This window comes from Ranitomeya imitator, chromosome 2, assembly GCF_032444005.1.
Source record: "Ranitomeya imitator isolate aRanImi1 chromosome 2, aRanImi1.pri, whole genome shotgun sequence".
NCBI lineage: Eukaryota > Metazoa > Chordata > Amphibia > Anura > Dendrobatidae > Ranitomeya > Ranitomeya imitator.
Genome location: NC_091283.1, coordinates 46,595,004 through 46,667,092, shown reverse-complemented (window position 1 = coordinate 46,667,092; position 72,089 = coordinate 46,595,004). Strand labels below are relative to the sequence as shown.

The 72,089-nt window shown below is 47.5% G+C and overlaps 1 protein-coding gene across 1 annotated transcript; it reads left to right on the top strand.

The window, feature by feature from the left end:
• Nucleotides 1–14,627: 14,627 nt before the first annotated feature.
• On the top strand, nt 14,628–46,915 carry LOC138661744 (olfactomedin-4-like). The gene is made up of 6 exons (XM_069746634.1): nt 14,628–14,698; nt 17,250–17,399; nt 18,308–18,520; nt 22,019–22,107; nt 22,835–22,911; nt 46,052–46,915. The coding sequence occupies exons 1-6, from the start codon at nt 14,642–14,644 to the stop codon at nt 46,846–46,848; spliced, it is 1,383 nt and encodes a 460-aa protein (XP_069602735.1). The 5' UTR covers nt 14,628–14,641; the 3' UTR covers nt 46,849–46,915.
• The last annotated feature ends 25,174 nt before the right edge of the window (nt 46,916–72,089 follow it).

Sequence of the window (72,089 nt, the reverse complement as noted above, 5' to 3'; positions counted from 1 at the left end):
GGAACGGTTTAACGGTATAAAGGGACACATTTTTAGTGTTTACTTCGGTGTTTGCAAGGAGCATAATTAAAAGAGCAACCTTTTCATTTTGCATCCTTAGTGCTGCACAAGATGGCTCTTTCAGCTACAAACGTCTTGGGGGGGGTGTTAAAGGTTTCCTTTCAACTTGCTCCAATCAGGCTTCGGCCTACACTCTGTTCCTCTGCTCCTCCTGCTGTCCCTGGGCTCTAACACCGCCAGTTGGTGCCTGGAAGTGCTGTGTGCACAGTCAACAGTTGCTCCTCTGTTATTGGGGTTCAGTAACGTCAGCTGATCCCCAGCTGTGTGTGCGGCAATACCTCCAATCTGCTCCTCCTGCTGTCCCTGGGCTCTAACACCGCCAGTTGGTGCCTGGAAGTGCTGTGTGCACAGTCAACAGTCGCTCCTCTGTTATTGGGGTTCAGTAACGTCAGCTGATCCCCAGCTGTGTGTGCGGCAATACCTCCAATCTGCTCCTCCTGCTGTCCCTGGGCTCTAACACCGCCAGTTGGTGCCTGGAAGTGCTGTGTGCACAGTCAACAGTCGCTCCTCTGTTATTGGGGTTCAGTAACGTCAGCTGATCCCCAGCTGTGTGTGCGGCAATACCTCCAATCTGCTCCTCCTGCTGTCCCTGGGCTCTAACACCGCCAGTTGGTGCCTGGAAGTGCTGTGTGCACAGTCAACAGTCGCTCCTCTGTTATTGGGGTTCAGTAACGTCAGCTGATCCCCAGCTGTGTATCCGGCAACGTGTCATGCGACCGCCACGCTGGCACAACTAAAATGTAAGGGGACCTGTCCCCCCCCCCCCTAGGCGTTTGTTACTGAAAGAGCCACCATGTGCAGCACTAATACTGCACAAGGGAAAGGTCGCTCTTGAAATTATGCTCCTTGCAAATGCTGAACTACACACTCATGTAATGTGTCCCCTCACACCGTCCAACCGTCCCGGAGGTGTGACTTTCCTTTGTAATGTGACGCAGCACAGCCGTCATTGCTACCCCCTTGGCACCGTGCGCTGCCTCCTTAGCGTTGTTTGATTCCGTCATGGACCCTGCGCTGTTATGTTATCCCTTGGCCATGCACAGTTTGCGCTGCCCGTCCTCTGACATTATTTGTTGTCGTCCTGGCTGCGCCTGTGCGTCCACGCTGCCCGAAATCACACCTCGCAGTGTCGTCTGATGTGATCCCACAGTGGGCCTGGTATCCATGGCCATGCGCAGTGCATATACTAGCCTCTCACTCCCCTTCTTCACGCTTCTTCAGACTAGGCGGCGTCAGCTGATCCCTAATAGCATGCCACGGCCGTGACGCCGCACAGTCTGAAGAAGCAGGAAGGAGGTGAGTGAGAGGCGATGATATGCACTGCGCATGCCCATGGATCCCTGGCCCGCAGTGGGACTACATTAGATGACACTGCAAGGTTGGATCTCGGGCAGCTTGGACGCACAGGCACTGCCAGCCTGACACCTACATGATGTCAGAAGACGGGCACCGCTAACTGTGCATGGCCAAGGGATAACATTACAGCGCGGGCTCCGTGACAGAACCAAACAACGTTGAGGAGGTGGCGCCCGGCACCAAGGGGGTTGGAATGACGGCTGTGCTGTGTCACATTACAAAGGAAAGTCCCACTTCCGGGATGGTTTGACGGTGTGAGGGGACACATTATATGAGTGTGTACTTCAGCGTTTGCAAGGAGCATAATTTTCGGAGCCACCATTTTCCATGTGCAGTATTACTGCTGTACAAGATGGCTCTTTCAGCAACAAATGCCTTGGGGGGGGGGGGGTTAAAGGTTCCCTTTCAACTTGCTCCACTGCAGGCTTCGGCCTACACTCTGCTCCTCTTTGATTCCCTGGGTTTCAACACTGTCAGTTGCCACCTGGAAGTGTTGTCTACACAGAAAAAACACTAGGTGATGTGTCAGTGGGGTTCAGCACCGCCAGCTGTTCCCCTGCTGTGTAGTCGGCAACGTGTCCAGCACAAGCCACGCTGGCACAACAGAACAAAAGCTGCCACCAGTGCAGGCTTCGGCCTACACTCTGCTCCTCTCCTCCTCCTGCTGACCCTGGGCTCAAACACCGCTAGTTTTTGCCCGGAAGTGCTAGCTGCACAGAGAAAAACACCAGCCAATGTGTTAGTGGGGTTCAGCAACGCCAGCTGTTCCCCTGCTGTGTAGCCGGCAACGTGACCTGCAAACGCCACGCGGGCACATGAACTGAAATTAAAGGGAACCTGGCCCCACCCCCCCAGGTGTTTCTATGTATAACAGCCACCTAGTACAGCAGTACTGCTGCATTTGTACAAGGTGGCTGACTTTTTCTCCTTGCCCACGTGGAACTCAACACGTACAAAATGTGTCTCATTGAGACCATTCCACTGTCCCTGAGGTGTGACTTTCCTTTCTAATGATACGCAGCACCCCCCTTGGTAGCGTTTCCCGTCTTTTGTCATCATGGTTAGCTGGCTGCGCCTGTGCATCCGCCCTGCTAGAAACAACGCCCCTCGTTGTCATATTTATTTTGTCAGCGAGGGTGTGGTTTATGGGCACGAGCAGTGCATATGTTCGCCTGTCTTAACTCATCTCCTTCCGCCTTCTTCAGACTGTGCGGCCTCCTGGCCGTGGTAGGCGATAAGGGATCAGCTGAGGCCGCCCAGTCTGGAGCAGGTGTAAGGACATGTGTAAGCGGCAAACCTATTTACTGCACAAGGCCACGAATCCCAGCCACGCAGTGTGATTTTTTGAAAACACACTGTGGGTCTGGGATTCATGTCCATCGCTAACCGCAACGGCCGACATGAAATGAGGTCAGAAGACAGGAAGCGCTCACAGCGCATGGCCAAGGGATCACAATAGCGCAGACTCCTGTACAGCAAATAACAATGCTCAGGAATCTGCGCCCAGTACCTAGGTGCAAATTTTGACACCTGTGCTGCGTCTCCTTAAAAAGACAAGTCACGCCTCCACAACTGTTTGACAGTATAATGGGCTAAATAGTGTACGTGTTTTAGTCAGCGTGTGCAAGGAGCAAAACAAATAGAGCAACCTTTTACTTGTGCAGCATTAATGCTGCACAAGGTGTGGCTCTTGTACCTTGCAACACCTGAGGGGGGTTAAAGGTAACCTTTGAAATTGGTTCAACTAGGCTTCGGCCTACACTCTGCTCCTCTCCTGCTGACCCTGGGCTCAAACACCGCTAGTTTTTTGCCCGGAACTGCTAGCTGCACAGAGAAAAACACCAGTCAATGTGTTAGTGAGGTTCAGCACCGCCAGCTGTTCCCCTGCTGTGCAGTCGGCATCGTGTCCAGCACAAGCCACGCTGGCACAACTGACCAAAAGCTGCCACCAGTGCAGGCTTCGGCCTACACTCTGCTCCTCTCCTCCTCCTGCTGACCCTGGGCTCAAACACCGCTAGTTTTTTGCCCGGAACTGCTAGCTGCACAGAGAAAAACACCAGTCAATGTGTTAGTGAGGTTCAGCACCGCCAGCTGTTCCCCTGCTGTGCAGTCGGCATCGTGTCCAGCACAAGCCACGCTGGCACAACTGACCAAAAGCTGCCACCAGTGCAGGCTTCGGCCTACACTCTGCTCCTCTCCTCCTCCTGCTGACCCTGGGCTCAAACACCGCCAGTTTCTGCCCGGAAGTGCTAGCTGCACAGAGAAAAACACCAGCCAATGTGTTAGTGGGGTTCAGCACCGCCAGCTGTTCCCCTGCTGTGTAGCTGGCAACGTGTCCTGCAAACGCCACGCAGGCACATGAACTGAAATTGAAGGGAGCCTGCCCCCCACCCCCCCAGGTGTTTCTATGTATAACAGCCACCTTGTACAGCAGTACTGCTGCATTTGTACAAGGTGGCTGACTTTTTCTCCTTGCACACGTGGAACTCAACAAGTACAAAATGTGTCTCATTACAGACCATTACAATGTCCCTGAGGTGTGACTTTCCTTTTTAATGACACGCAGCACCCCCATTGTTAGCGCTGCCCATCTCCTGACATCATTGGTTGGCTGGCTGTGCCTGTGCATCCCCCCTGCCCGACACAACGCCCCCCGTTGTCTCATATATTTTGACTGCGAGGGTGTGATTGATGGGCACGAGCAGTGCATATGTTCCCCTGTCTTCACTCCCCTCCTTCCGCCTTCTTCTGACTGTGCGGCCTCATGGCCGCGGCATGCGATAAGGGATCAGCTGAGGCCGCCCAGTCTGAAGCAGGTGTAAGGACATGTGTGAGCGGCGAACATATTTACTGCACAAGGCCACGAACCCCAGCACCGCAGTGTGACTTTAGGAAAAGCCACTGTGGGTCTGGGATTTATGGCCATCGTTAACCGCACCGGCCAACATGAAATGAGGTCATGAGATGGCCTGCACTAACAGGGTATTGCCAAGGGATAACACAAGAGCGCAGTTTCCTGTACTGCAAGTAACAGCGGTAAGGAATCTGCGCACAGCACCTAGGTGTAAATTTGTACACCTGTGCTGCGTCTCCTTAAAAAGACTAGTAGTCACGCCTCCACTACTGTTTGACAGTATAATGGGCTAAATAGTGTACGTGTTTAATTCAGCGTGTGCAAGGAGCAAAATTAAATAGAGCAACCTTTGACTTGTGCATCATTAATGCTGTTCAAGGTGTGACTCTTGTACCTTGCAACACCTGAGGAGGGGGATTAAAGGTAACCTTTGAAATTGGTTCAACTAGGCTTCGGCCTACACTCTGCTCATCTACTCCTCCTGCTGACCCTGGGCTCAAACACCGCTAGTTTTTGCCCGGAACTGCTAGCTGCACAGAGAAAAACACCAGTCAATGTGTTAGTGGGGTTCAGCAACGCCAGCTGTTCCCCTGCTGTGTAGTCGGCAACGTGTCCAGCACAAGCCACGCTGGCACAACAGAACAAAAGCTACCACCAGTGCAGGCTTCGGCCTACACTTTGCTCCTCTCCTCCTCCTGCTGACCCTGGGCTCAAACAACGCCAGTTTCTGCCCGGACATGCTAGCTGCACAGAGAAAAACACCAGCCAATGTGTTAGTGGGGTTCAGCACCGCCAGCTGTTCCCCTGCTGTGTAGCTGGCAACGTGTCCTGCAAACGCCACGCAGGCACATGAACTGAAATTGAAGGGAGCCTGCCCCCCACCCCCCCAGGTGTTTCTATGTATAACAGCCACCTTGTACAGCAGTACTGCTGCATTTGTACAAGGTGGCTGACTTTTTCTCCTTGCACACGTGGAACTCAACAAGTACAAAATGTGTCTCATTACAGACCATTACAATGTCCCTGAGGTGTGACTTTCCTTTTTAATGACACGCAGCACCCCCATTGCTAGCGCTGCCCGTCTCCTGACATCATTGGTTGGCTGGCTGTGCCTGTGCATCCCCCCTGCCCGACACAACGCCCCCCGTTGTCTCATATATTTTGACTGCGAGGGTGTGATTGATGGGCACGAGCAGTGCATATGTTCCCCTGTCTTCACTCCCCTCCTTCCGCCTTCTTCTGACTGTGCGGCCTCATGGCCGCGGCATGCGATAAGGGATCAGCTGAGGCCGCCCAGTCTGAAGCAGGTGTAAGGACATGTGTGAGCGGCGAACATATTTACTGCACAAGGCCACGAATCCCAGCACCGCAGTGTGACTTTAGGAAAAGCCACTGTGGGTCTGGGATTTATGGCCATCGTTAACCGCACTGGCCAACATGAAATGAGGTCATGAGACGGCCGGCACTAACAGGGTATTGCCAAGGGATAACACAAGAGCGCAGTTTCCTGTACTGCAAATAACAGCGGTAAGGAATCTGCGAACAGCACCTAGGTGTAAATTTGTACACCTGTGCTGCGTCTCCTTAAAAAGACTAGTAGTCACGCCTCCACTACTGTTTGACAGTATAATGGGCTAAATAGTGTACGTGTTTAATTCAGCGTGTGCAAGGAGCAAAATTAAATAGAGCAACCTTTGACTTGTGCATCATTAATGCTGTTCAAGGTGTGGCTCTTGTACCTTGCAACACCTGAGGGGGGGGTTAAAGGTAACCTTTGAAATTGGTTCAACTAGGCTTCGGCCTACACTCTGCTCCTCTACTCCTCCTGCTGACCCTGGGCTCAAACACCGCTAGTTTTTGCCCGGAACTGCTAGCTGCACAGAGAAAAACACCAGTCAATGTGTTAGTGGGGTTCAGCAACGCCAGCTGTTCCCCTGCTGTGTAGTCGGCAACGTGTCCAGCACAAGCCACGCTGGCACAACTGACCAAAAGCTGCCACCAGTGCAGGCTTCGGCCTACACTTTGCTCCTCTCCTCCTCCTGCTGACCCTGGGCTCAAACAACGCCAGTTTCTGCCCGGACATGCTAGCTGCACAGAGAAAAACACCAGCCAATGTGTTAGTGGGGTTCAGCACCGCCAGCTGTTCCCCTGCTGTGTAGCTGGCAACGTGTCCTGCAAACGCCACGCAGACACATGAACTGAAATTGAAGGGAGCCTGCCCCCCACCCCCAGGTGTTTCTATGTATAACAGCCACCTTGTACAGCAGTACTGCTGCATTTGTACAAGGTGGCTGACTTTTTGTCCTTGCCCACGTGGAACTCAAAACGTACAAAATGTGTCTCATTCAGACCATTCCACTGTCCCTGAGGTGTGACTTTCCTTTCGAATGATACGCAGCACCCCCCTTGGTAGCGCTTCCCGTCTTCTGACATCATTGGTTGGCTTGTTGCGCCTTTGCGTCCGCCCTGCCTGAAACAATGCTCCTCGTTGTCTTATTTTGACTGCGAGGGTGTGATTGATGGGCACGAGCAGTGCATATCTTCACCTGTCTTAACTCATCTCCTTCCGCCTTCTTCAGACTGTGCAGCCTCATGGCCGCGGCATGCGAGAAGGGATCAGCAGAGGCCGCCCAGTCTGAAGCAGGTGTAAGGACGTGTGTGAGCGGCCAAAATATTTACTGCTCAAGGCCACGAATCACAGCACCGCAGTGTGACTTTATGAAAAGGCACTGTGGGTCTGGGATTTATGGCCATCGTTAACCGCACCGGCCAACATGAAATGAGGTCATAAGACAGGCAGCTCTAACAGGGCATTGCCAAGGGATAACACAAGAGCGCAGACTCCTGTACAGCAAAAAACAACGCTCAGGAAGCTGCGCCAAGCACCAAGGCGTTATTTGGGACACCTGTGCTGCGTCTCCTTAAAAAGCCAAGTCACGCATCCACTACAGTTTGACTGTAGAATGGGCTAAATTGTGTACGTCTTTCATTCAGCGTGTGCAAGTAGACAAATTAATAGAGCAACCTTTCACTTGTGCAGCATTAATACTGCACAAGGTGTGTCTCTTGTACTTTGTAACACCTGAGGGGGGGTTAAAGGTTTCCTTTGAAATTGGTTCAAATAGGCTTCGGCCTACACTCTGCTCCTCTCCTCCTCCTGCTGACCCTGGGCTGTAACAACGCTAGTTTTTGCCCGGAAGTGCTAGCTGCACAGAGAAAAACACCAGCCAATGTGTTAGTGGGGTTCAGCACCGCCTGCTGTTCCACCACTGTGTAGCCGGCAAAGTGTCCTGCAAACGCAACGCAGACACAAAGCTGCCTCCAGTGCAGGCTTCGGCCTACACTCTGCTCCCCCTGCTTACCCTTAGCTCCAACACTGCTAGTTGGGGCTCTAGGAAGACAATCTTTAATAGGCAACGCATCTGGGTTCCAGCACCGCCAGCTGGTTCTCGGCAGTGTTCTTGTCACAGGTACTCCCTCGTGCCAAGCCTGGTTTCAGCACCGTCAGCTGTTTCCGGGTTGTGTCAAGCTCGCTGAGATGCCTATGCTTGCCCCGTCGTGGTGCGGTCGGGTTAGCCAACTCCAGGGTGCCTCCAGTTTAGGAGCTTCCTATGTGGGCTGCGTGAACTGGTAGTCAAGGCTGGTTCTGTAGTGCCAGTAGGCCCAGCTCCCCCTGTAGGACTGTTGGGGTTCGGTAACTGCGGCTGCCTCGCGGCCTAGCTGTTCTATCCTCTCCTGTGGGCCTTGGGGTCCACCACCTGGTTCCAGCACCGTCAGCTGGTTCCAGGCCGAGCCTTTGGCTTAGGTGCCTCCTCCTGGGTATCCGAGTTCCGCCAACGTCAGGCGGTCCTTGGTAGTGCTTTTAAGCGCGGGCACCTACAGCTTAGTAACCGGGTTCCAGCACCGCCAGCTGGTCCTCGGTCGTGCCATTGGCTCTTGCACACTGGGGCAACGCATCTGGGTTCCAGCACCGCCAGCTGGTTCTCGGCAGTGTTCTTGTCACAGGTACTCCCTCGTGCCAAGCCTGGTTTCAGCACCGTCAGCTGTTTCCGGGTTGTGTCAAGCTCACTGAGACGCCTATGCTTGCCCCGTCGTGGTGCGGTCGGGTTAGCCAACTCCAGGGTGCCTCCAGTTTAGGAGCTTCCTATGTGGGCTGCGTGAACTGGTAGTCAAGGCTGGTTCTGTAGTGCCAGTAGGCCCAGCTCCCCCTGTAGGACTGTTGGGGTTCGGTAACTGCGGCTGCCTCGCGGCCTAGCTGTTCTCTCCTCTCCTGTGGGCCTTGGGGTCCACCACCTGGTTCCAGCACCGTCAGCTGGTTCCGGGCCGAGCCTTTGGCTTAGGTGCCTCCTCCTGGGTATCCGAGTTCCGCCAACGTCAGGCGGTCCTTGGTAGTGCTTTTAAGCGCGGGCATCTACAGCTTAGTAACCGTGTTCCAGCACCGTCAGCTGGTCCTCGGTCGTGCCATTGGCTCTTGCACACTGGGGCAACGCATCTGGGTTCCAGCACCGCCAGCTGGTTCTCGGCAGTGTTCTTGACACAGGTACTCCCTCGTGCCAAGCCTGGTTTCAGCACCGCCAGCTGTTTCCGGGTTGTGTCAAGCTCACTGAGACGCCTATGCTTGCCCCGTCGTGGTGCGGTCGGGTTAGCCAACTCCAGTGTGCCTCCAGTTTAGGAGCTTCCTATGTGGGCTGCGTGAACTGGTAGTCAAGGCTGGTTCTGTAGTGCCAGTAGGCCCAGCTCCCCCTGTAGGACTGTTGGGGTTCGGTAACTGCGGCTGCCTCGCGGCCTAGCTGTTCTCTCCTCTCCTGTGGGCCTTCAGGTCCACCACCTGGTTCGAGCACCGTCAGCTGGTTCTCGGCAGTGTCTTTTGCTCTTGTACCTTCTGCTCCCCATCCTGGTTCCAGTACCGTCAGCTGGTTCCGGGCAGAGCCTTTGGCTTAGGTGCCTCCTTCTGGGTATCCAAGTTCCACCAACGTCAGGTGGTCCTTGGTAGTGCTTTCGGGCACGGGTACCTCCTGCTTAGTAACCGGGTTCCAGTAACGTCAGCTGGTCCTCGGTAGTTCCATTGGCTCTTGGACCTTCGGCTACCCATCCGGGTTCCAGTACCGTCAGCTGGTTCTCGGCAGTGTCTTTTGCTCTTGTACCTTCTGCTCCCCATCCTGGTTCCAGTACCGTCAGCTGGTTCCGGGCAGAGCCTTTGGCTTAGGTGCCTCCTTCTGGGTATCCGAGTTCCGCCAACGTCAGGCGGTCCTTGGTAGTGCTTTTTAGCACGGGTACCTCCTGCTTAGTAACCGGGTTCCAGTAACGTCAGCTGGTCCTCGGTAGTTCCATAGGCTCTTGAACCTTCGGGTAGCCATCTGAGTTCCAGTTCCATCAGCTGGTTCTTGGCATTTTCTCAGCCTTCTTGTACCTTCTGCTACATTTCCAAGTTGAAGACCCTAAAGTCGACGACCCGGAAGACCACCCCGATGACGACGACGACGACCCGGAAGACCACCCCGATGACGATGACGACGACGGCGGAGACGACGACGGCTGAGACGACGACGGCGGAGATGACGACACTGGAGACGACGACCCTGGAGACGACGACATGGAAGACCGAGAAGCAGAAGAACAAGAGGCTGCAGAACAAAGAGCAGAAGAACATTAAGCATAAGACTTAATATCAGAGCAAAAGATATTATCTAAATTATATGCAGAAGAAGACTAAGCAGTGTATGGGGGTGAGTCCGTTCCTCCTCGTGGTGCCCCTGGATAAAGCCTGATGCTGCAGGCCAAACTGAACGCGGACAAATGTAACTTTTGTGACTGGCAGAACGGAAGGTGTAATCTTCCAACTTTTATAGATAACAACTACGGGAATGCCTGTCACAAATGAGAATATGATGAAGAAGTAGAATAGGAAGAATAATAACAGTGGAATAAAAAGAATATGTAGAATAGGAAGAATAATAATAGTTGAATAAAATGAATATGAAGAATGTAATAAAAAAAAAAAATAGGTAGAAGATGAAGAAGATGAATAAGGTGAAGAAGAAGTTGATGTCAAAGATGCTGATGATGATGAAGATGAAAGTGTGGGAAAAGTAAAAAAAAAAAAGAAAAAAAAAGAAGGGGAAGGGCGTGGAATAGTGAAACATCAATATCTGACAAAATAAAAAAAAATTTACATACTCAATATCTTTTTCACTCCGAACGTCTTAAAAAAAAACAAAACATGCTATTCTATTTGATTGGGCTAAACCTCTATGCCTTTAATGTCTCCGCCACCTCCCACAATACATCCTACATTATTCTTAGTTGTTTTCCTTCATGTAGAATGAACCTACAAGGCAAGAAAGGGTTTATTTTAATTCCGATATTTTGGTCCCATTGACTTGCATTGGGATCGGGTATCGGTATCGGCGATATCCGATATTTTTTGAATATCGGCCGATCCTATCCGATACCGATACTTTCCGATATCGGAAGGTATCGCTCAACACTAAATATAATACTTGTATTGTATCTAGAACTTTGTGCTCTAATTTAGAAGCATTAGAGAAATTGAAGGTAAATATTTGATATATCAAGGATTAGGCAATTACATTCTGTGAGATCTACAGTTTAAAGTATATGGACACTTCCGGAGACTTTTTTGCTTTTACTTAGTGCATGTATTTTGGACAAAAGTAATCTGTACAGTTGGGTTTCATTAAAGAGGTTTTCTCATTGTAACGCTCGCGCCCAGACTGGTTGGCGCGGGCGTGCGGGGGTGTGGCCCCACTGGACCACAGACCAGACTTCCCTGGAAGGGGCGTAACTAAGTAGCTTCCTAGGTGTTCACTGGAGCCTCCAATGGTGAGGTCAGACTTGTGCAGTAGGTAGCTACCAGGTACCACTCCAGGGTGGAGTCTGACTGTGGATGCTGATCCCACCCGGGGACTAGACACAGGCAGGCACGGCTGTGCACTGGCTGACGGACAGGTACGGCAGAGGCCCTGACGGGCAGACTGGTTTGATGGAGATACAGGCGGGCAGACAGGCACGGCTGGCATTCTGGCAGACAGGCGGGCACAGCTGGCACTCTGGTAGGAACTGGTATACAGGCAAATGTATGGAAACAGGTAAGAACCTGTTCAGACTGGAGGGTATATGGAAACAGGTAGGAGCCTGTTCAGACTGGTGAATATAAAGAAACAGGTAGAGACCTGTATGGCAAGTTGCTGAATAGAGGTAGAGCAAGAGGGGATGCAAAGCAGAACCACAGGAGGCGGAGTAAGAGCAGGAGGTGGAGAAGACGGAGCTAACAGCAGAGAAGGAGAAGGCAGAGCTAAGAGCAGACGAGAAGGCAGAGCTAAGAGCAGAGAAGGAGAAGGCAGAGATAAGAGCAGAGAAGAAGGCAGAGGAGGAGGCGGAGCTAAGGACGGAGCCGCTGGGGGCGGAGCCAAGAGTGGAGACACTGGAGGCAGAGCCAAGAGCAGAGACACTGGAGGCGGAGACACTGGAGGCGGAGCCAAGAGCGGAGACACTGGAGGTGGAGCCAAGGGCGGAGACGCTGGAGGCAGAGCCAAGAGTGAACCGCAGAAGGCAACGCCAAGAGCCAGAACCGCAGGAGGTAAAGCTAAGAGCCAGAGGGTGCAGAGCCACAGGTTGTGGTGAGCAAAGCTGAGAGGCACAGAACCACAGGTTGTGGCAGAACTGAGCAGAGAAGCACAGAACCATGGGTAGTGGCGAACAGAGCAGAGAGATGCAGAGCCACTGATAGTGGCAAGCAGAGCAGAAAGGTAACACAGAGATAAACACAGCAGAGTGAGAATGGCAAACAAACAAAGAAGGAACAGGAACGGACATAGACCAGAGTTCAGACAGAGAAGTAACGGAACACAGATTCAGACCAGGGTATAAAGCCCCACTGGGTGGCGTACACAGAGACACAAACAGAACACAGATAAAGGCCTGCGTATTGCAGCCCTCAGAGACAGGAAACAGGCACGACACCTGGAAGCTTAGTAGCATATGCTAACTGAGGGAAATAGTTTGCTCAGGCATCCTCCAATGGGTGAGGATGCCTTAAGTATCAGAGGCCTCTAGGCTATTGGCCAGGGACACCCTAGTGAGGTGCACACAGTCTCAATAAGAATCCAGAGTTGCTGGCGCCGCCCCCCTATGCTCACAGCCAGGAAGTGTACACAGAGTAAGCGGCCATGGAGCACATGGCATGGAGCCGGCAGCAGACAGATCTCACAGCATGGCACTGGGTGAGTGAGTTGATGTAACACGCAAGTGGGCAATGGAAGGCCATGCAGTGATGCTGGCAGGGTTGTTACACTCATTATTGATATTCAGGAGTACACCTCTCCCCTGCCTCTTGGCCTCTTGCTTGTGTGTGTGTGGTGCGTTCCTGATGATCAGTAGTTCAGGCTGGCGGCATGGCTGCACCTTTTGCCCGAACTCTGCACTCTTCGATTCTACTAGCATTGACAGTATTGTCTCTGCAGCATCAGTGCACAGAAACACTGAAGATAACCAGATTCCATCATTCGTGCCAGCTTAAGAGCAGCGCTTTCAAGCTGTATAGCAAAGAACTTGCAAGCGCTCTGCTCTTTGTCTAGGAAACCAGCCAACTATGGTTGACTGCAGAGGTAGTCGGTGTGCTTGGCAACAAGCTATAAACACAAAGAATTTTTAATAAGGTGTATCTTGTAAAATTTTGCAATTTCTTTTTTTTCAACACTTTGTAATTTTACCCGCTCAACAAAATGACAACTGTTTTAAACATTCTATAGTTAATGTGTTGGGCTGTGTATTGCTTGCTTCAGAATGCATTAACTAAGAATTTGTCAGTGAGAATTTAGTATCACGGAAGATAATGGACTATTTCTAGCAGCGATACAACAAAGAAAAGGAGACTTGGGTCCTGCGAGTACAGGAACAAACGTTAATTATTATACATACAACTCGTTTTGGCTCTATGGAAGGAGCCTTCAACAGGTATGATAAAACAGACATAAAGCTGTGTTTTTATACTTTCAGAAAGCGGGTTGGACAGACGTATGTATTCAATTAGTGGGTAGGAGTGTGGACTAAAGACACAAATTTAAATACCAAGTGGTAGACAAAAGTTTATGCTTTTTTGGTATGTTCAGTGATTCCAGCAGGCAGGCCCCAAGATTTGTCAGAGGTATATTTGGAGCGATATGTATTGGAATGAGCATTTATGGATCACGTGTTGTGGTTAATATATAAATGGGAGTTGCAAAAAGTTGAAATTTTCTGTTTGGGCCAAATTTGCATATGTCTTATATAAACCCTATAAAACTGTAATGAGACCAGTGTAGGGAGGAGAGCCAAGCTAACAGTCTCTCCTGCGTATCTGGGCCAGAACCGTCTGGGTTGTCACCATTGTTTCAGGGGAAGAGATTGCTGACCGGAGCAGTTAAGGACACCTGACTGATGGGGGCGAGTCTGACATAAATAGGAGTCCGAGCGGGAAGACAGGACACTAGGCGGGTAATGAGCTTGTGAGTAGTGAGACGGTTGACTCCCTCTCAACGGACCCACACCCGCTAGCTGTGCCTATACCCCCAGCTAGCCAGACTGCCAACACATCCTACCCTCAGCCCAGAGAGATTTTTGCATTGGGTAGTGACCAGGAACGAGTACATACCTTGGCTCCGTTTACCACCACGGAGGCACCCCTTAGTCTCATCCTTGCGGTGCCTGCAAAGGGCCGGCCCGTGCCTGTGGCTGTGTCCGCTGGACTGTGTGCTTCTACTGCGGCCTTGTCTACTGAATTTATGCTTCTTCTACTGTGCCGCCGACCATCACCTTTACCCCACCATGTGCCAGGAGATCATGGGTTCATCATCGCCAGAAGACAGTGCATCGTCCTTCTGCAGGACGGGACTGGAGACATCACACGCCGCCTGCGGCGCCACCGAGGGATCTTCCAGCCACCTTCCCCCACTGCACAGAGACTCATAAGTTAAACTGTCATTACTCTCTTCATTCGACTTTTCCCTCAACCGCAAGTTCACATCTTTACCCCCTGCTTGTACTATCACTGTTCTGATATAAAAATCCTTGTTAACACTTGTTCTGCCTCCTGTGTGTCACTGCATCCTACGCACCTGCTAGCATCCTACACCAGCAATAAAAATAATAACTCAATTAAAAATATCCATATTTCCAAATCCATATCTCAGGTAAAAAAATTTTTCCTACCTGTTTATAGCAGCAACATTTATCACAAGCCACAGGATTGTTCATTTTATTACACATAAATTAAGGCTATGACCAGTGGAAGAGAGGAAGTATACATGTCATAATTGTGTGTATATATAGTGGGTAACATGAGCCAGTGGGACAGAAGACAAGGAGGACACCATGTTCACCATCTCCATTTTACTTATAGGCATCGGCCAGATTCACGCAGCCAACTTGGTAAGCTCAAATGAAAATTTTACTGTTTTTAAAGTATAATATGTCAAAATTCTTTTCACTTGGGTGCAGAAAACTAATTTTGAGCTGTCCTGCAAGAACATTCTGAGTTATTATTATTTTTCGTTTTTATAGCACCAACATTTTAGACAATTACCCCATTCAGGTTTCTCAATTAGAGTCTCAAAATTTCCAGCTTCATTTTAGTGACCGACATCAGCCACAGCCATCATAGATACTTCCATATGACTAACATATATAAATCAGGAGGGCGCATGGAAGTTCATTAAAAAATAAACATAACTTTATTAAATAACACACATAAATACATACAACTGTCACATATTGACAGCGTAAACACAGACACAACAAGTAAAAGACACCAGAAAAAATTGGGTCTACCGCATACAAATAGTAAACATAACACCAAACAATAAGGTGTAGTAAGGTGCTGGTAAGAAGAAATCCCCACTAACGTCTCCCAATAGTCCAAGTCTCATCCAAAGTCAATTCAGAGTATAATGTATAAGTAGTCGGAGACTCTCACCCACACTAAGTGCCTAGCATGAGCCACTATAAACGTAAAGGGGGGGGAGAGGGATAAAAAGGGGGACTGTATTCTCACCTTACTGCAGGTAGGCCGCTTAACACGCGTGTTAAGCGGCCTACCTGCAGTAAGGTGAGAATACAGTCCCCCTTTTTATCCCTCTCCCCCCCCTTTACGTTTATAGTGGCTCATGCTAGGCACTTAGTGTGGGTGAGAGTCTCCGACTACTTATACATTATACTCTGAATTGACTTTGGATGAGACTTGGACTATTGGGAGACGTTAGTGGGGATTTCTTCTTACCAGCACCTTACTACACCTTATTGTTTGGTGTTATGTTTACTATTTGTATGCGGTAGACCCAATTTTTTCTGGTGTCTTTTACTTGTTGTGTCTGTGTTTACGCTGTCAATATGTGACAGTTGTATGTATTTATGTGTGTTATTTAATAAAGTTATGTTTATTTTTTAATGAACTTCCATGCGCCCTCCTGATTTATATAGGTTTCTCAATTAGTAACCATATCATGCATGGAGTAGCCAAAAACAATATTGTATGGCTTTTAACACCTTCAGAAATATTGCTCAATATTGAAAAGAAAATATATAGAGCTCTCTAAGGATGTGAGAAGTATAGTCTACAGAGCAGTAATGCAATTCATAACTTATCATTTTAATGTTTGCACGCATCTTGGCACACATTGAGCTGCGCCATTTTTTGTAAGAATCTATTGCTGTGACCGGAGGTTGCATGCGTTCACACTTGCTTCATTCTGTTAACACTGCGTCAGGCACATCTCTGGCACACCACAGTTTGGGTGCAATGCCCCTGACAGGCACAGGTTAGAGAAGATTTCAAGACATAACTATTACTAAACATTAAAATTAGGTTCACACCCCTTGACGAAGCCTTGGGTGAAACGTGCGTTGGGGCCTGTGGACCAGGGGTATTTTTGGTAGGGTCTTTACCTGTTTAGTGTTGTTTCTAATAAATTTTACACTGTATACATAGTACATGTGTACTGGTACCACTTTCAGGAACATTCTCACTTTCTGTGTGGCTGTGTTTCCCTTCGTTCACATCCAACATATACATGGTTATGGTTACTAAATACTGAGTGAAAATAACACATAGAAACATTGAAGTACAATACCAAAAAATATGTAGGAAAATAAATTATTTTAGAAGATTATAGAAGAAAATGTTTTAATACAATAGTACAAAATATTCCCTCAACCCTTATGAGTTATGCTTAGGTCTGAGTTTTATCTAAAGTCAACTCTAAAATATTGTTTGATTAGATGAACTTAATCTTTGTGCATCAAACATGTAATCATTTCACAATATCATGCATCAAAGATGCAAATATCCCCAGTGTACACCTGAAAGTGTTTAAAATTGATATTCGAAAATAACTTTTTAATGGGTTGGGAACTACTAGCTACAGAAAATTGGCACAGTGATGGGGGCAATGTTCACCCCTTGGTATGCAAATATTTTTTAAATGATTTATAAGATAAACATTTTGGGCCAAATTTATTAGGACTGGCCTTGAATATGTCAGTCTTAATTCCTTAAGAAGTGCATGCTACTTCAGTGAATACAGATAGTACCCGTGAATTGAGAAGTTTGAAAATGAAAGATCAGTCATTGTGGAGAGAGACGTAAGTTTCTCTAACATGATATATTAAAACATTTCTTATTTTCACGTATACTATTCATTTATGTAATAAAAATGTAAATGATGGCTACTCTTTAACTCACTCAGCACATTGATTAATTTGTTTACAACTTTACATGTCCCTTTTTATTTCTGTTCTGAAATTGATGAAACGTCATACAATGGTACCATACAATCCATCTACTGTATAGTAAAAAATCCAATCTGCTGTTTCAAGTGCTTGTTAAAATCATTAGAAAGCTACAAATAAGTAAATTTGCATTATCAAAGATTATAATATAACATAATTCTCACAATTAAACAATAACTTTGTCACTTTTCAACAGGTTCACAATTTCAAGGGTTCTGTGGATGAGTTAGGGGTCTGTCAATGCTCCATTGTTCTCCCAGATTCTACATTCCCAGCAGATCGATTGGAATACCTGGAAATAGCCAACCAGAACCTGAGTATCACCGTCCAGAAGGAGATCACTAAGGTATAAGAAGAATTGTTCCTCTACGCCCATTGAATACGAATATTGCTATAAAAGATGTAGAGAACTCAAGTCATTTATTCTAAAACATCATTTCCACAAAGTTACAAATCCATCATATTTTGCTTTAAGGGTTTTTGTAGACTTTTTTATATGCTCTGCAAGAGTACATGTTCAGAGTACAGAATTTCCCCAATTTGGACTGAAGAGCCTCTAACAAAAATATACTCTCCAATTGGCAGACATAGTCCACTCATTTATTTTATAGCTGTTCATTCCATTGTATGGTCCTCCATATCTTCTGTAGCCAGAGCAACATCAGTCAACTGACCACTAGCTTAGCAGTTGCAATTATAAAACAACCACTTTAACCAAATATATCATTATTATTACATTGAAGTTATGGAGTCATTGGCACTAGATATTAAACAAGGCTTAAAAATATACATAGACACATTTTTTTTACATTTATATTATTTTTCAGCTCAGTAACTTAGGTGCACCTAAATCCTGGTCCTACATTTGTCTCCAGTAACCGTGCTTTTGATTGTCCTTTTTTACACATAAAATGTTTCAAAATTAGGATTCTGCTATTGAATCCATAAATTTACTATCTACGGGGTTGTAGAAGTAGGCATACAGTTTAAATAGTAGTTGTATTATAGTCATGCTATCAACTGTGCATGGTTTTATGGACTATACATATAATTTTTGGATTTCTACCCAAGAAAAAAAGTCTAGGTCTGGTGACTGTTATGGCCATCCAATCTGTCCTTGTCTACCAATCCTCCTATAATGATTAAAATAACACCAGTAGGCACTGTATGCTTATATACCCACCCCTGTATTATTTCACAAAGTTCTTTTGCCATGAATGAACAAACATCGTATAATGTCCTATTACCCTACAGATCAACCACTATGAAAGTGCACTGATTGTCTACAAGGAGCGGCTAATTAATTTGACCAAACGTGTGGAGTTGATGGAGATGGGAGGTCTCTCGTACACCGAGCTGGACTTTGAGTTGGTGAAATTGGAGATTAGAGAAATGGAGGCTCTGATACTGCAACTGAAGACTTCTATGAATGGTACCAATGTTCTGGTAGAAGCTCTTTACTTAGAGGTAAGAGAGATGTGGATAGTAAAAAAGACACAAATAAATGCTCTTTGGTCCCAATGTAAAATATGTACTAGGATCTCTATCTACTATACCATATGCCATGGTCTCGCTACGTCAGAAACAGGCTCTCCAGTGGGTTTCCCAATGCAGGAATTAAGGATGATAGAGAAGAAAAGATCAGCAAAAGGCATCTACATTGGTGAAATATCCTTAACGGAATTGAGATAGTAGGATGTTTATCAAAAGAAAGACTAGCTTCTTCAAGTCAAGAAGACCCAAGAGTTACTCACAAATCCATCTGCTCCAGGGAAATTCAAAGCTTAGGTTTTCCGTGTCTTCACCAGTTCACAATGCAGTTTAGAAGAATGTCCCATTAGTAATTAAGAAAACTACTTTACTAGAACTAAATGACTATATGAATTTGATAAACAAGCTGAGATTGAAAGCCCCATTAATATTGTCATGTATTTTGATTGGAAGAGCCTGTAGAGGGTAGAGCAGATGTTGGCGTACACTTATATTAAATGTATTGCATCTGCCCAACCAGGTGAATGTCCTAGTCTGCCATCTTGGTCAGTCTTAAGATGAAATTTACTCTTAATATTTTTTGTAAATACTTTAGGAACCAGTTCAATTTTTAGTAGTGTTAACAGTCCATTTAGAAAGGGGAATAATATTCTGAAATTTGAAAAGACAGAATGATTTTTTAAGTATTGTTATGAGATTGGGGAAGTATATTATAGGGTTGGTAATAATGAAAGCAAGTCTGTATCAATAACGTTTGCAACCATATGTTGCCCTACCTTCTTGTAACCCAGACTTGTAAGATTGCCAATAGACATTCACTTAACCTTCCTTGCTTTAAAAGCTATTTTAATTGGGCAGTCTATTCTACATAGCTACAGATCATGTCTGTGATCAGTACACGACATAAGATTCTTTTTGCATGCAATGTTTTATATCTGTGAGTTTCGTAGTAACAAATTGGAAAAAACGTGGATATTACCTGTGCTGCTGTAATAATGACTATCCAGGTGTGTAGATGATAAAAGGTGAGCTTTTATTCTCTCAACGTGTTTCAAAGTCCATCAGACCTCTTTCTCAGGAGATGCATACATATACAGTCATGGCCAAAAGTATTGACACCCCTGCAATTCTGTCAGATAATACTCAGTTACTTCCTGAAAATGATTGCAAACACAAATTCCTTGTTATTATTATCTTCATTTAATTTGTCTTAAATGAAAAAAACACAAAAAGAATTGTCCTAAAGCCAAATTGGATATAATTCCACACCATAAAAAGGGGGGTGGACAAAAGTATTGGCACTGTTCGAAAAATCATGTGATGCTTCTCTAATTTGTACATATATGCTAGCCACCTTAGGGAGAGACCCAAGTTGGGCTAAATGTAGCGGGACGAAAGAGACCGAAAAGCCCTCTACTTAAAGGAAATACATAGTGGATGCTTTCCTGAAACGGAAAGTACTTGCAAGCAGCATAATACAATAATACATAATACAATAATACATAATACAATAATACAATAATACATAATACATAATACATAATACCTGCTATTCTTTGTATTATGCTGCTTGCAAGTACTTTCCGTTTCAGGAAAGCATCCACTATGTATCTCTAATTTGTGTAATTAACAGCACCTGTAACTTACCTGTGGCACCTAACAGGTGTTGGCAATAACTAAATCACACTTGCCGCCAGTGGACATGGATTAAAGTTGACTCAACCTCTGTCCTGTGTCCTTGTGTGTACCACATTGAGCATGGAGAAAAGAAAGAAGACCAAAGAACTGTCTGAGGACTTGAGAAACCAAATTGTGAGGAAGCATGAGCAATCTCAAGGCTACAAGTCCATCTCCAAAGACCTGAATGTTCCTGTGTCTACCGTGCGCAGTGTAATCAAGAAGTTTAAAGCCCATGGCACTGTGGCTAACCTCCCTAGATGTAGACGGAAAAGAAAAATTGACAAGAGATTTCAACACAAGATTGTGTGGATGTTGGATAAAGAACCTTGACTAACATCCAAACAAGTTCAAGCTGCCCTGCAGTCCGAGGGTACAACAGTGTCAACCCGTACTATCCATCAGCATCTGAATGAAAATGGACTGTATGGTAGGAGACCCAGGAAGACCCCACTTCTTACCCCGAGACATAAAAAAGACAGTCTGGAGTTTGCCAAAACTTACCTGAAAAAGCCTAAAACGTTTTGGAAGAATGTTCTCTGGTCAGATGAGACAAAAGCAGAGCTTTTTGGGCAAAGGCATCAACATAGAGTTTACAGGAGAAAAAAAGAGGCATTCAAAGAAAAGAACACGGTCCCTACAGTCAAACATGGCGGAGGTTCCCTGATGTTTTGATGTTGCTTTGCTGCCTCTGGCACTGGACTGATTGACCGTGTGCATGGCATTATGAAGTCTGAAGACTATCAACAAATTTTGCAGCATAATGTAGGGCCCAGTGTGAGAAAGCTGGGTCTCCCTCAGAGGTCATGGGTCTTCCAGCAGGACAATGACCCAAAACACACTTCAAAAAGCACTAGAAAATGGTTTGAGAGAAAGCACTGGAGTCTTCTAAGGTGGCCAGCAATGAGTCCAGACCTGAAGCCCATAGAACACCAGTGGAGAGATCTAAAAATGGCAGTTTGAAGAAGGCACCCTTCAAATATCAGGGACCTGGAACAGTTTCCCAAAGAAGAATGGTCTAAAATTCCAGCAGAGCATTGTAAGAAACTCATTGATGGTTACCGGAAGTGGTTGGTCACAGTTATTTTGGCTAAAGGTTGTGCAACCAAGTATTAGGCTCAGGGTGCCAATACATTTGTCTGGCACATTTTTGGAGTTTTGTGTGAAATGATCAATGTTTTGCTTTTTGCTTCATTCTCTTTTGTGTTTATTCATTTAAGACAAATTAAATGAAGATGATAATACCAAAGAATTTGTGATTGCAATCATTTTCAGGAAGAAACTGAGTATTATCTGACAGAATTGCAGGGGTGTCAATACTTTTGGCCATGACTGTACAATATCTCTACAAGCTGTTTAAGTAGATTCAGACATTCAAATCTGGCACCAGGAGGGATCACATAATGTCAAAGTTCATGGGTCCGACACATGATGCAACAAACGGCAGTACAGATTAAAAGACCTAATTAGATGCATGAGAAAATGAATTTCCACGTTTTTTCCAATTTGTTACTATAAATCTGTCAGTACTCTGACCTGTGGATCTGCTTTAGCTGTCAACTCTGATGAGTCCTATATGCTCTAACACTGTGGAATATTGGGGGAGTGCAAACTGAATATTAATTTTTCTCCTATAGTGTTTCTGTATATCTGTGAGTTTAAAATTCAATGTTGAGCAGATTGGGAAATTATAGTTAAATCATTTTTTGTATATGTCTTTACAATGGAGCCCATGAGACACCAAGGTGACTACATGTTCTATGCATATGTTTCAGTTCAATCTGTTATCTGTTGCAGATACGTAACATCTCCATCATGGTGAACCAGCTGGAAGTCTATGATAAGAACAATGTTCTCGTGATCAGAAGGGAAATGGCAGCCTTAAGGTACTGTCACACTAGACGATATCGCTAGCGATCCGTGACGTTGCAGCGTCCTCGCTAGCGATATCGTCCAGTGTGACAGGCAGCAGCGATCAGGCCCCTGCTGGGAGATCGCTGGTCGGGGAAGAAAGTCCAGAACTTTATTTCGTCGCTGGACTCCCCGTAGACATCGCTGAATCGGCGTGTGTGACACCGATTCAGCGATGTCTTTGCTGGTAATCAGGGTAAACATCGGGTAACTAAGCGCAGGGCCGCGCTTAGTAACCCGATGTTTACCCTGGTTACCATCCTAAAAGTAAAAAAACAAACACTACATACTTACCTACAGCCGTCTGTCCTCCAGCGCTGTGCTCTGCTCTCCTCCTGCTCTGGCTGTGAGCGTCGGTCAGCCGGAAAGCAGAGCGGTGACGTCACCGCTCTGCTTTCTGGCTGCCCGGCGCTCACAGCCAGACCAGAGAAGCAGAGCGCCGAGGACAGACAGCGGTAGGTAAGTATGTAGCGTTTGTTTTTTTACTTTTTAGGATGGTAACCAGGGTAAACATCGGGTTACTAAGCGCGGCCCTGCGTTTAGTTACCCGATGTTTACCCTGGTTACCGGGGACCTCGGGATCGTTGGTCGCTGGAGAGCTGTCTGTGTGACAGCTCTCCAGCGACCAAACAGCGACGCTGCAGCGATCCGGATCGTTGTCGGTATCGCTGCAGCGTCGCTAAGTGTGACGGTACCTTTACAAAAACGGCTTGAAGATTGTGAGAAGAACCAGACTACTAGACCAACTCCTAATCCTCCACTTCCTCCAGTGGACTATGGTGAGTCTTCAAAATCATATTACTCGTCCACCCTATGTATGCTACTGTCATTCTACGAGAGTACCATAGCTAGGTAGGTCTGGTAGCTGCTTTTTTCCAGACTATCGGCATTCCAAAATCAGACTTGCCTGATCAATATTTTCCCCGACAGTAAATTTTGTGGCTCCCACACACATTAAACTGTCGATCAATCCTGTTGATTATGATTGTTTCGGCCAACATTAGTCTGAGTATGAAGGACTTAACTGTCATTTCTAGAGAACTTACAGCAGAATGTTTGTGTCTGTTTGTGTCTGCCTTTGTCCTACCCCTCTGCTCACCGTAGAACTTTAAGAACACCAATTACCATTTCTTATTTCAGTAATGTGAAAATCTTTATTCACTGGTGACAGATTTTGCCTGCAAATTGAGAATATTGAGAGTAAATGATCTGTTCAGGAGAAGAATGAAGCAGATTTCTCTAATAAGATATATTCAAAGTAGCTAATTTTTATATGTGCTCTTCATTTGTGAAAAAAATCTGAAAATTATTCTTATTATTTATTATTATAGTGAAATTTATTCCATGGCACTTTACACGTGGAAAGGGGTGTACATAACAAAGACAAGTACAATAATTTTGAACAAAACAAGTCACTGACTGGTACAGAAAGAGAGAGGACCCAGCCCACAAGGGCTCACAATCTACAGGGTGGGCCATGTATTTGGATAAATAAAATGGGAATGGTTGGTGATATCAACTTCCTGTTTGTGGCATATTAGTATATGGGAGGCAAAAACTTTTCAGATGGGTGGTGACCATGGTGGCCATTTTAAAGTCTGCCATTTTAGATCCAACTTTATATTTTCAAATGGGAAGAGGGTCATGTGACGCATCAAACTTACTGAGAATTTCACGAGAAAAACAATGGTGTGCTTGGTTTTAACGTAACTCTATTCTTTTGTGAGTTATTCACTGGTTTCTCTGTGTTTACAACCATTGACATGTCGCAGAGGTTAACACATGAGGAGCAGATCTGGCAGATGCTGCTTCATCTGCATGCCGTAGAAGCGATCAGCGTGCAAAAAAATGATTGTGAAATAGTGTGACAAAGTAAAAAGGTTAGAAAAAAGTTAAAAAAGTTGAAAAAGGTAAATAATTGTAAAACTATTAAAAAAATCAAAAATAATAATAAAAAATTAAATATTTATTCTATCTCTAAATACTGTAACTATTTTAATGAAAAAAATCTAAACAATAAACGTACACATATTTGGTATTGCCGCATCCACAACGACTTGACCCCTTTAGTGAACACCATAATAATAGGCAAAAAACATTGCTTTATCATCATACTGCCAAGCAAAAAGTAGAATAACACACAATCAAAAAGATGGATATAAATAAACATGATACAGCTGAAAACGTCATCTTGTCCCGCATAAAACAGGCCCCCAAACAGCTCCATGAGCAGAAAAATAAAAAAGTTATAGCTCTTAGAATAAAGGGATGCCATAATAATTATTTTTTATATAAAATAGTTTTCATTGTATAAAAGCGCCAAAACATAAAAAAAATTATATAAATGAGGTATCGCTGTAATCGTACTAACCCGAAGAATAAAACTGCTTCATCAATTAAACCACACATGGAACAGTTTAAACACCCCCCCCCCCAAAGAAATTCATGAATTGCTGGATTTTGTTCATTCTGCTTCCCAAAAATTGGAATAGAAAGCGATCAAAAATTGTCATGTACCCAAAAATGGTACCAATAAAAAAAGTCAACTCGTACAGCAAAAATGAGACCTCACATGACTCTGTCGGCCATAATATGAAAAAATGATAGCTCTCAAAATATGGTGATGGAAAAACTATTTTTTGCAATAAAAAATGTCTTTTAATGTGTACAGCTGCCAAACAAAAAAACCCACTATAAGGTCTCTTTCACACATCCTGATATTTTCGGTACTGGAGATGTCAGTGTACGTGTGTGTAATACTTGCGGCACACATGTGGCATGTGTGTGCCGCATCAGTACCACAAGGACGGGTGCCAGGGAAGAAGTGTTACAGTAATCACTTTTCCCCAGCAGCGGATACTAAGCAAGGCTCTCATCATGCTCCCCTGCTCTGCCGGGGATTTGGCGGGAGCAGGGTAGAATGATGAGAGATACATTTAGGTAAGTACTAAAACAGAAAGCAGGCGGCAGCTGATGGAACTATTACTCCCATCAGCCTACCCCTGCTGCTGCTAATAACAGTGACAGCAAGAGCGGCGCATGGGAGTATTCGTCTGCCGCTCCTTCGCTGTAAATAAATTTGGTAATTAAAAATAAAAGGCATGGGTTCCCCCTATTTTTGAGAACCAGCCAGATAAAACTCACAGCTGGGAGCTGCAACCCTCAGCTTCAGCCAGGTTGGATATCAAGAATAGAGGGGTCCTCATGCCATATTCTTTAATAAAATAAAATAAATAATTTAAAAAAAACAGCGTGGGGTTCCCCACATTTCTGACAACCAGCCTTGCTAAAGCTCACAGCTGGGGGATGGTATTCTCAGGCTGGTAAGGGGTCATGGATATTGAGCCCCCCAGCCTAAAAATAGCAGCCCGCAGCTGCCCAGAAAAGGCACATCTATTAGATGCGCCAATTCTGGCGCTTTGCCCAGCTCTTCCCACTTGCCCTGAAGCAGTGGCAAGTGGGGTAATATTTGTGGGGTTGATGTCACCGGTGACATCAAACCCACGGCTTAATAATGGAGAAGTGGCTATAAGGCACCTATCCATTACTAATCCTATAGTTGTATGGTAAATAAAGACACAGCCACAATAAAGTCCTTTATTTGAAAAAAATGACACAGACTCCTTTAATAATCTTAATTAAACCATGCATACAACCTCGCCTAATTCCACCGAAGCCCTCGATGCCCTGTAATCAGGGCCGTATTTGCCACTAGGCACTTGAGGGCACGTGCCTAAAGCGGGGACAATGCAGGGGGGCGGCACCTGAGCAAGTTTAAAAATTTTTTTTTTTTTAAAGTCTGCTGCGGGGGGAGGGGGTCTCGGGCGCAAGGCCGCCATCAGGGCATTGCTGCCCTGACTACTGTATGGGCCAGAAATGGGTGCTGTACCTTTAAGCAGCAGCAGCCCAAGTGCATCATGGTCCCCCTGACGCCGGTCATGTCACACGCTGCGCGCTCTTCTTACTGTAAGAGCACTGGAGCAGACTGCAGAGAAGCAGGTAATGTCTGTGGGAGAAGATACTGAAGTCGGGGGTGAGCAGGGAGAGGAGGAGGCGGGCAGTGTGTGAGGACTCAGAGGAAGCTGCAGAGAGGAGTGAGGTGAGAGGAGACGGGAGTCTGCTGATGTGAGTGAGGAGAGGGGAGGCTGCTAAGGGGAGGGGATGAGAGGCTGGAAAGGAGAGGAGAGGCTGGAAAGGAGATGAGAGGCTGGTAAGGAGATGAGAGGCTGGAAAGGAGATGAGAGGCTGGTAAAGACAGGAGAGGCAGGAGAGAAGAGGCTGGAAAGGAGAGGAGAGGCTGGAAAGGTGAGGCTGGTAAGGAGAGGAGAGGCTGGAAAGGAGAGGAGAGGCTGGTAAGGAGAGGAGAGGCTGGAAAGGAGAGGCTGGTAAGGAGAGGAGAGGCAGGAGAGGAGAGGCTGGAAAGGAGAGGAGAGGCTGGATAGGAGAGGAGATGAGAGGCTGGTAAGGAGAGGAGAGGCTGGAAAGGAGATGAGAGGCAGGAAAGGAGAGGAGAGGCTAGAAAGGAGAGGAGATGAGAGGCTGGTAAGGAGAGGAGAGGCTGGAAAGGAGATGAGAGGCAGGAGAGGAGAGGCTGGAAAGGAGAGGAGAGGCTGGAAAGGAGATGAGAGGCAGGAGAGGAGAGGCTGGAAAGGAGAGGAGAGGCTGGAAAGGAGATGAGAGGCAGGAGAGGAGAGGCTGGAAAGGAGAGGAGAGGCTGGAAAGGAGAGATGAGAGGCTGGTAAGGAGAGGAGAGGCTGGAAAGGAGATGAGAGACAGGAAAGGAGAGGAGAGGCTAGAAAGGAGAGGAGATGAGAGGCTGGTAAGGAGAGGAGATGAGAGGCTGGTAAGGAGAGGAGAGGCAGGAGAGGAGAGGCTGGAAAGGAGAGGAGATGAGAGGCTGGTAAGGAGAGGAGAGGAGAGGCTGGAAAGGAGAGGAAAGGCTGGAGAGGAGAGGAGAGGCTGGAAAGGAGAGGAGATGAGAGGCTGGAAAGGAGAGGAGATGAGAGGCTGGTAAGGAGAGGAGATGAGAGGCTGGTAAGGAGAGGAGAGGCTGGACTGGAGATGAGAGGCAGGAGAGGAGAGGCTGGAAATGAGAGGAGAGGCTGGAAAGGAGAGGCTGGTAAGGAGAGGAGAGGCTGGTAAGGAGATGAGAGGCTGGTAAGGAGATGAGAGGCTGGAAAGGAGATGAGAGGCTGGTAAGGAGAGGAGAGGCAGGAGAGGAGAGGCTGGAAAGGAGAGGAGAGGCTGGAAAGGAGAGGCTGGTAAGGAGAGGAGAGGCTGGAAAAGAGAGGAGAGGCTGGTAAGGAGAGGAGAGGCTGGAAAGGAGAGACTGGTAAGGAGAGGAGAGGCTGGAAAGGAGATGAGAGGCAGGAGAGGAGAGGCTGGAAAGGAGAGGAGAGGCTGGATAGGAGAGGAGATGAGAGGCTGGTAAGGAGAGGAGAGGCTGGAAAGGAGATGAGAGGCAGGAAAGGAGAGGAGACGCTAGAAAGGAGAGGAGATGAGAGGCTGGTAAGGAGAGGAGAGGCTGGAAAGGAGATGAGAGGCAGGAGAGGAGAGGCTGGAAAGGAGAGGAGAGGCTGGAAAGGAGATGAGAGGCAGGAGAAGAGAGGCTGGAAAGGAGAGGAGAGGTTGGAAAGGAGATGAGAGGCAGGAGAGGAGAGGCTGGAAAGGAGAGGAGAGGCTGGAAAGGAGAGATGAGAGGCTGGTAAGGAGAGGAGAGGCTGGAAAGGAGATGAGAGACAGGAAAGGAGAGGAGATGCTAGAAAGGAGAGGAGATGAGAGGCTGGTAAGGAGAGGAGATGAGAGGCTGGTAAGGAGAGGAGAGGCAGGAGAGGAGAGGCTGGAAAGGAGAGGAGATGAGAGGCTGGTAAGGAGAGGAGAGGCTGGAAAGGAGAGGAAAGGCTGGAGAGGAGATGAGAGGCTGGAAAGGAGAGGAGATGAGAGGCTGGAAAGGAGAGGAGATGAGAGGCTGGTAAGGAGAGGACATGAGAGGCTGGTAAGGAGAGGAGAGGCTGGACTGGAGATGAGAGGCAGGAGAGGAGAGGCTGGAAATGAGAGGAGAGGCTGGAAAGGAGAGGCTGGTAAGGAGATGAGAGGCTGGTAAGGAGATGAGAGGCTGGTAAGGAGAGGAGAGGCAGGAGAGGAGAGGCTGGAAAGGAGAGGAGAGGCTGGAAAGGAGAGGCTGGTAAGGAGATGAGAGGCTGGAAAGGAGATGAGAGGCTGGTAAGGAGAGGAGAGGCAGGAGATGAGAGGCTGGAAAGGAGAGGAGAGGCTGGAAAGGAGAGGCTGGTAAGGAGAGGAGAGGCTGGAAAGGAGAGGAGAGGCTGGTAAGGAGAGGAGAGGCTGGTAAGGAGAGGCTGGTAAGGAGAGGAGAGGCTGGAAAGGAGATGAGAGGCAGGAGAGGAGAGGCTGGAAAGGAGAGGAAAGGCTGGATAGGAGAGGAGATGAGAGGCTGGTAAGGAGAGGAGAGGCTGGAAAGGAGATGAGAGGCAGGAAAGGAGAGGAGAGGCTAGAAAGGAGAGGAGATGAGAAGCTGGTAAGGAGAGGAGAGGCTGGAAAGGAGATGAGAGGCAGGAGAGGAGAGGCTGGAAAGGAGAGGAGAGGCTGGAAAGGAGATGAGAGGCAGGAGAGGAGAGGCTGGAAAGGAGAGGAGAGGCTGGAAAGGAGATGAGAGGCAGGAGAGGAGAGGCTGGAAAGGAGAGGAGAGGCTGGAAAGGAGAGATGAGAGGCTGGTAAGGAGAGGAGAGGCTGGAAAGGAGATGAGAGGCAGGAAAGGAGAGGAGAGGCTAGAAAGGAGAGGAGATGAGAGGCTGGTAAGGAGAGGAGATGAGAGGCTGGTAAGGAGAGGAGAGGCAGGAGAGGAGAGGCTGGAAAGGAGAGGAGATGAGAGGCTGGTAAGGAGAGGAGAGGCTGGAAAGGAGAGGAAAGGCTGGAGAGGAGATGAGAGGCTGGAAAGAAGAGGAGATGAGAGGCTGGTAAGGAGAGGAGATGAGAGGCTGGTAAGGAGAGGAGAGGCTGGAAAGGAGATGAGAGGCAGGAGAGGAGAGGCTGGAAATGAGAGGAGAGGCTGGAAAGGAGAGAAGATGAGAGGCTGGTAAGGAGAGGAGAGGCTGGAGAGGAGTGGCTGGAAAGGAGAGGAGAGGCTGGAAAGTAGAGGAGATGTGAGGCTGGTAAGGAGAGGAGATGAGAGGCTGGTAAGGAGAGGAGATGAGAGGCTGGTAAGGAGAGGAGATGAGAGGCTGGAAAGGAGAGATGAGAGGCTGGTAAGGAGAGGCTGGAAAGGAGAGGAGATGAGAGGCTGGAAAGGAGAGGCTGGAAAGGAGAGGAGAGGCTGGAGAGGAGAGGCTGGAAAGGAGAGGAGAGGCTGGAAAGGAGATGAGAGGCTGGTAAGGAGAGGAGATGAGAGGCTGGTAAGGAGAGGAGAGGCTGGAGAGGAGAGGAGAGGCTGGAAAGGAGATGAGAGGCTGGAGAGGAGATGAGAGGCTGGAGAGGAGAGGAGAGGCTGGAGAGGAGAGGAGAGGCTGGAAAGGAGAGGCTGGAAAGGAGAGGAGAGGCTGGAAAGGAGAGGAGAGGCTGGAAAGGAGATCAGATGAGAGGCTGGAGAGGAGATGAGAGGCTGGAGAGGAGAGGCTGGAGAGGAGAGGAGAGGCTGGAAAAGAGAGGAGAGGCTGGAAAGGAGAGGAGAGGCTGGAAAGGAGATGAGATGAGAGGCTGGAGAGGAGAGGTGAGGCTGGAGAGGAGAGGCTGGAAAGGAGAGGAGAGGCTGGAAAGGAGAGGAGAGGCTGGAAAGGAGAGGAGATGAGAGGCTGGTGAGGGGAGGCTGCTGAGGAGAGGACATGAGAGGCTGGTGAGGGGAGGCTGCTGAGGAGAGGACATGAGAGGCTGGTGAGGGGAGGCTGCTGAGGAGATGAGAGGCTGGTGAGGGGAGGCTGCTGAGGAGAGGAGATGAGAGGCTGGTGAGGGGAGGCTGCTGAGGAGAGGAGATGAGAGGCTGGTGAGGGGAGGCTGCTGAGGAGAGGGGAGGCTGGTGATGGGAGGATGTGAGAGGCTGGTGAGGAGAGGGGAGGCTGCTGAGGAGAGGAGATGAGAGGTTGGTCTCATGCTGTATATGGGGAGGCTGTGTGGGGCTCATGCTGTATTTAAGGGGCTGTGGGGGGTTTAAAGATATATAGGGGGTGTCAGCATACTTAATTCTGCTCAATATTAAGTGATACAATTAATATTAATTAATATTGAGTAAAATTATTTTCATGCTATTGGTTCGGCCTCCACAACAGTCATGGTCTTTCATCTGGCTCCTCGGGAAAATAAATTGCCCACCCCTGATCTAGAGACATGGAGTGAGGAGCCCACATACGATAGCAACAGATTAGTCCGTTCTCTCACTAAATTACCCATCCAGCTCTTCAAACTACTCTCTCTGAAACGTCCCAGCATTGCAGAGATAAACTTCCCTGTTTGCAGTCTGAGTGATGCTGCCCGTATGAATCGACTGACAGGTTCCCCTTAAAAACTTGTCAGCCAAACCTTGCAACCGTGGCAGAATCAACTGACCATGTACTGTGTATGAGATCCACCAGATTCTCACATGACAACTAATGGAAAGGTTTGCTAAAGCTACTTTCACATCAGCGATTTTCTCCATTCGCGGCAGATACTGCAGTTTTTCCTCCTCTGTCGTGTAACATATCACTTACAGGCCGGCAGCTCTGCGTTCGGCCTCATTCATTCCCTATGGGACTTGCGGACATGTGCAGCACTTGAGGTGAGAGGAAAAAAAAACACTGCTAGCAGCATTTTTTTCTTGGTGCTGCAAGTACCGCATTTGCCGGTGTGACGGGGTGTACGGCAGAGCAAGAAGGGACAACAGGCCAAGGGATGATTCAACAGATTTATTATCAAGAACGCTGGAACAACACATGCAGGTAGATCTACAGAGTCCACAATTAGTCCAATGGAACAGGTTCGGGGGCACCTCCCGATAAGCCTTGTGCCAGGTAACAAAGCAATAGTCCACAATTAGTCCAAGGGATCCCAAAACAATCTCACGAACGACAAGATATGTCCTCAGCTCAAGTCTCGCCCCGTTCGCTTCCACAGTCCTAGATGGACATGGGGTCTTGCCTCAGCTAAGAATCCCCACTCCTTCTCCTTCAAGGATCAACTCACATCTGATCTTGAAATAAGAATGGATTGTCTGAGCTCCTGGGATCCGCCCATGACGGGGGTAAGGGTCACACCTTCTATTCAATGGTTGGGTCCACCAGAAGATTCTAGACTGGTGGGCTCCCCTTAATCTATGTAGTATGTACATTTGACTAGCCACCTGCTGTGAGGAAGAATGGCTATTCCTCCACTAGTGATGTTGACAAAGCTTAATTACATTAGAGCTGAGGGCTGCAAGTATTGGGGGAAGGAGACATATTGTTACAGGTGAACTCCCAGCCAAGAAAATACATGAATTACAGCTAATAGAAACCAGAGAACAGTTACATACATCAAATGGCATATTATTCAAATACAGGACAGGGCAAAAGTACATATCATGACAATCCCTTCCCCTCCCAATTTGTGTACGTACCAGGGACCTCTACAGGTCGCTGGTTAAGTACACACAGGCATGGCTGACCGGACTCAGGGCTCCTCCTGCCTGGACAGTCCATCTGCATTTTGGTGTTGGCTGCCTCTTCTATACTGTATTGTAAAGTTATAGGGCTGCAGAGCCAGGCTCCATCGTAGTAAGCATCCATTGTCCCCAGAGACTCTGTTCAGCCAGATGAGGGGATTGTGATCAGTAACCACAGTAAATTCTCGTCCATACAGATACGGTCTTAGTTTCCTGAGGGCCCACACTACAGCCAGACATTCTTTTTCAACAGTTGCATAGGCCACTTCTCGGTCCAGCAATTTCTGGCTGAGGTAGGCAATGGGGTGCTCGTCCCCAGCTGCATTCACCTGGCTGAGTACAGCTCCCAGTCCATAAGCAGAGGCGTCCGTCTGCACAATGAATCTCCTCTTGTAGTCTGGAGCAGCCAGAACAGGGTCGCAGACCAGAGCGTCCTTCAGCCGGTTAAGAGCCTCATCACAGGCTGGAGTCCAGATCACCAGCCGAGGCATCGTTTTCTTGGTCAGGTCGGTAAGAGGCTTGGCCACAGTGCTGAAATGAGAAACAAATTTTCGGTAATAACCGGCAGTGCCCAAAAAAGCCATAACCTGTTTCTTAGTTTGGGGTACAGGCCAGTCTCTAATAGCCTGGATTTTGGCAGGCTCAGGACGGAGCTTCCCTCCTCCCACTCTATGCCCTAGGTACTGGACTTCACCCATCCCCAATTGGCATTTATCTGGTCGAATGGTTAGGCCTGCTGCAAGAAGCAGGTCAAGAATAACGGCTACTTGGTTCAGATGTTCCTCCCACGTCTGGCTGAAGATGGCGATATCATCCAAGTAGGCACAAGCAAAGTCACCAGATCCCTGGAGGATCTGGTCCACCATTCTCTGGAAGGTTGCAGGGGCAGTTTTCATTCCAAAGGGCATGTTTAGAAATTCATACAGACCAAATGGGGTTATAAAAGCGGACCGTTCTCTCCCTTCCTCCGTCAGAGGGATTTGCCAGTATCCCTTACTGAGATCCAAGGTAGTGACATATCGGGACCCAGCCAGGCGGTCTAGAAGCTCGTCAGTACGGGGCATTGGGTAAGGATCACTGACGGTATGGTAGTTTAATCGTCGATAGTCCACACAAAACCGAGTACTCCCATCCTTCTTGGGTACTAACACCACAGGAGAGGCCCAAGGGCTATGGGAGGCCTGGATTACTCCAAGCTGTAACATCTCCTCCAGTTCATGCTGCATGGTGTGTCGAACTGATTCAGGTACCCGGTAAGGAGCCTGTTGTATGGGACGGATACCCTGAGTATCCACATGATGTTGGGTGACGGTGGTTCGACCTGGTTGGGATGAGAAAGCAGCCTGTCTCTGTTGAAGCACTCCCAGCATCTGTTTTTTCTGTAAGGAATCCAGGTGATCTCCCAGTGGAACCTGTTCCACAGTGGATGGGGCTCTCGCTGCTTCCACGAGATCAGGTAGGGAGTCCTCATCCTCTTGACCATCTTCTGAAGCCAGCCGACAGCTTGCTATCACTGGAATGTTCCGGTCATGGTACTCCTTAATCATATTCACATGGACAGTCTTTTGTCTTAGCCCCTGATCATCTAAAGCAAGAAGATAATTGGTGTCATTTAGTTTTCTGAGAACCCGGAAGGGACCCTCCCATGTGGTCTGCAGTTTATTCTGCCGGTGGGGAACAATCATTAAGACCTGTTGTCCTTCTACAAACTCCCGATAGCGTGCTTTACGGTCATACCATGTCTTCTGTCTGGTTTGAGCCATCCGCACATGGCTCTGGGCAAAACTAGCAAGTTAAGCCAGGGTTTCTCGCAACTTTAGGACATAAGGGACAACAGGGGCTCCTGTATCCTCAACTTGCCCCTCCCAGTATTCCTTGAGCAGGGTTAAGGGTCCTCAGACCTTTCTTCCATAGAGTAGTTCAAAGGGGGAAAACCCAGTGGACTCCTGGGGAACTTCCCGATAGGCAAACAAGAGATGGGGTAGGTACTTCTCCCAGTCTGAATCTCTGTCAGTGAAGGCCCTTAGCATATTCTTCAGAGTGCCATTGAATCGTTCACAAAGTCCATTTGTTTGAGGATGATATGGGGTCGTTTGGATTGCTCGTACTCCACAAGTGCGCCACAGGCACTGGACCAGCTCTGACATGAACTGGGAGCCTTGGTCTGACAAGATCTCACTGGGGAATCCTACTCTGGTAAAAATGGTAACCAAGGCCTCGGCCACCTTGGCTGCGGAAATACTTGACAAGGCCACAGCTTCTGGATATCGGGTGGCATAATCCACAACAGTGAGAATGTACTGCTTTCCAGATTTACTTGGTTTAGCCAGAGGTCCAATGATATCGACAGCTACTCGTTGAAAGGGTTCTTCTATCATAGGCAGCGGTTGCAGGGGTGCCTTTGGGTGATCTCCGGGTCGCCCTCTACGCTGACATATGTCACAAGTTCGGCAGAAATGCGCTACAGCTTGGGAAATCCCCGGCCAATAGAAAGTTTGAGTCAATCGTCTCTCCGTGCGAGTTTTGCCTTGATGGCCGGCCATAGGAATGTCATGAGCAAGGTGTAATAGGGGAATTCTGTACTTCTGAGGAACAATCAGCTGTTTGCTATAAGTCCAGGGCTTATCTAGGGAGTCGGCATTGGTAACCCGATATAGAAGTCCATTTTCTCTGATAATTCTTTCCCCGTTCACCCCTAGCTGCCCTATCTCAGCTCGAGCTCTAAAACTAGCAAGGGTGGGGTCAGTCTCTACCTCTTGTCTAAACTGAACTTTATCCCAAGTAACATTCATATTATCCCCACAAGAAGAATCACTCACCGGCTGTGACGGCAGTTCTGGTGGCCTCATTTCCATGGATGGGTTGTACACGTCCACATCCGCTGCTCTCTTGGCTTGACTTCTGGTTACCGCACCGACAAAGTTGCAATGAAGATTTCCCACATCATTTCCCAGAAGAACATCTGCAGGGAGGCCGCTCATCACACCGACCATGCATTGTTTGGCCCCAAAGCCATAATCCAGGGTCACACTCGCTCTTGGAATATATCTCTGGGTGCCTCCAGCCAATTCAATGGCAATTCCTGGTCCCTTTTGAATTGCTTCTGGTTGAATTACTCGGGGATCGGCTATGGTGAGGAAAGCCCCAGTGTCACGGAAGCCAACAACTTTTTGGCCATCCAGCACAACCTCCTGTAGATGTTTGTGATGAAGATCAGAAGAACAGGTGGCTGGGGCTCGCACCCCATAGACTCCTGGTAGGGGAGCCAGGATATCAGAGTCACTTGGCAAGTCATCAGGGACTGAATCCAGCTCCTCTCCTGGTGAGGGGGTCTGTAGATAATGAACAGGCAAAGGCGGTCTGTAGCTGTTCTGCCTCCGAACACCTGGACATTGGAATTGCAGATGCCCAGGCTGCCCACATCCATAACATCTGCGCTCTGGGATTCTTCCTCCACGTCGTATTCCCAAAGGTGGAGCAGGAGTAGTGCGGGGCACAGTCACACGAAGGTCACCATGAGTTGATGGTCTAGTGGGATGGTAAATATTGGAGGCCGAAGGACCAGGGGCCGCCAGCATTGGGGGGCTGGTAGTTTTTTTCTCACTGAATAGTAGTTTTTTCCACTGAGGCTTGATGGTGAGAGCCTCATCAGCTAGAGCTGCAGCTTCCTCCACAGTGGCTGGTCTCCTCTCACGCACCCATTCCCGGATCTCAGCAGGGCACTTGAAGTAAAACTGCTCTTTTAGGATAACCTGGAGGAAGGTCTCCCAGGTTAAGGCCTCCTCTGCCTCCAGCCAGCGATGACATATTTGTTTGAGTCTGTGGGCATACATCTTGAAAGACACTTCCTCATCACAGGCTAAAGTACGAAACTGAGTCCGGTAAGTGTCTGGCGTAACAGCATAATGTTCTAGAATAGTCTGTTTAATCTCCGCATACTCACAGTTTCCCCGAAGGTCCATAGCTCTATAGGCTGTGGCAGCTCCACTCTCTAAGAGCCCCACCAGATGTCGGACTCACTCCCTTTCCGGGACTTCCATTAATCGACACTGATGCTCAAAGTCCTGGAAGAAGCCCTCAATGTCGCCTGCAGCCTCATTAAAAGGCTTGAAGTCTTTGCGGGACACTCTGGGGAGTTCCCTCATGGTGGGTGCTAGGGTTAGAGTCTGTCTGGAGCTTCTAGCTGCTTCCAAAGCGATCTGCCTCTCCAGCAATGCCATCTCCTGAGCTCTGTCCTCGGCTCTGTGAATGGCCTCCCTCTCCCTCTCCTCGGCTCTGTGAATGGCCTCCCTCTCCTGAGCTCTGTAAATGGCCTCCCTCTCCTCGGCTCTGTGAATGGCCTCCCTCTCCTCGGCTCTGTGAATGGCCTCCCTCTCCTGAGCTCTGTGAATGGCCTCCCCCTTATCGTCCATGGTGGCCTCTTCTCCCAGCAATGCCAACTCCTCCTCGTACCACACAACCCACTGACTCCTTTGGGCATTTACCTCCGGCTGCAGTCTTTCCTCCATTTGCTGTGAGGATCCTTCCTCAGCATCATCTTGCAGGCGAACTCCTTCCAAAGCCTCAATGAGCTGCTCCTTGGAGAGTCCCTTGTAGCTGACTCCCAGTTCACGGGCCTTTGTTTGTAGGTTCACCGCAGTCCAGTTCTTGTACTCTGCGGTGCTGGTTCCCGATGTTGATGGGCCTTTGTCCTCTATTCCTTCTGCTCTGGTCCCACCGCTGCCACCAGTTTGTGACGGGGTGTACGGCAGAGCAAGAAGGGACAACAGGCCAAGGGATGATTCAACAGATTTATTATCAAGAACGCTGGAACAACACATGCAGGTAGATCTACAGAGTCCACAATTAGTCCAATGGAACAGGTTCGGGGGCACCTCCCGATAATCCTTGTGCCAGGTAACAAAGCAATAGTCCACAATTAATCCAAGGGATCCCAAAACAATCTCACAAACGACGAGATATGTCCTCAGCTCAAGTCTCGCCCCGTTCGCTTCCACAGTCCTAGATGGACATGGGGTCTTGCCTCAGCTAAGAATCCCCACTCCTTCTCCTTCAAGGATCAACTCACATCTGATCTCGAAATAAGAATGGATTGTCTGAGCTCCTGGGATCCGCCCATGACGGGGGTAGGGGTCACACCTTCTATTCAATGGTTGGGTCCACCAGAAGATTCTAGACTGGTGGGCTCCCCTTAATCTATGTAGTATGTACATTTGACTAGCCACCTGCTGTGAGGAAGAATGGCTATTCCTCCACTAGTGATGTTGACAAAGCTTAATTACATTAGAGCTGAGGGCTGCAAGTATTGGGGGAAGGAGACATATTGTTACAGGTGAACTCCCAGCCAAGAAAATACATGAATTACAGCTAATAGAAACCAGAGAACAGTTACATACATCAAATGGCATATTATTCAAATACAGGACAGGGCAAAAGTTCATATCATGACAGCCGGATCGCAGCAAAATGATGTGAAAGTAGCCTAAGTCACTGCCGATAGTGTCTGCATTAGTCATACTCACCAATGGGGGAGGCAGCACGAAAAGTGCCTAGGGCAGCACAAACTCTAAATACGGCCCTGCCTGTAATAAAAGTAAAATAAAAAAAAACAACAATATACCATACCTGTCTGTCGTTGTGTCTCATGCAGGAATCCATGTCTGGGGGATAATTAGTTTTCAACCTGAACGGAGCCAAGATGTGACCGTCCCAGCTGAAAACCAATGAGCTGCTGGGAATGCAGCATCAGTGACCGGGGATGACATTATAGAGGTGACCTCCGGTCACTGAGCTCCGTTCCCAGCTGGGTAAGCTGCTATAAGATCCGGTGAGATTCCCACTAGCACAGTGAGCGCTTACAACTCACGGTGCTAGCGGGGATCTGAAAGAAGTGTGTTGGGCTCTCCATGCATGTGCTGTGACAGTAACACAGCCGTGACACATGCAGCTGCGGTGGCGATCAGCTGTTCAGCTGGTGCGATCCAGGAAGCCGGGTTCCCGCTGTAGTGTAAGGACCCTTGACGTGGGTTGCCAGCTTATATATTGGGCCCCAATATTAACCAATACCTTGCATACATTGATATTTTTTGGCACTTTAACTTGCAGGGTGCAGTTGGACCAAGATGGCTCTGTAAACTGTGGCCTATGTTCACACAGCATGCATTTTGTAGCACTGGGCAGCCCGCCTGTATGTGCGTTAGTAATAGGCTGTAAGCCAGATGCTCTGCATTAGTAACATAGTAACATAGTTAGTAAGGCCGAAAAAAGACATTTGTCCATCCAGTTCAGCCTATATTCCATCATAATAAATACCCAGATCTACGTCCTTCTACAGAACCTAATAATTGTATGATACAATATTGTTCTGCTCCAGGAAGACATCCAGGCCTCTCTTGAACCCCTCGACTGAGTTCGCCATCACCACCTCCTCAGGCAAGCAATTCCAGATTCTCACTGCCCTAACAGTAAAGAATCCTCTTCTATGTTGGTGGAAAAACCTTCTCTCCTCCAGACGCAAAGAATGCCCCCTTGTGCCCGTCACCTTCCTTGGTATAAACAGATCCTCAGCGAGATATTTGTATTGTCCCCTTATATACTTATACATGGTTATTAGATCGCCCCTCAGTCGTCTTTTTTCTAGACTAAATAATCCTAATTTCGCTAATCTATCTGGGTATTGTAGTTCTCCCATCCCCTTTATTAATTTTGTTGCCCTCCTTTGTACTCTCTCTAGTTCCATTATATCCTTCCTGAGCACCGGTGCCCAAAACTGGACACAGTACTCCATGTGCGGTCTAACTAGGGATTTGTACAGAGGCAGTATAATGCTCTCATCATGTGTATCCAGACCTCTTTTAATGCACCCCATGATCCTGTTTGCCTATGCAGCTGCTGCCTGGCACTGGCTGCTCCAGGTAAGTTTATCATTAACTAGGATCCCCAAGTCCTTCTCCCTGTCAGATTGTGGCATTGTCTGTGTGAACAATGCCACAAACAGACTATTATCTTTTATCTTTTTGTTTGTGCACTTAAATACCAAACAGTGAACACTAGATTGAAAGTGGTTGTTTCATCGGTATTTTTACACCTGTGTTTCTGCCATCATTAATCGGGTCCGCTGCACCCTGCCAGTGTATTTGTTCTGGAGGCCTGAGCAAGTAATCATCTCTGCTTCTTTCTCTGTGACTTTTTTTAAAATATTTTTGGAGGATTTTTTAACCCCTTCATGACCCAGCCTATTTTGACCTTAAAGACCTTGCCGTTTTTTGCAATTCTGACCAGTGTCCCTTTATGAGGTAATAACTCAGGAACGCTTCAACGGATCCTAGCGGTTCTGAGATTGTTTTTTTCGTGACATATTGGGCTTCATGTTAGTGGTAAATTTAGGTCAATAAATTCTGCGTTTATTTGTGATAAAAACGGAAATTTGGCGAAAATTTTGCAATTTTCACATTTTGAATTTTTATTCTGTTAAACCAGAGAGTTATGTGACACAAAATAGTTAATAAATAACATTTCCCACATGTTTACTTTACATCAGCACAATTTTGGAAACAAAATTTTTTTTTGCTAGGAAGTTATAAGGGTTAAAATTTGACCAGCGATTTCTCATTTTTACAACGAAATTTACAAAACCATTTTTTTTAGGGACCACCTCACATTTGAAGTCAGTTTGAGGGGTCTATATGGCTGAAAATACCCAAAAGTGACACCATTCTAAAAACTGTACCCCTCAAGGTACTCAAAACCACATTCAAGAAGTTTATTAACCCTTCAGGTGCTTCACAGCAGCAGAAGCAACATGGAAGGAAAAAATGAACATTTAACTTTTTAGTCACAAAAATTATCTTTTAGCAACAATTTTTTTATTTTCCCAATGGTAAAAGGAGAAACTGAACCACGAAAGTTGTTGTCCAATTTGTCCTGAGTACGCTGATACCTCATATGTGGGGGTAAACCACTGTTTGGGCGCACGGCAGGGCTTGGAAGGGAAGGAGCGCCATTTGACTTTTTGAATCAAAAATTGGCTCCACTCTTTAGCGGACACCATGTCACGTTTGGAAAGCCCCCGTGTGCCTAAAAATTGGAGCTCCCCCACAAGTGACCCCATTTTGGAAACTAGACATCCCAAGGAACTTATCTAGATGCATAGTGAGCACTTTGAACCCCCAGGTGCTTCACAAATTGATCCGTAAAAATGAAAAAGTACTTTTTTTCACAAAAAAATTCTTTTAGCCTCAATTTTTTCATTTTCACATGGGCAACAGGATAAAATGGATCCTAAAATGTGTTGGGCAATTTCTCCTGAGTACACCAATACCTCACATGTGGGGGTAAACCACTGTTTGGGCACATGGTAAGGCTCGGAAGGGAAGGAGCGCCATTTGACTTTTTGAATGAAAAATTATTTCCATCGTTAGCGGACACCATGTCGCGTTTGGATAGCTCCTGTGTGCCTAAACATTGGCGCTCCCCCACAAGTGACCCCATTTTGGAAACTAGACCCCCCAAGGAACTTATTTAGATGCCTAGTGAGCACTTTAAACCCTCAGGTGCTTCACAAATTGATCTGTAAAAATGAAAAAGTACTTTTTTTTCACAAAAAAATTATTTTCGCCTCAATTTTTTCATTTTCACATGGGCAGTAGGATAAAATGGATCATAAAATTTGTTGGGCAATTTCTCCCGAGTACGCCGATACCTCATATGTGGGGGTACACCACTGTTTGGGCACTCGGCAGGGCTCGGAAGGGAAGGCGCGCCATTTGACTTTTTGAATGGAAAATTAGCTCCAATTGTTAGCGGACACCATGTCGCGTTTGGAGAGCCCCTGTGTGCCTAAACATTGGAGCTCCCCCACAAGTGACCCCATTTTGGAAACTAGACCCCCCAAGGAACTTATCTAGATGCATATTGAGCACTTTAAACCCCCAGGTGCTTCACAGAAGTTTATAACGCAGAGCCATGAAAATAAAAAATAATTTTTCTTTCCTCAAAAATGATTTTTTAGCCTGGAATTTCCTATTTTGCCAAGGATAATAGGAGAAATTGGACCCCAAATATTGTTGTCCAGTTTGTCCTGAGTATGCTGATACCCCATATGTGGGGGTAAACCACTGTTTGGGCGCACGGCAGGGCTCGGAAGGGATGGCACGCCATTTGGCTTTTTAAATGGAAAATTAGCTCCAATCATTAGCGGACACCATGTCACGTTTGGAGAGCCCCTGTGTGCCTAAACATTGGAGATCCCCCAGAAATGACCCCATTTTGGAAACTAGACCCCCAAAGGAACTAATCTAGATGTGTGGTGAGGACTTTGAACCCCCAGGTGCTTCACAGAAGTTTATAACGCAGAGCCATGAAAATAAAAATAAAAAATTATTTTCTCAAAAATGATCTTTTAGCCTGCAATTTTTTATTTTCCCAAGGGTAACAGGAGAAATTTGACCCCAAAAGTTGTTGTCCAGTTTCTCCTGAGTACGCTGATACCCCATATGTGGGGGTAAATCACTGTTTGGGCACATGCCGGGGCTCGGAAGTGAAGTAGTGACGTTTTGAAATGCAGACTTTGATGGAATGCTCTGTGGGCGTCACGTTGCGTTTGCAGAGCCCCTGATGTGGCTTAACAGTAGAAACCCCCCACAAGTGACCCCATTTTGGAAACTAGACCCCCAAAGGAACTTATCTAGATGTGTGGTGAGCACTTTGAACCCCCAAGTGCTTCATAGAAGTTTATAATGCAGAGCCGTGAAAATAATAAATACGTTTTCTTTCCTCAAAAATAATTATTTAGCCCAGAATGTTTTATTTTCCCAAGGGTTACAGAAAAAATTGGACCCCAAAAGTTGTTGTCCAGTTTCTCCTGAGTACGCTGATACCCCATATGTGGGGGTAAACCACTGTTTGGGCACATGCCGAGGCTCGGAAGTGAAGTAGTGACGTTTTGAAATGCAGACTTTGATGGAATGCTCTGTGGGCGTCACGTTGCGTTTGCAGAGCCCCTGATGTGGCTTAACAGTAGAAACCCCCCACAAGTGACTCCATTTTGGAAACTAGACCCCGAAAGGAACTTATCTAGATGTGTGGTGAGCACTTTGAACCCCCAAGCGCTTCATAGAAGTTTATAATGCAGAGCCGTGAAAATAATAAATACGTTTTCTTTCCTCAAAAATAATTATTTAGCCCAGAATTTTTTATTTTCCCAAGGGTTACAGGAGAAATTGGACCCCAAAAGTTGTTGTCCAGTTTCTCCTGAATATGCTGATACCCCATGAGTGGGGGTAAACCACTGTTTGGGCACACGTCGGGGCTCAGAAGGGAAGTAGTGACTTTTGAAATGCAGACTTTGATGGAATGGTCTACGGGTGTCACATTGCGTTTGCAGAGCCCCTGGTGTGCCTAAACAGTAGAAACCCCCACAAGTGACCCCATTTTAGAAACTAGACCCCCCAAGGAACTTATCTAGATATGTGGTGAGCACTTTGAACCCCCAAGTGCTTCACAGACGTTTACAACGCAGAGCCGTGAAAATAAAAAATCATTTTTCTTTCCTCAAAAATTATGTTTTAGCAAGCATTTTTTTAGATTCACAAGGGTAACAGGAGAAATTGGACCCAAGTAATTGTTGCGCAGTTTGTCCTGAGTATGCTGGTACCCCATATGTGGGGGTAAACCACTGTTTGGGCACACTTCAGGGCTCGGAAGTGAGGGAGCACCATTTGACTTTTTGAATACGAGATTGGCTGGAATCAATGGTGGCGCCATGTTGCGTTTGGAGACCCCTGATGTGCCTAAACAGTGGAAACCCCTCAATTCTACCTCCAACACTAACCCCAACACACCCCTAACCCTAATCCCAACTGTAGCCATAACCCTAATCACAACCCTAACCGCAACACACCCCTAACCACAACCCTAACCCCAACACACCCCTAACCCTAACCACAACCCTAATTCCAACCCTAACCCTAAGGCTATGTGCCCACGTTGCGGATTCGTGTGAGATATTTCCGCACCATTTTTGAAAAATCCGCGGGTAAAAGGCACTGCGTTTTACCTGCGGATTTTCCGCGGATTTCCAGTGTTTTTTGTGCGGATTTCACCTGCGGATTCCTATTGAGGAACAGGTGTAATTCGCTGCGGAATCTGCACAAAGAATTGACATGCTGCGGAAAATACAACCCAGCGTTTCCGCGCGGTATTTTCCGCACCATGGGCACAGCGGATTTTGTTTTTCATATGTTTACATGGTACTGTAAACCTGATGGAACACTGCTGCGAATCCGCAGCCAAATCCGCACCGTGTGCACATAGCCTAATTCTAAAGGTATGTGCACACGCTGCGGAAAACGCTGCGGATCCGCAGCAGTTTCCCATGAGTTTACAGTTCAATGTAAACCTACGGGAAACAAAAATCGCTGTACACATGCTGCGGAAAAACTGCACGGAAACGCAGCGGTTTACATTCCGCAGCATGTCACTTCTTTTGTGCGGATTCCGCAGCGGTTTTACAACTGCTCCAATAGAAAATCGCAGTTGTAAAACCGCAGTGAAATGCGCAGAAAAAAACGCGGTAAATCCGCCATAAATCCGCAGCGGTTTAGCACTGCGGATTTATCAAATCCGCAGCGGAAAAATCCGCAGAGGACCAGAATACGTGTGCACATACCGAAACCCTAACCCTAGCCCTAACCCTACCCCTAGCCCTAACCCTAGCCCTACCCCTACCCCTAACCCTACCCCTAACCCTACCCCTACCCCTAACCCTAACCCTAACCCTACCCCTAACCCTACCCCTAACCCTACCCCTAACCCTAACCCTATTCTAACATTAGTGGAAAAAAAACATTTCTTTATTTTTTTATTGTCCCTACCTATGGGGGTGACAAAGGGGGGGGGTCATTTATTATTTTTTTTATTTTGATCACTGAGATAGATTATATCTCAGTGATCAAAATGCACTTTGGAACGAATCTGCCGGCCGGCAGATTCGGCGGGCGCACTGCGCATGCGCCCGCCATTTTGGAAGATGGCGGCGCCCAGGGAGAAGACGGACGGGACCCCGGCTGGATCGGTAAGTATGATGGGGTGGGGGGGACCACGGGGGGGGATCGGAGCACGGGGGGGGAATCGGAGCGCGGGAGGGGTGGAACGGAGCACGGGGGGGCTGGAATGGAGCACGGGGGGGCTGGAATGGAGCACGGGGGGGTGGAACGGAGCACGGGGGGTGTGGATCGGAGTGCAGGGGGGGTGATTGGAGCACGGGGGGGTGATTGGAGCACGGGGGGAGCGGACAAGAGCACGGGGGGGAGCAGCGCACAGGACGGAGGGGAGCCGGAGCAGTGTACCGGCCAGATCGGGGGGCTGCGGGGGCGATCGGTGGGGTGGGGTGGGGGCACATTAGTATTTCCAGCCATGGCCGATGATATTTCAGCATCGGCCATGGCTGGATTGTAATATTTCACCCGTTATAATAGGTGAAATATTACAAATCGCTCTGATTGGCAGTTTCACTTTCAACAGCCAATCAGAGCGATCGTAGCCACGAGGGGGTGAAGCCACCCCCCCCCTGGGCTAAACTACCACTCCCCCTGTCCCTGCAGATCGGGTGAAATGGGAGTTAACCCTTTCACCCGGCCTGCAGGGACGCGATCTTTCCATGACGCCACATAGGCGTCATGGGTCGGATTGGCACCGACTTTCATGACGCCTACGTGGCGTCATGGGTCGGGAAGGGGTTAAGTCCTCATTTTGTGTTGGTGAGCCTTAGGTGTCAAGCTTCCAGCAACCAGGAAGTTATACATTACTATCCTATTGAAAGGGAGGGGATAATGTGTAAACTTGGTGCATCCTAACCCCTTCAAAGATGGCCATCCTATGATGAAAGCAGTGTAAATTAAGAAAGCTCTATTGAAAAAAAATTACCAAAATTTTGTTCAAAAGCACTGAAAATGTCATGGCAAAAAAATAAATAATGAAAATGAAAGTAAAAATTAGGACAAATAAGACAGGAGCACATCATTAGGTTTAAATGTCAAGAAGATGTGCTGGAAGTCTGTAACATTCATTTCCATCTAAAGGACAGCAGCTTCTTCATGGCCCCATATAGTAGACAGTGTGTCAGACAAAAATTAGTAAGTGACCTTAACAAAGAAGTGGCTTGTCCTGGTACAAATAAAGAGATAGACAGAACATGCAGTACTGTATTATAAAGAGGAGCCACATACAACCATCAGGACTCTTTCGAGAGCTGGTTGCCCTGCCAAACTGAGAGAAGAAAAACCTTAGGTAGAAAGGTGACAAAGAACTAAATGATGACTTTAAGAACAAGAGTCATAGTTAGAGAAGTGACTCTGGAAGGCTCCTAGAGTTCCACAGTGAAGACTAGAGAACCTTTAAAATGGACAATCATATCCTCCAATTCCAATTGTCATGCCTAGAGGAAGCCAAGATTCCCGAGGAGGCCTGTAAATAGACATGAGTGAAACTCATAAAACCTGACAAAGATTTGCAGTATTTGTAGATAAAATGTCAATAAAGTCTTCATAGAAACATAGAATGATAGAGTTGGAAGGGACCTCCTGGGTCATCTGGTCCAAGCCCCTGCTCAAAGCAGGATTCACTAAATCATCCCAGACAGATGTCTGTCCAGCCTCTGTTTGAAAACTTTCATGGAAGGAGAACTCACCACCTCTCGTGGCCTCCTGTTCAAATTCAAGTGTGCCAAGTTTATAACTCCATGGAGACCCAATGCTGTAATTGTTGCAAATTGTTCCTCAATAAAATTCAGAACACATATATATTTCATTTTCTTATTTTTACCATAACTGCATGTAAATTAGTTGGCTTCCCGAATAACAAAATTATCTTGCTAGTGCCCCCAATTAGAGATAGCTATTCTTTCTTTATGTCAATATATGAGTTTTTAATAAACTTTGGAAAATGATCAGTAATATATGCAAAGGACATTTACTGGCAGAACACTGACTTATAGAGTAGGTATATAATATAGGTAGCACTAACAAAATAATCTTCTTTCCTCCGAGAGAAATCCAATTTTCATGTTAGTTCCATGGATCATAGTCAATAAGACTCTAAACATGATCGGTCTTCTTAAAGAGAGATAGTAATCCTCTCAGATTTTGCTCATTGCAGAATAAAACTGTAACATAAGGGAATGTGAAAAAAAACTTGAAAATGTCTGAATTTTATTTGTAGTTTTCAGCGAATAAGTTATTGACTGATGTGTGAATACTTTATTAATATGTTATATGCAATTTTGTTTCTTTGCTAAGGCAAATGTGGCCATGGAGGAATAGTGAATATCAGCAAACCTTTGGTAGTACAACTGAACTTTTGGGGAGTCAGCTACAAATCTGGAGGTTGGGGAAGTGACTCGTTTCTTGGAGCTGATCAAGGAATGCAATTTGTGGCTCCTCTCTATACGGATGTAAGGGAAATGAGGGTCATACGCTACTATGAAACCTACGATGATCTCTTGATCTACAAACATAAAGAAGAAAAAAGCACTCCAGTAAGTGGACAAGGAGGTGGAATGATCATGTACAACAAATCACTGTACTATAACTGCCATAACTCCCAGAATCTCTGCAAACTGAACATACCAACCAACACTGTGGAGCGCAAGGTTCTCGCTGATGCCGCATATAACAATCGGTTTTCATACTCATCAACTGCATGGCAGGATATAGACTTTGCCGGTGATGAGGACGGGCTCTGGGTTATTTACACAACTGAAGCTGATGGAGGAAACATTCGCATTGGTAAAGTTAATGGCACTACTCTTGAGTTGATGCAGACATGGTCCACTACCCAGTACAAACGTGGGGCCACCAACGCTTTCATGGTGTGTGGAGTCTTATATGTCACTAGATCCCTCAGTACAAAGAAAGAGGAGATCTTCTACATGTACGACACTAAAACCAGCAAAGAAACCTACCTGAGCGTACGATTTGATAAGATGATGGACAATATGCACAGTCTCTCCTACAATCCCAACGATCACAAGCTCTACATGTACAATGATGCTTATCTCCTCACATATGATCTTATTTTTAAAGCTCTTAAATGAAATGAATCTCAAATTTATTTTTCAACTAATTGCATCAATCAATAATTAAAAGTCCTATGATATGTGGATGTTTTAAGGACTTGCCTGAGTCTAGAAAAAGTTTGTCTTTTTTTCAAAAATGGCACCAATCCCACCCATAGCCATGTCTGCATTTAATTATGGTGGTTCTTAGAAAAAGCAGAACCTATTGGTTTCATTGACATTCCATATACCCTAGTGATAGATTTATTCCTTTAACTACACTAAGCACTTAGATTTTTAAAAAAATGGAGAATTTTTAGAATTTTGAATTTGATTCATATTTGTTAGCAATGTAATTTCATGCAAATAAAGCTAAATTATATTGCATTTCAAGGAAATTGTGTGCTATTTAACCCCTTCTTGATATTGCATATAATGGCACGTGAGTGACTTTTTTTAAGAACATTGAAAAACTTAAAAGTCTATCTGCAATTTTTTTAATATTTTCAAGGAAATTTACAAAACTTTTATTTTTTAGGTACAAATTCACTTAGTCTATATAGTATATAACATTCATCCCACATTCAATAAAACTGTTAACTAGAGATGATGAAATCGATCGATTTTGACTCAATTTTCATTAAATTTGCAGATCTTAGTTACATAGTTATATGGTTCTTTTTTTTTCTGCCTTTGCCTTGATCTGGAGCCTTGACGACCAGGTGGATGAATGCTCTGTAGGAACATTGATCTTGAGCCTAGATAGGTCTACCAGGATCTTCTCCGCTGTTGTCTTGATCACATCAAGCTATCGGATTGCTGGTCTAAAGGTACCTTCACACATAACCATATCGTTAAGGATATCGTTACAACGTCATGCTTTTTGTGACGTAGCAACGATCCCGCTAACGATCTCGTTATTGTGTGACAGCGACCAACGATCAGGCCCCTGCTGGGAGATCGTTGGTCGTGGGGAATGATCAGGACCTTTTTTTGGTCGCTGATCACCCACTGTCATCGCTGGATCGGCGTGTGTGACGCCGATAAAGCGATGTGTTCACTTGCAGATGATACAAAACTATGTAAAGCAGTTAATACAAGAGAAGATAGTATTCTGCTACAGATGGATCTGGATAAGTTGGAAACTTGGGCTGAAAGGTGGCAGATGAGGTTTAACAATGATAAATGTAAGGTTATACACATGGGAAGAAGGAATCAATATCACCATTACACACTGAATGGGAAACCACTGGGTAAATCTGACAGGGAGAAGGACTTGGGGATCCTAGTTAATGATAAACTTACCTGGAGCAGCCAGTGCCAGGCAGCAGCTGCCAAGGCAAACAGGATCATGGGGTGCATTAAAAGAGGTCTGGATACACATGATGAGAGCATTATACTGCCTCTGTACAAATCCCTAGTTAGACCGCACATGGAGTACTGTGTCCAGTTTTGGGCACCGGTGCTCATGAAGGATATAATGGAACTAGAGAGAGTACAAAGGAGGGCAACAAAATTAATAAAGGGGATGGGAGAACTACAATACCCAGATAGATTAGCGAAATTAGGATTATTTAGTCTAGAAAAAAGACGACTGAGGGGCGATCTAATAACCATGTATAAGTATATAAGGGGACAATACAAATATCTCGCTGAGGATCTGTTTATACCAAGGAAGGTGACGGGCACAAGGGGGCATTCTTTGCGTCTGGAGGAGAGAAGGTTTTTCCACCAACATAGAAGAGGATTCTTTACTGTTAGGGCAGTGAGAATCTGGAATTGCTTGCCTGAGGAGGTGGTGATGGCGAACTCAGTCGAGGGGTTCAAGAGAGGCCTGGATGTCTTCCTGGAGCAGAACAATATTGTATCATACAATTATTAGGTTCTGTAGAAGGACGTAGATCTGGGGATTTATTATGATGGAATATAGGCTGAACTGGATGGACAAATGTCTTTTTTCGGCCTTACTAACTATGTTACTATGTTACTATGTTACTTGTAACCAGGGTAAATATCGGATTACTAAGCGCAGGGCCGGGCTTAGTAACCCAATATTTACCCTGGTTACCATTGTAAAAGTAAAAAAAAAAAACAGTGCATACTCACATTCTGATGTCTGTCACGTCCCCTGGCGTCCACAGGGTTAAAACTGCTTTCGGCAGGAGCTCTGCTAATGCAAGCGCTCCGGACAAGAGCTTCCCTGCACTGACTGTCAGTGCCGGCAGTAAAGCAGAGCACAGCGGTGACGTCACTGCTGTGCTCTGCTTTACGACCGGCGCTCACACTGCCGAAAGCAGTTTTAACCCTGTGGACGCCGGGGGATGTGAAAGACATCAGAATGTGAGTATGTACTGTTTTTTTTTTTTTACTTTTACAATGGTACCCAGGGTAAATATCGGGTTACTAAGCGCGGCCCTGCGCTTAGTAACCCGATGTTTACCCTGGTTACCCGTTTGCTGCAGGGGGACTTCGGCATCGTTGAAGACAGTTTCAACGATGCCGAAGTCTTTCCCCTGATCGTTGGTCGCTGGAGAGAGCTGTCTGTGTGACAGCTCCCCAGCGACCACACAACGATTTACCAACGATCACGGCCAGGTCGTATCGCTGGTCGTGATCGTTGGTAAATCGTTTAGTGTAACGGTACCTTTACTCTTTGTCTTGTTCCTTCTATTCTTCCGACCATGATGTTCTTCTCCAGTGATTGCTCTCTTTGTATGATGTGTCAATAAGGTTGAAAGAGACAATGTCCATCAAGTTCAAGCAGTGGATGGGGAAGAAGAAAGAGAGGAGGCAAATGTAAAACCACAATGTCAATGCACCAGCAGATTGGTCTTTTTCTATAAGCATCTCCTATATGGACCTCAGTTGTGGCACTACTACCGCAGCTTTGCGGGTAAGATATTGCTAACCCTGCTCGCCTTGGCAAGACCAGCCCCAGGTCTTATTTAGTTTTCTATTTACTTTTCCATTCCATGAGGTCCAAGGCTATTACAATGCTCATGTTTGCCTCCTTTTATAGCTATACGCGTGTCTTTGCCTACTGCTATCTAGTGCTCACTTGTGTTGTCATCTGACATAGTGTCTTATTCCATTGATTCCATGAATGTTACTCTTGTTAAGGTACCTTCACACTGAGCAACTTTAGAACGATAACGATAGCGATCCGTGACGTTGCAGCATCCTGGATAGCGATATCGTTGTGTTTGACACGCAGCAGCGATCAGGATCCTGCTGTGACATCGCTGGTCGGAGCTAGAAGGCCAGAACTTTATTTCGTCGCTGGATCACCCGCTGACATCGCTGAATCAGCGTGTGTGACGCCGATCCAGCGATGTGTTCACTTGTAACCAGAGTAAACATCCGGTTACTAAGCGCAAGGCCGCGCTTAGTAACCCGATATTTACCCTGGTTACCATTGTAAATGTAAAAAAAAAAAAACACTACATACTTACATTCCGGTGTCTGTCGCTTCCCCCGGCGTCAGCTTCCCTGCACTGTGTCAGCGCCGGCCGGCCGTAAAGCAGAGCACAGCGGTGACGTCTGCTTTACGGCCGGCGCTTACACAGTGCAGGCAAGCTGACGCCGGGGGACGCGACAGACACCGCAATGTAAGTATGTAGTGTTTTTTTTTTTTTTACATTTACAATGGTAACCAGGGTAAACATCGGGTTACTAAGCGTGGCCCTGCGCTTAGCAACCCGATGTTTACCCTGGTTACCCGGGGACTTCGGCATCGTTGGTCGCTGGAGAGCTGTCTGTGTGACAGCTCTCCAGCGACCACACAACGACTAAACAGCGACGCTGCAGCGATCGGCATCGTTGTCTATATCGCTGCAGCGTCGCTTGTGACGGTACCTTTACTCTTGTTTTCCATTATTTGGTTGGTTTACATGTGGTTGGCTAGGGTTGGAAGACAGTGCAGCAGGTAGAGCTTAACCAGAGATACTGGATCCAAGCTACTGTAGGTTTTACAAGATAAAAGACTGGGTGCCAACACCACTATTTTGACTTTTCAAAGACCAAAACACTTATGATTCCAAGTATTATTCACATGTGAGTCTTATTCTCGGCATGGGCATTTTTGGGCGCATTACTGTCATTGGGGGTCAACATTTGTCAACATTTGTCAAATGGTGTATTGTTTTCCGACTGTTTAAAGTGGTTTTAAGTCTTGGTGTTTTTTGTATACTTCAATATAGTTATTTGTAATTCTTACGGTGGTCCCTGATTATTGGCATGTTTCTTTTTCGCATCCTCTTGCAGCATTTTTTTACATGCCTTAGGTAGACCCTGTTTCTGCAGCGCCCCAGAGATCTGGTCGTTGCAGTAACGTCGCTCTGCCACTAAGGGGAGTGATGGAACGTCTGATGGCACAAAAGGAGTTCTCCTGACCAGGTATCACCAGCACACATTACACTTCACACTCCGGCCACTAGGGGGAGTAAAAGGCTTTATTTATTGGGCCACTCCTCACACTGGTAAAACTAGGGGTTGAATAGGAAGTTAGTTAGAAGCTGACTCGGTTGGATTCAGGCAACATCCCGTGGCAGGGGGTGTTGCAGGGAGAAGATACAGGGGGGGCCCTGTCAGGCATGGGAACCTGGCAGGTACCTAGCGACCAGAACAGAACGTTACGGAACCGCGCCTGCACACCCCGCGGCGGTATCCTAAGAAAGAGACACGAAGCGAAGGATATTGTGAGACAGTGAGAAACGAGATCAAGCACAAAGAAGAGCCAGTAGGAGTCGTGCCCGGAGAACGGCAACATCCTACTGAGGCGCGTAGCCGGTGGCTGGAACACCGAGGAAGTAACTGACTCTATGCCTTACTTCAAACTCCGCAGGACAGTTAATTATAGGCTAGCTGTCTACCTTACATCATCTACGCAGACATAGGGGGCAACGCGTGGAGAGGAGCATCTCTAGGGTCCCGGAAGAGCTCTGAGCCTACCCATCAAACGGGTGCGTCCTAGCCATAACATACCTGGGGGACGGAGAACTAGAAAGATCTGGAACGAATTAGAAAAAACGAGAATAGAAGTTGTGAGGACTATTCCGAATGCTCAGCAGGGTAGCACTACAACACACAGGCGCTATTGGTAGGCAATGATTTCCACCTGCAAAGGGAACTCTGGATGTGCCTTCGGACCGGCCGGTCTCAGACAGCCCTGTTAACCATGCTCTGGATTGAGGATCCTGAAGTCTTCAGTAAAGAGGTAAAGAGACTGCAACCCTGTGTCCTCTTTATTGTCTGCACCTCACACCATCACCATCACCTTACTGGGAAGCCCTGGGGACATACTTCACCTGTGGGAAGTTACACCACCTAGCTACCATCACATTACCCCAGTGGACCCCAAGCAGCGTCGGTCACCTTGACCGAAAACCACAGGTGGCGTCACAAAACCTTGACAGACTTATATCACCCTTTATTGGGCGCCCCTTAGCAGGGTCACGGACCGGGTCCAGCCACCGTGACATCCCCAGAACTGAGCCAGCAGAGAACCGGTACCGAGTAACCCGCGGCCCTGCGTCTGGGGGTGCTCCAACTTGGCGTCACGAACAGGATTGTACTTAAGCCTGAAGAAACAGGTCATGTGTGCCTTGGAACTGTGATTGAATTGCGCTTGAACTGTGATTTATTTCAAAGACTGTGTATTGCTGACTGCTGTAAAGATTCCCGCCAAAAACCGCTGCCATTATAGCGCCACGAGGAGCGCCGGAGAAGAAGAAGGGCGTGGAGTTGTGGGCGTGGAAAACTGAGAAGCGCGAACAGCCATGACTGCCCAGTCTAAATATTCCTGTACCTTGAGGACGTGTCCGTCAGCGGCTGAGATCCGCCTCCTGATTCTCAATGGGGGGCAGAGACAAAGAAAACGGAACTGCCCATGAAGGAGAGAGCGGGAAAGAGACCAGGAAGCGACCCACGTGGAGGACGCCATGGCCAGTCGCTCAGACCCAGAATGCGGGGTTGAAGAAAAGGCCTCCCCAGCTACCCGGATGAGCAGAACAGCCAGATCTCCACGGCTGGGACCGGTCTCCTGCAGGGTGAGATGGAGGATCTAATGGAGCAGCTTCTCCAGTGGCGGCTAGAGACCAAGGCCTCAGGCCAGGAGGCACCGGTGGAGGAGACCCCGACATCGGATCCTTTGCCATCACCGGAGCCGGTTGCGACGGAGGAAGCCGCATCGGTTGGTGAGTCTGCCCCGTTCCGCAGGCGGAGGACTTGCTCATAGGCTTCGTCGCAGCACCCTGGGCCCCACACCCATCAGCGCCTTCCACACTGGGACCGGGCCATGGGCATGGAACATTTCCTAAAGGCCCCGATCTCGCCGATCACCATACCAGGCGAGGTCTATGCTGAGAGCGCAGTGTGCCACTGGGTGAACCCGGGATCCAACTTCATAGGGTTCCTCGGGGTGAAGACGCAGGAGGGGGAGATGGTGGAGGCCCTCAGCTGGGAGGAGTATAAGGTCCAGCTCGACCGCCAGTGGGAGACGCGAAAGAGGGAGCACCAGGCCCGGCGAGAGGCCCACTACCAGCGGGACCTCGCGATAAAGGACCGGGCCCGCAAAGACCGTACCACCCACCAGGCCCCGCGCAGACAGGGCACAGTCGTGGACTTCAAGCTCCGCGGGGGATGGGGCTTCATCAAGGAGCCGGACCTGTATTCAGAGGTCTTCGTCAACCGGAGGGATGTGGAGTCCCATCTCAAAGAAGGACACCCGGACCGGGATCTCTACCCGGGGGACGAGGTCACCGATACGCGGCACTATGGGGAAAAGGGGTGGTTCGTTCTGAACGTTCATAAGCGACAAGGCCCCATGGCATCATCTACTAAAGCGTCGGAGAAGCCATCCCCCATAGCGAGGGTGCCCCCTTGTGACCGAACAACCACTGGTACTAAAACTACAGTGATGACCCCCACATGCACCATCGTGAAGACCACTACATGCACCGTGGACACCACTACCACGGTGGTGGCAGAAAGCCCAACCTCAGGGGTGGTCAGTACTCAGGCCGTTTCGGGGTTCAGAACCATCGCCACTCAGACTCCTGCCTGGAGCGAAGGAGCTACTGGTACCACACCTGCTAACCGCAGGTATCCGGGTGGATGGCCCCGTCCACTGCTGCCTGCGGAGCTATCACCGCAAAAATTTCAGAAATAAACCTCAAAGGCCCGCATTTGTAAATAGTTAACTTTTTGTTTTTCCTTACTCTTTCACTGCTTAAACCCGTCCAGGGTTAACTCCTAGGGATCCCTTCATTTACCTGGGATCCCTTTTCCTCTTGTTTGTTCATCAGTGTTCTAAAAGACTGCCGGATCATGAACAGTGAATGATTCCAAAACTGTTTTGTATATAGTTTGCACATTATTAAAGGTGCCCTCTACTGGTTTTACAACGAAAGAAGGCTTTGTGAAGAGACTGCTTTGAATACAGCACAGAAGGTCTTGTGTTGTGAGTTCTGTTTTTGGGCTCCCTCTGGTGGTTACTGATGGTACTGGGTGATTTGTGTTCTGCTGTCTCTGGTGTCCACCTGTTCTATTAGGATTTGGGAGTTTCCTATTTAACCAGGCTTTCTTGTCATTTCCCCGCCGGCTATCAAGGTTATCAGAGTGTTTTGTTACCTCAGCTTTTGGCTTCAGTAATCTTCAGGACAAGCTAAGTTTTTGATTTTCTTGTTCCACGTTTTGCTTTATTTTTGTCTTGTCCAGCTTGCATGTAATTGTTTCTTTGCTGCTGGTTGCTCTAGTGGGCTGTAATTGCTCCTCATGTTCCATGAGTTGGAACATGAGTTCAAGTAATTACAGGATGTTTTTTTGAAGGGTTTTTTGCTGACCGCACAGTTTACTTTTGTATCCTCTGCTATCTAGTTTTAGCGGGCCTCATTTTGCTGAATCTGTTTTCATACTGTGTATGTGCCTTCCTCTCATTTCACCGTCATTATATGTGGGGGGCTGCTATTTCTGTGGGGTATTTCTCTGGAGGCAAGAGAGGTCTGTGTTTCTTCTAATAGGGGAAGTTAGATCTTCGGCTGGTGCGAGACGTCTAGGATCAACGTAGGCACGTTCCCCGGCTATTGTTATTTGTGTGTTCAGGTTTAGGGTCGCGGTCAGCTCAGGTTCCATCACCCTAGAGCTCGTTGGTGCTTGTCCTTTTGTGATTCCCTGCCATTGGAATCATGACAGTATAGCCGGCCAAAATGTTTGGGCTGAAGTAGGAGGAAAAGTAGTCTGAGGAAGTTGTTTTTTTGTTTTTTTTTCTCTCCTCTGAGGTTGCTGCCTAGCCTTAATTGCAGCCTGGCTGATTTTTTTTTTTTCTTTCCTCCTCTTAATTCTTGAATGGCTCTGACCTTAGCTGTTTATCATGGACGTCCAGAGTTTAGCTTCCAGCTTGAATAATCTTGCTGCTAAGGTTCAAAATATACAAGATTTTGTTGTACATGCTCCTATGTCTGAACCTAGAATTCCTATTCCAGAGTTCTTTGCTGGAGATAGAGCTAGTTTTCTGAATTTTAGGAACAATTGCAAGCTGTTCCTTTCTTTGAAATCTCGCTCTTCTGGAGACACTGCTCAGCAGGTTAAGATTATTATATCTTTCCTGCGGGGTGACCCTCAAAATTGGGCATTTGCATTGGCACCAGGGGATCCTGCGTTGCTTAATGTGGATGCGTTTTTTCTGGCATTGGGTTTGCTCTATGAGGAACCTAACCAGGAGATTCAGGCTGAAAAAGCTTTATTAGCTCTCTCTCAGGGGCAAGATGAAGCAGAAATATATTGTCAAAAATTTCGGAAATGGTCAGTGCTTACTCAGTGGAATGAGTGCGCCCTGGCTGCAAAGTTCAGAGATGGCCTTTCTGAGGCCATTAAAGATGTTATGGTGGGGTTCCCTGCGCCTACGGGTCTGAATGAGTCTATGACTATGGCTATTCAGATTGATCGGCGTTTACGGGAGCGCAAACCTGTGCACCATTTGGCGGTGTCTTCTGAACAGGCACTTGAGACAATGCAATGTGATAGAGTTCAGTCTAGAAGTGAACGGCAAAACTATAGACGGAAAAATGGGTTGGGCTTTTATTGTGGTGATTCAGCTCATGTTATATCAGCATGCTCTAAACGCACAAAAAAGGTTGATAAGTCTGTTGCCATTAGTACGTTACAGTCTAAGTTCATTCTGTCTGTGACTCTGATTTGCTCATTATCATCCATTTCCGTCGATGCCTATGTAGATTCAGGCGCTGCCCTGAGTCTTATGGATTGGTCATTTGCCAAGCGATGTGGGTTTAGTCTTGAGCCTCTGGAAGTCCCTATTCCTTTGAAGGGAATTGACTCTACACCTTTAGCTATGAATAAACCTCAGTACTGGACACAAGTGACCATGCGTATGACTCCCGTTCATCAGGAGGTGATTCGCTTCCTGGTATTGTATAATTTACATGATGTTCTAGTACTTGGTCTGCCATGGTTACAAACTCATAATCCAGTCCTTGACTGGAAAACAATGTCTGTGTTAAGCTGGGGATGTCAGGGGGTTCATGATGATGCACCTCCGATTTCTATCGCTTCATCTACTCCTTCTGAGGTTCCTGTATTTTTGTCTGATTATCGGGATGTTTTTGAGGAGCCTAAGCTCAGTTCGCTTCCTCCTCACAGGGATTGCGATTGTGCTATAGATTTAATTCCTGGTAGTAAATTTCCTAAAGGTCGTTTGTTCAATCTGTCAGTGCCAGAGCATACTGTTATGCGGGATTATGTTAAGGAGTCCTTGGAAAAGGGACATATCCGTCCATCTTCGTCCCCTTTGGGAGCAGGTTTTTTTTTCGTGGCCAAAAAAGATGGGTCCTTGAGGCCTTGTATAGATTATCGTCTTTTGAATAAGATTACCGTAAAATATCAGTATCCTTTGCCTTTGTTGACTGATTTGTTTGCTCGCATTAAGGGGGCTAAATGGTTCACTAAGATTGATCTACGGGGTGCGTATAATCTTATACGAATAAAGCAAGGTGATGAGTGGAAAACCGCATTTAATACGCCTGAGGGCCATTTTGAGTATTTGGTAATGCCTTTCAGACTTTCTAATGCTCCTTCAGTCTTCCAGTCCTTTATGCACGATATTTTCCGTGAATATCTGGATAAATTTATGATTGTGTATTTGGATGATATTTTGTTTTTTTCTGATGACTGGGAGTCTCATGTTCAGCAGGTCAGGAAGGTGTTTCAGGTCCTGCGGGCTAATTCCTTGTTTGTAAAGGGCTCAAAGTGTCTCTTTGGAGTCCAGAAGATTTCTTTCTTGGGGTATATTTTTTCCCCTTCTACTATTGAGATGGATCCCGTCAAGGTTCGGGCTATTTGTGACTGGACGCAGCCTGCATCTCTTAAGAGTCTGCAGAAGTTCTTGGGCTTTGCTAATTTCTATCGTCGTTTTATAACTAATTTTTCTAGTGTTGTTAAGCCTTTGACGGATTTGACTAAGAAGGGTGCTGATGTTGCTGATTGGTCTCCTGCGGCTGTGGAGGCCTTTCAGAAACTTAAACGCCGGTTTTCTTCTGCTCCTGTGTTGCGTCAGCCTGATGTTTCGCTTCCTTTCCAAGTTGAGGTTGATGCTTCCGAGATTGGAGCGGGGGCGGTTTTGTCACAGAGAAGCTCCGATTGCTCGGTGATGAAGCCATGTGCGTTCTTTTCTAGAAAATTTTCACCCGCTGAGCGGAATTATGATGTGGGTAATCGGGAACTTTTGGCCATGAAGTGGGCATTTGAGGAGTGGCGTCATTGGCTGGAGGGTGCTAGACATCGTGTGGTGGTCTTGACTGATCACAAAAATCTGATTTACCTTGAGTCTGCCAAGCGTCTGAATCCTAGACAGGCTCGTTGGTCACTGTCTTTCTCCCGTTTCGATTTTGTGGTTTCATACCTGCCAGGTTCAAAGAATGTGAAGGCGGATGCTCTTTCTAGGAGTTTTGTGCCTGATTCCCCTGGAAATTCTGAGCCCACTGGTATCCTTAGGGATGGGGTGATTTTGTCGGCTGTCTTCCCAGACTTGCGACGTGCTTTGCAGGAGTTTCAGGCGGATAAACCTGATCGTTGTCCGCCTGAAAGACTGTTTGTTCCGGATAATTGGACCAGTAGAGTCATCTCCGAGGTCCATTCTTCTGCGTTGGCAGGTCATCCTGGAATATTTGGTACTAGAGACTTGGTGGCCAGGTCTTTTTGGTGGCCTTCCTTGTCGAGGGATGTGCGTTCTTTTGTGCAGTCTTGTGAGGTTTGTGCTCGGGCTAAGCCTTGCTGTTCTCGAGCCAGTGGATTGTTGTCACCTTTGCCTATCCCGAAGAGGCCTTGGACGCACATTTCCATGGACTTTATTTCGGATCTCCCTGTCTCTCAAAAAATGTCCGTCATCTGGGTTGTGTGTGACCGCTTTTCTAAAATGGTTCATCTTGTAACCTTGCCTAAGTTGCCTTCCTCCTCTGAGTTGGTCCCTCTGTTTTTCCAGAACGTGGTTCGTTTGCATGGGATTCCGGAGAACATCGTTTCTGACAGGGGATCCCAGTTTGTGTCTAGATTTTGGCGGACGTTCTGTGCTAAGATGGGCATTGATTTGTCCTTTTCGTCTGCATTCCACCCTCAGACGAATGGCCAGACAGAGCGAACTAATCAGACCTTGGAAACTTATTTGAGGTGTTTTGTTTCTGCTGATCAGGATGACTGGGTTACCTTTTTGCCGCTGGCCGAGTTTGCCCTTAATAATCGGGCTAGTTCTGCTACCTTGGTTTCTCCTTTCTTTTGTAATTCGGGGTTTCATCCTCGTTTTTCCTCTGGTCAGGTGGAGCCTTCTGATTGTCCTGGAGTGGACATGGTGGTGGATGGGTTGCATCGGATTTGGAGTCATGTGGTGGACAATTTGAAGTGGTCCCAGGAGAAGGCTCAGCAGTTTGCTAATCGCCGTCGCCGCGTGGGTCCTCGACTTCGTGTTGGGGACTTGGTGTGGTTGTCTTCTCGTTTTGTTCCTATGAAGGTCTCTTCTCCTAAGTTCAAGCCTCGGTTCATCGGTCCTTATAGGATCTTGGAAATTCTTAACCCTGTGTCGTTTCGTTTGGATCTCCCGGCATCGTTTGCTATTCATAATGTGTTCCATCGGTCGTTGTTGCGGAGGTATGAGGTACCTGTTGTTCCTTCGCTTGAGCCTCCTGCTCCGGTGCTGGTGGAGGGAGAATTGGAGTATGTTGTGGAGAAGATCTTGGATTCTCGTGTTTCCAGACGGAAACTCCAATATTTGGTCAAGTGGAAGGGTTATGGTCAGGAGGATAATTCTTGGGTGGTTGCCTCTGATGTTCATGCTGATGATTTGGTCCGCGCTTTTCATAGGGCTCATCCTGGTCGCCCTGGTGGTTCTCGTGAGGGTTCGGTGACCCCTCCTCAAGGGGGGGGTACTGTTGTGAGTTCTGTTTTTGGGCTCCCTCTGGTGGTTACTGATGGTACTGGGTGATTTGTGTTCTGCTGTCTCTGGTGTCCACCTGTTCTATTAGGATTTGGGAGTTTCCTATTTAACCGGGCTTTCTTGTCATTTCCCCGCCGGCTATCAAGGTTATCAGAGTGTTTTGTTACCTCAGCTTCTGGCTTCAGTAATCTTCAGGACAAGCTAAGTTTTTGATTTTCTTGTTCCACGTTTTGCTTTATTTTTGTCTTGTCCAGCTTGCATGTAATTGTTTCTTTGCTGCTGGTTGCTCTAGTGGGCTGTAATTGCTCCTCATGTTCCATGAGTTGGAACATGAGTTCAAGTAATTACAGGATGGTTTTTTGAAGGGTTTTTTGCTGACCGCGCAGTTTACTTTTGTATCTTCTGCTATCTAGTTTTAGCGGGCCTCATTTTGCTGAATCTGTTTTCATACTGTGTATGTGCCTTCCTCTCATTTCACCGTCATTATATGTGGGGGGCTGCTATTTCTGTGGGGTATTTCTCTGGAGGCAAGAGAGGTCTGTGTTTCTTCTAATAGGGGAAGATAGATCTTCGGCTGGTGCGAGACGTCTAGGATCAACGTAGGCACGTTCCCCGGCTATTGTTATTTGTGTGTTCAGGTTTAGGGTCGCGGTCAGCTCAGGTTCCATCACCCTAGAGCTCGTTGGTGCTTGTCCTTTTGTGATTCCCTGCCATTGGAATCATGACAGTCTTGCTTTCAAATGGACTTGCAGACAGAGAGAATCTGCACTACCTCAAAGAGACTTGGTTCACTCTTAAAGGGAATGTTCACATGTTGCACTGAAGTTATAATGTTGCTTTAAGAAAGTTAGAATTGTAATAATGTTGAGATTTAGAAACTGTTGATAATGTTACTAGAGATTGAGGACAGGAAAGATTGAAAGTGAACCCGTAAGGGTTAGAGAGAGTCCTCCTGAGAACCATAGAAAGATGGTTGGTTGCTGATAGAAAACAATGACAGTAGGCTCAGCCAAGGAGCTAAGCAGTCCTGCATTGGTGAAGCTAGAAAGAAAAGAAAAAGTTGAGTTTGTCTTATAGTACTTTGTAGTAAGCCTTTAGTGGGTTCAGCTTATACACCCTTAAAGGAGAAGTTAAATTATTGTTCAGAATTTGCACTTAGTAGAATACCCGGAAGGGTACCAGAAGTTATTTATAGTCAGAATGTTATTAAAAATATTTAACCTTGTTTTAGTTTGTAACGTTCAAGTGTCCTCACCTCCCATAAAGGGAAGCATTGTTATATTTTCCTTGCATTCTAAAATGTTGTATGTCTTTTGCTAACATGTATTGTTGTTCTTCTTCCCAGTCCAGGAGTACTGGATTTAACCGGGGGGGAGTGCAGCGCCCCAGAGATGTGGTCGTTGCAGTAACGTCGCTCTGCCACTAAGGGGAGTGATGGTATGTCTGATGGCACAAAAGGAGTTCTCCTGACCAGGTATCACCAGCACACATTACACTTCACACTCCAGCAACTAGGGGGAGTAAAAGGCTTTATTTATTGGGCCACTGGTAAAACTAGGGGTTGGATAGGAAGTTAGTCAGAAGCTGACTGGGTTGGATTCAGGCAACATCCCGTGGCAGGGGGTGTTGCAGGGAGAAGATTCAGGGGGGCCCTTTCAGGCGTGGGAACCTTGCAGGTACCTAGCGACCAGAACAGAACGTTACGGAACCGCGCCTGCACACCCGGCGGCAGTATCCTAAGAAAGAGACATGAAGCGAAGGATATTGTGGAACAGTGAGAAACGAGATCAAGCACAAAGGAGAGCCAGTAGGAGTCGTGCCCAGAGAACGGCAACATCCTACTGAGGCGCGTAGCCGGTGGCTGGAACACCAAGGAAGTAACTGACTCTATGCCTTACTTCAAACTCCGCAGGAAAGTTAATTATAGGTTGGCTGTCTACCTTACATCACCTACGCAGACATAGGGGGCAACGCGTGGAGAGGAGCATCTCTAGGGTCCCGGAAGAGCTCTGAGCCTACCCGTCAAACGGGTGCGTCCTAGCCATAACATACCTGGGGGACGGAGAACTAGAAAGATCTGGAACGAATTAGAAAGAACGAGAATAGGAGTTGTGAGGACTATTCCGAATGCTCAGCAGGGTAGCACTACAACACACAGGCGCTATTGGTAGGCAACGATTTCCACCTGCAAAGGGAACTCTGGATGTGCCTTCGGACCGGCCGGTCTCAGACAGCCCTGTTAACCGTGCTCTGGATTGAGGATCCTGAAGTCTTCAGTAAAGAGGTAAAGAGACTGCAACCTTGTGTCCTCGTTATTGACTGCACCTCACACCATCACCATCCACCTTACTGGGAAGCCCTGGGGACATACTTCACCTGTGGGAAGGTATACCATCCAGCTGCCATTCCATCACCCCAGTGGACCCCAAGCAGCGTCGGTCACCCTGACCGAATACCACAGGTGGCGTCACAAAACCTTGACAGACTTATATCACCCTTTATTGGGCGCCCCTTAGCAGGGTCACGGACCGGGTCCAGCCACTGTGACATCCCCAGAACTGAGCCAGCAGAGGACCGTACCGAGTAACCCGTGGCCCTGCGTCTGGGGGCGCTCCATTTCTTTCAACAATTTATTTCTGGATGGCGCCCAGTGCCCACCTTTTTTGCTTTTACATGTGAGTTGATTAGGAGCATCTAACTTGTCTGTTGGAGCCAGAACTCTTAATGGTTGGTAGGGGATCAAATACTTATTTCTCACTGCACGGGTCAATACTCTTTATCGATCCATTTAATAAAATATCTGTAGAGCCACACTTTTTCTTCCCTCACCTGATAAATGATAGTGCAGCTATCAGGCGAGGCTTCCACATGTACATGGATTTATTTTTCTGCGTGCAGTGAGCACCCTCTAGCAGTCGATGCCAGTAAATGCTATTATGACAATTCTCAGAAATCTATGCTCCTTTGCCAAAGGGATGTGAAGATAAGTGTCCTTCAGGTCTTGCATCTTAACATGACACTTTAAGGAGTGTGACCTCAGAGCCAATACTGTACCAGAAATTTCTGAGTCCAGGATCTTTCACCACTTCATTTCATGTTAAACTGACTAACTAACGATAAAGAGGCTGAAGAGATGAGTAAAATATAGTTTTAAGGTTTTTTTGTGTCTTTTTCTCTCCATGGCAAACATAATTGGATTTTAAATCTTAGGGAGACTAATATACTAATTTCTCTTAATTGAAGAGGGGCCTTAGCAACAATGCTTCTCTGGGGGGAGTATACTGTTTCCCCTGTATAATGTTACCTAACAATAAGAAGACAGCATCATACAGGGGATGAAATAAGCAAATTCCCTCTAAGAAAATGAGATCCAGCTTTTTCATTTTGATGTGGTTAGTAGCGACCTTGACCTCTTTAGAGTCGAGCCGTGTTTTGCGAAACCCGACTATCTCAAAAGTCGAGTCGAGTGGAATCGGCCGATTATCGCGAAAAGTCGGGGATCGACCGAAACACGAAACCCAATGCAAGTCAATGGGGGAGCATAGTCGGCAGTGAGTAGAGGCCAGGAAAACATGTACAGAGCCCATTGTATTGGCAAAAACATCCATTCTTGCTACTGAAGCTTGTCAATCGTAATTTAGCTTATAATAATTGGAAGGCATTTGAAATTGGGGGTCATTTGGCTAAAGTTGGGGGGGGTAGGGCTGGTTCAAGTAATTAGTGTGCCCAGTAAATCTGGACCACGTCACGGCAGTGGAGCAGGGAGAGGTAAGTATTTCAACTTTGCAAGTGCTGTGATCCTGAGCAAGCAGGGGGGGCCCACTCGTTGGCATTGGCACTGGCACAGGGCCCCTCAAAGTACAGCGGTGTGTTTGCATGGCGGGGGCGGCTCCCACCGGCAGCAACACTTTTGTGTACTATGAGGGGCCCTGTGCCAGTGACGTCGCCAGGGCCACCATCAGGGCATGACAGCCGTGACTGGCGTATGGGGCCCGGTGAGCAGAGGGGGCCCGCATCGGGCCCCGTCTCATCTGGTCACCGGGCCCCCCCTGCAGGCGCTGCGGCAGCGGCACACTATTGACGTGCGGGCCCGCGCCCGCACGTCAATAGTTAACAGCCGCCAGCCAGTCTGAGGCTGGCGGCTGAATAGGGCCGCAGTGCGCACTCGCCGGCGTCGCCGGCGTCTGACGTCATTGTCAGCCGCCGGGCCCGGCGGCGAGTGCGTCTGTGTGGAGCCTGGAGAGGGAGCTTCACCCGGCGCTGGAGCTTGGCCAGGTAAGAAGTTGTGTTTTTTTTTTTTCTTTGAGAGCTGCTGCGATCCAGGGGGGCCCGGGGGGCAGGATGATGGACACACAGGGGCAGAAATGCTGGACACACAGGGGCAGAATGGTGGACACAGTGGGGCAGAATGCTGGACACACAGGGGCAGAAATGCCGGACACAGTGGGGCAGAAATGCTGGACACAGTGGGGCAGAAATGGTGGACACAGTGGGGCAGAATGGTGGATACACAGGGGCAGAAATGCTGGACACAGTGGGGCAGAAATGCTGGACACAGTGGGGCAGAATGGTGGACACACAGGGGCAGAATGGTGGACACACAGGGGCAGAATGGTGGACACAGTGGGGCAGAATGCTGGACACACAGGGGCAGAAATGCCGGACACAGTGGGGCAGAATGGTGGACACAGTGGGGCAGAATGCTGGACACAGTGGGGCAGAAATGCTGGACACAGTGGGACAGAATGGTGGACACACAGGGGCAGAATGGTGGACACACAGGGGCAGAATGGTGGACACAGTGGGGCAGAATGCTGGACACAGTGGGGCAGAAATGCTGGACACAGTGGGACAGAATGGTGGACACACAGGGGCAGAATGGTGGACACACAGGGGCAGAATGGTGGACACAGTGGGGCAGAATGCTGGACACAGTGACACAGGGGCAGAAATGCCGGACACAGTGGGGCAGAATGGTGGACACAGTGGGGCAGAATGCTGGACACAGTGGGGCAGAAATGTGGACACAGTGGGGCAGAAATGCTGGACACAGTGGGGCAGAAATGCTGGACACAGTGGGGCAGAAATGCTGGACACAGTGGGGCAGAAATGCTGGACACAGTGGGGCAGAAATGCTGGACACAATGGGGCAGAAATGCTGGACACAGTGGGGCAGAAATGCTGGACACAGTGGGGCAGAAATGCTGGACACAGTGGGGCAGAAATGCTGGACACAGTGGGGCAGAAATGCTGGACACAGTGGGGCAGAAATGCTGGACACAGTGGGACAGAATGGTGGACACAGGGGCAGAAATGCTGGACACAGTGGGGCAGAATGCTGGACACACAGTGGGGCAGAATGCTGGACACACAGTGGGGCAGAATGCTGGACACACAGTGGGGCAGAATGCTGGACACACAGTGGGGCAGAATGCTGGACACACAGTGGGGCAGAATGCTGGACACACAGTGGGGCAGAATGCTGGACACAGGGGCAGAAATGCTGGACACAGTGACAGGGGCAGAATGCTGGACATTGGGGCAGAATGCTGGACACAGTGGGGCAGAATGCTGGACACACAGTGGGGCAGAATGCTGGACACACAGTGGGGCAGAATGCTGGACACAGGGGCAGAAATGCTGGACACAGTGACAGGGGCAGAATGCTGGACATTGGGGCAGAATGCTGGACACAGTGGGGCAGAATGCTGGACACAGTGGGGCAGAAATGCTGGACACAGTGACAGGGGCAGAATGCTGGACACAGTGACAGGTGCAGAATGCTGGACACAGGGGCAGACTGTGAGACCCAGGGGCAGAATGCGAGACACGGGGCAGAATGGAGATACGGGGCATGATTGGAGACACGGGGCAGGATGAAAGACATGGGGGCATGACTGGAGACAGATGGGGCAGGATTGGAGACAGATGGGGCAGAATGGAGACACAGGGGGCATGATTGGAGACAAGTGTCAGGATTGCAGACATGGGGGCATGGTTGGAGACATAGGGGGCAGAATGGAGACATGGGGCATGATTGGAGACACTGGGGGCAGAATTGGAGACAGATCGTGCAGGATCATGGGGCAGGATGGATATGATGGAGACAGATGGGGCAGGATGGAGAGATCACATGGGGCGATCATATGGGGCAGGATAAGGAGATCATATGGGGCAGAATGGATACTCATGAGGGCAGGATGGGAGAATATCTGGCTGACGCCAGGAATGAGACACACGGGGCCAGGCTGGGTGATATTATTAATACCATAGGGGCTAATTTAGGGATATTATTACTGCAGTGATGTATTTATTTTATTTTTTGAGTATACTGTTTTAAATGGGGGGCGGTCCTGTTACTGTATAGAGTGATACTATGTCGCCTTCTTCATGTGGTGTAATGTAGAAGTTGTGAAAAATTAAGTAATGTGTTCTGCAAGCGGAGCTCGAGATAACTGTGTTATTTCCTGCAGAGAGAAGTCCTGGCTGGATGAAATGATGGCGGTCTGTGCTGGATGAAAGATGAAGGACTTCACCTAGAGACGTCACTGGTGAGTCAGTGTGTTACCTATACACTGACACTATACACTGTATACAGAGCTCCTGTGTATAATTTCACTAGTGATCACTATATTATCTGTACACAGACACTGCATACTAAGTACAGATCTCCTGTGTATAATGGCACTTATGGTGATAGTATGGTGCTTTTTTAAAAATTACTGATCAGAATTGTAGTATTCAGTCACTATGTGGTGGTAATATGTGGTCTGGACATGGTGTTGTGGTATTTGTTCCTTGTATGTGATATTATTCGATCACTGTGGTGGTAATATGTGGTCTGGTCATGGTGTTGTGGTATTTGTTCCTTGTATGTGATATTATTCGATCACTGTGGTGGTAATATGTCATCTGGTCATGGTGTTGTGGTATTTGTTCCTTGTATGTGATATTATTCGATCACTGTGGTGGTAATATGTCATCTGGTCATGGTGTTGTGGTATTTGTTCCTTCTATGTGATATTATTGTGCATTTTAAAAATTGAAAAATAAATAAAAATATACCTAAATTGTATTGCATATTTTAACAAATATTTAATAGGTTACAGCAGAGTAGGGCCCGGCCAAAAGTGTCTACCGTGTTATGGTGGCGGCTTAAAAAATCTTTTGGCCAAAACAAAAGCTGCCTGCTATATGTGTGATCTGGTGATGGGAACTGTTAATGTGTGATTGGTGAGAAGTGGAGTTTTTCCAAGAGAGAGCGGTGGGACTGTGGACAGTTCGAGGGGTGGAGCCTGGAGGCGGGGCTTGGGTGGAGCCTGGGCGGAGTCTCAAGGGGGCCCCGAAAATTTTGCCAGTATGGGGCCCCGAAATTTCTAGTGGCAGCCCAGGACGTCGCCAACGAGTATTCCTCCCCCCACCTGATGAAGGAACCTGCACCTTCATCTGCACCTTCCTCTTTGTCCCCGTGTAAGGTGGTATGGTATGCGGGAAGGGGGACCTGACTTTCAGCAGGGTCACAATCTTGCAGTGTAGCGTGCACGGGGAATGTTGCATTATGGGTCAATGTACCAGCAGACTCATCTATCACTGGCTGGGCAATGGGCAGGATGAGGGGGAAACAGATATGGGCCCAAAGAATAAAGTGGGCTAAATGCAGTTCAAATTTGGTAACAGGACTAACCAGGGGGCATTGTTTTGTTCAGTGGAGGACAACTGGAATGAGAGGCTGACACAGAGAGTAGGCCCAAATCAGTAAGTATTCTAAATGCAGTTCAAAATTGGCAACAGTAGTAAACCGGCGGCACAGCTTTGTTCACTGGAGAACAGCAAGGAGCGGCAGACACAGATAGAAGGCCCCAACCCTACTAGTAGGCCTAATGCAGTGTTGTTTTCAACAACTACTAAACGAGAGCCAGAAGACCGAAGCAATGTAGAGGAAACCTGGGGAACACCTTGGAGTGGAACACACCGACTCTACACCCCATACCCAATTTGTAGGCCTAATGCAGTGTAGTTTTCAACAACTACTAAACGAGAGTCGGAAGACCGAAGCAATGGAGAGGAAACCTGGGGAACACCTTGGAGTGGAACACACCGTCTCTACACCCCATACCCAATTTGTAGGCCTAATGCAGTGTAGTTTTCAACAACTACTAAACGAGAGTCGGAAGACTGAAGAAATGGAGAGGAAACCTGGGGAACACCTTGGAGTGGAACACACCGTCTCTACACCCCATACCCAATTTGTAGGCCTAATGCAGTGTAGTTTTCAACAACTACTAAACGAGAGTCGGAAGACCGAAGCAATGGAGAGGAAACCTGGGGAACACCTTGGAGTGGAACACACCGTCTCTACACCCCATACCCAATTTGTAGGCTTAATGCAGTGTAGTTTTCAACAACTACTAAACGAGAGTCGGAAGATCGAAGCAATGTGGACGAAACCTGGGGAACACCTTGGAGTGTAACACACCGTCTCTACACCCCATACCCAATTTGTAGGCCTAATGCAGTGTAGTTTTCAACAACTACTAAACGAGAGTCGGAAGACCGAAGCAATGGAGAGGAAACCTGGGGAACACCTTGGAGTGGAACACACCGTCTCTACACCCCATACCCAATTTGTAGGCCTAATGCAGTGTAGTTTTCAACAACTACTAAATGAGAGTCGGAAGACCGAAGCAATGTAGAGGAAACCTGGGGAACACCTTGGAGTGGAACACACCGTCTCTACACCCCATACCCAATTTGTAGGCCTAATGCAGTGTAGTTTTCAACAACTACTAAACGAGAGTCGGAAGATCGAAGCAATGTGGACGAAACCTGGGGAACACCTTGGAGTGTAACACACCGTCTCTACACCCCATACCCAATTTGTAGGCCTAATGCAGTGTAGTTTTCAACAACTACTAAACGAGAGTCGGAAGATCGAAGCAATGTGGACGAAACCTGGGGATCACCTTGGAGTGTAACACACCGTCTCTACATCTCATACCCAATTTGTAGGCCTAATGCAGTGTAGTTTTCAACAACTACTAAACGAGAGTCGGAAGATCGAAGCAATGTGGGCGAAACCTGGGGAACACCTTGGAGTGTAACACACCGTCTCTACACCCCATACCCAATTTGTAGGCCTAATGCAGTGTAGTTTTCAACAACTACTAAATGAGAGTCGGAAGACCGAAGCAATGTAGAGGAAACCTGGGGAACACCTTGGAGTGGAACACACCGTCTCTACACTCCATACCCAATTTGTAGGCCTAATGCAGTGTAGTTTTCAACAACTACTAAACGAGAGTCGGAAGACCCAAGCAATGGAGAGGAAACCTGGGGCACACCTTGGAGCGGCAGACACCGTTAGTAGGCCCTACCAAAGTAGTAGCCCCAATGCAGATTTCAAATTCTTAGAGGCTGAAAACAAGACTATTGACGCTCTGCTTTTTTCAAAGGATGACAGCGCAGTATTGAGTGGCGCAGACAGACACAGGTAGTAGGCCTTAAACCAAAAATGTGGCTCACTGCAGTTTAAAAAAGGTTACAGGGGTACACAGGCAGCATTGCTCTGGTCAGTGGAGGACAATTTCAATAGTGGACCGCAGACAGACTTTGTACGCCTACTATTAAAAAAAGGATGCTCTATGCAATTAAAAATAGGTTCCAGGGGTCCACGGGCAGCAGTGGTGTGGTCAGTGGAGGACAATTTGAATTAGGGACTGCAGACAGACTTTGTAACTTTTTGTGGACATGCCTACTGGTCCATGCGTCTCTTGTCAGGTGCACCTTTCTACTGTTTGATTGCCTGAGTGCTATGACAATGCAGACTTTTTCATGCCGGTGGAGGGCTGGGATGGCTTTTCTCGCAAAAGAAATGTCGACTGGGTAGCTTGAACCGTGGTACAGCGTAGTTCATCTGGGCTTTCTAAAAATAAAACAAAGAAAAAAAGGAGGCTCCATGCACTTTCAGCTGGGTTCCAGGGGTACACGGCCAGCATTGGTCTGGTCAGTGGAGAACTATTGGAAGGAGGGACCGCAGACAGGCTTCGAAGGCCTAACATAATAAAATTGGGCTGTAGGCACTTTAACATTGGTTCCAGGGGAACACGGGCAGCAGTAGACAGGTCAGTGGAGGACTAGTGGAAGGAGGGACCGCAGACAGGCTTCGAAGGCCTAACATAATAAAATTTGGCTGTAGGCACTTTAACATTGGTTCCAGGGGAACACGGGCAGCAGTAGACAGGTCAGTGGAGGACTAGTGGAAGGAGGGACCGCAGACAGGCTTCGAAGGCCTAACATAATAAATTAGGGCTGTAGGCACTTTAACATTGGTTCCAGGGGTACACGGGCAGCAGTAGACAGGTCAGTGGAGGACTAGTGGAAGGAGGGACCGCAGACAGGCTTCGAAGGCCTAACATAATAAAATTGGGCTGTAGGCACTTTAAAATTGGTTCCAGGGGAACACGGGCAGCAGTAGACAGGTCAGTGGAGGCCTAGTGGAAGGAGGGACCGCAGACAGGCTTCGAAGGCCTAACATAATAAAATTGGGCTGTAGGCACTTTAAAATTGGTTCCAGGGGAACACGGGCAGCAGTAGACAGGTCAGTGGAGGACTAGTGGAAGGAGGGACCGCAGACAGGCTTCGAAGGCCTAACATAATAAAATTGGGCTGTAGGCACTTTAACATTGGTTCCAGGGGAACACGGGCAGCAGTAGACAGGTCAGTGGAGGACTAGTGGAAGGAGGGACCGCAGACAGGCTTCGAAGGCCTAACATAATAAAATTGGGCTGTAGGCACTTTAAAATTGGTTCCAGGGGAACACGGGCAGCAGTAGACAGGTCAGTGGAGGACTAGTGGAAGGAGAGACCGCAGACAGGCTTCGAAGGCCTAACATAATAAATTAGGGCTGTAGGCACTTTAACATTGGTTCCAGGGGTACACGGGCAGCAGTTGACAGGTCAGTGGAGGCCTAGTGGAAGGAGGGACCGCTGACAGGCTTCGAAGGCCTAACATAATAAATTTGGGCTGTAGGCACTTTGAATTCTCTTGCAGGGGTACACAGGCAGTGGGCACCATTGGTGTTGTCAGCGGCGGCCGATTGTAATGAGTGTCTGCCAGTTAGTAGTCCCAAAAAATAAATACATGTTAATGTCTCGCATTACAACAAAAAGAAAAACCAAAAGGGTGCAATCATTAGGTACAGGGGTGGGCTCCTCTGCGTAGTTTCAGACCTAGTAATTTGGCACAAAGTATTTACTTGGGTAAATATAGGACACTGCCCCTGACTATGTTAAGTACCATCATACATGTCAACACAATGGTATTGTCAGTGGCAGGAATTTACGGATGTCAGCGCATAGACTAAACATAGGTGGAACTGTGAGAGATAATTGTGCAAGTGGTAGAGCAATGTTTGAGCTGGGGGTGGGGGAACTCTCTTGTGGCCGGCGGTACATGCCCAGGGCCCCTCATGTTACAACAGTGTGTCTGACGTTGGGTGCGCACCACCACCGCCAGAGACACTTTATTGTACTATGAGGGACCTAGTGGCAGTGCCGTAGACCAAAAGCGGGCACACCCACCTCTTCAGACAAACAGCACTCTCACGGGTGCTTGCGCCAAGTGGCGATACCACGGCCCCGTGTGGGGAGTTTGACCATTTAGGGAGGTGTAAACATGTCGTATGCTGGACAATCAGCTGCTGCAAATTACGAGATTGGTAAAGTCATTCAGAGTAGTCCACAGGCAATACCTTTTCATAGGAAAGCTAGGTGTCGGCCGGGCAAGGTGGTGCAAAAGAATTCGAAATCCAGTTGTGGTTCATTTTAATGAAGGTTAGATCATCAACATTTTGGGTAACCAGACGAGTCCTTTTTTCGGTTAATATTGAACCTGCAGCACTGAATACTCTTTCTGATAGGACACTAGCTGCCGGGCAAGCAAGCTCCTGCAATGCATATTCTGCCAATTCTGGCCAGGTGTCTAATTTGGATGCCCAGTAATCAAATGGGAATGACGGTTGAGGTAGAACATCGATAAGGGATGAAAAATAGTTAGTAACCATACTAGACAAATGTTGTCTCCTGTCACTTTGAATTGATGCAGCAGTACCTGTCCTGTCTGCGGTCATAGCAAAATCACTCCACAGCCTGGTCAGAAAACCCCTCTGTCCAATGCCACTTCGGATTTCTGCACCTCTAACACTTCTGGTCTGCTGCCCCCTGCTGCTCGTGTGAGAACGATCACGGGCGCTGTGTGCTGGGAATGCCTGAAGCAAACGGTCAACAAGAGTTGATTGTTTGGTTGCTAATATTAGTTCCAAGTTGTCATGTGGCATAATATTTTGCAATTTGCCTTTATAGCGAGGATCAAGGAGGCAGGCCAACCAGTAATCGTCATCGTTCATCATTTTCGTAATGCGTGTGTCCCTTTTGAGGATACGTAAGGCATAATCCGCCATGTGTGCCAAAGTTCCAGTTGTCAAATCTGCGGTTGTGCTTGGTTGAGGGGCAGTTTCAGGCAAATCTACGTCACTTGTGTCCCTCAGAAACCCAGAACCCGGCCTTGCCACGCCACCATTTTCCAGTGGCCCAGGAGAAGCTTCCTCATTAAAAAAATACTCATCCCCATCATCCTCCTCATCCTCCTCCTCCTGTTCGCCCGCTACCTCGTCCTGCACACTGCCCTGACCAGACAATGGCTGACTGTCGTCAAGGCTTTCCTCTTCCTCGGCTGCAGATGCCTGCTCCTTTATGTGCGTCAAACTTTGCATCAGCAGACGCATGAGGGGGATGCTCATGCTTATTATGGCATTGTCTGCACTAACCAGCCATGTGCATTCCTCAAA

Coding starts and splice junctions, on each gene's coding strand:
- LOC138661744 (XM_069746634.1), top strand. CDS start 14,642: ATGTTCACCATCTCCATTTTACTTATAGGCATCGGCCAGATTCACGCA. Junction 14,699..17,249: donor AGATTCACGCAGCCAACTTG/GTAAGCTCAAAT, acceptor ACTTTTCAACAG/GTTCACAATTTCAAGGGTTC. Junction 22,108..22,834: donor AGGGAAATGGCAGCCTTAAG/GTACTGTCACAC, acceptor GGTACCTTTACA/AAAACGGCTTGAAGATTGTG.